General features: G+C 51.8%; 2 protein-coding genes across 3 annotated transcripts; both read right to left on the bottom strand.

Annotated features, from left to right (window-relative positions):
• Positions 1 to 10,270: 10,270 nt before the first annotated feature.
• Nckap5l (NCK associated protein 5 like) lies at positions 10,271 to 47,489 on the bottom strand. 2 transcript variants are annotated; one of them, XM_028874608.2, is made up of 13 exons: positions 47,345 to 47,489; positions 24,052 to 24,133; positions 22,491 to 22,619; positions 22,063 to 22,131; positions 21,931 to 21,969; positions 21,183 to 21,302; positions 17,648 to 17,761; positions 14,087 to 16,710; positions 12,448 to 12,610; positions 12,208 to 12,289; positions 11,636 to 11,944; positions 11,407 to 11,549; positions 10,271 to 11,171 (listed from the first exon to the last, which is right to left on the bottom strand). In XM_028874608.2, the coding sequence occupies exons 2-13, from the start codon at positions 24,055 to 24,057 to the stop codon at positions 10,962 to 10,964; spliced, it is 4,008 nt and encodes a 1,335-aa protein (XP_028730441.1). In that variant the 5' UTR covers positions 24,058 to 24,133; positions 47,345 to 47,489; the 3' UTR covers positions 10,271 to 10,961. The 2 variants fall into 2 exon arrangements, with proteins under 2 accessions (XP_028730441.1, XP_028730442.1); XM_028874609.2 differs by having other exon boundaries at positions 24,073 to 24,133.
• An 11,996-nt stretch (positions 47,490 to 59,485) lies between these two features.
• On the bottom strand, positions 59,486 to 65,379 carry Bcdin3d (BCDIN3 domain containing RNA methyltransferase). Its single transcript, XM_028874610.2, has 2 exons — positions 65,122 to 65,379; positions 59,486 to 60,500 (listed from the first exon to the last, which is right to left on the bottom strand). Exons 1-2 carry the CDS (start codon positions 65,353 to 65,355, stop codon positions 59,877 to 59,879), a joined length of 858 nt encoding a protein of 285 aa, XP_028730443.1. The 5' UTR covers positions 65,356 to 65,379; the 3' UTR covers positions 59,486 to 59,876.
• Between the last annotated feature and the right edge of the window lie 4,695 nt (positions 65,380 to 70,074).

The following is a 70,074-nucleotide window of genomic DNA, read 5'->3' as shown; positions in this document are numbered from 1 at the left end:
TGATGATGGCCTTCACCAGCGTCCTGTTAATAGAGGCAATGTGACGTTATTACTCCAGGCAGAAGTAGACCACACTACCAATAAGGTTTTTTTTTTTTTTTTTTTTTTTTTTTTTTTTTTTTTTTTAAATGACAATTAAATCTGAATCCTAAGAAGTTCTAGATCTAGATACTATTTATGGGAAAGACATTACCTATAAATAGGAACATTAAGTACCACCACCCAGATGTGATGAGTAAAAAACAGTAATGGGAGTGTGTGTGTGTGTGTGTGTGGGTGCTGGAGAGAGGACTCAGCAGGTACTACCGTTTCCTGCAGTTATTCTTCCAGAGTAACTAAGCTCCTAATACCTATATCCAGTGGCTCACAATGTAGCTCCAGCGCCCATAGATCTGATGCCCTCTTCAGGCCTCTGTGAGCACTGCACTCATGAGCACATACCCACACATGGATGTACACAAATACACATAATTAAAAATAAAACCATTAAAATTTCAATTAAAAAAACACTAAGTGAGCCGGGCGGTGGTGGCGCACGCCTTTAATCCCAGCACTCGGGAGGCAGAGCCAGGCGGATCTCTGTGAGTTCGAGGCCAGCCTGGGCTACCAAGTGAGTTCCAGGAAAAGGCGCAAAGCTACACAGAGAAACCCTGTCTCGAAAAACCAAAAAAAAAAAAAAAAAAAAAAAAAAAAACACTAAGTGGTAAACTAAGAGAAATGGGGCCATGGGGCATGTAGTTTGGTGGCAGAGCACTTGTCTAATATGCCTAGGATGAGGCCAGAGGTTTGTGATTTTCTTCTACAATGTATATAGACACCATCATATAACTTGTCAATTAAAATTAATTTTAGGGTTGCCTAGCATGTGTGATGCCCTGAATCCAATCTTGAATTTAAAATAAAATAAAATTTTAGCCAGATGTAGTGACTCATGCCTATAATCAAAGTATTCAAGAGGCTAATTCAGGAGGACTACCAGGGGCTAGGGGCCATCCTGAGCTATACAGTAAGTTCTAGGCTAGCCTGAACTGTAAATCCAGCCCTTGGGAGGTGGAGGGAAGCCAGAGATCAGGAGCAAGGCTAATCCAGATGTCATGGCAAATTAGCTCATCAAACATGAGGAGATATAAATTAAAGCAGGCATGAAATATGGCTAATATGTATGTATATATGTGTGTGAATGTATGTGTACATACATGTAGGTATTGATAACACTGAGTGCTGTTGAAAGTGTGGAGCAGCCGGCCTCCTCTGAATCACTGGTGATGGGAGGCGGGTGCAGCCTCTTATAAAATCTAACATGAATTAGACCTCAAACTCAGACCCTCTGTCCTATGAGGCTGATTGGTGTATTGTCTGATATGCTAAGAGGCCACTTAGAAGGCTCGAGAGAAGTGGTTAGGAGCTTGTATTGCTCTGGCAGAGGACCTGAGTTCTGCTCCCAGCACCGCTCACAACCCAGCCGCTCACAACCCAGCTCCAGGGGGACCTTTTTTTTTTTTAAAGGCGCTTGCTTACATTAACTGTTCAACCCAGCAATTGCAATGCTGGGTATCCTAGAGAAAAAGAAACTATGTTCTCACAAAAGCTGTACCCCATACCTGTGTGTGTGTGTGTGTGTGTGTGTGTGTGTGTGTGTGTATAGGCCACGGTGGAGCTGGTGTTACAGGCAACTGCGAGCTTGGTGATGTGGATGCTGGAAATCAAAATCCTCTTCGAGAACATGGGTTCTTTTAACTGCTGAACCATCTCTCCAGCTACTTATTTTCATTTTTGAGACAAGGTCTCATATGGTCCAGGCTAGCCTCAAACTCACTATGTAGTTAAGGATGACTTTGAACTTCTTTTTTTTTTTTTTTTTTTAAATTTATTCATTTATTATTATGTATACAGTGTTCTGCCTGCACATATCCCTGCAGGCCAGAAGAGGGCACCAGATCTCATTACAGATGGTTGTGAGCCACCATGTGGCTGCTGGGAATTGAACTCAGGACCTCTGGAAGAGCAGTCAGTGCTCTTAACCTCTGAGCCATCTCTCCAGCCCGACTTTGAACTTCTAACCTTCCTGCCTCTGTCCCCCAAGTTCTAGAATTGCAGGTGTTTGCCACCACGTCTCGTTTTATGCAGAGATGGGAAGTGAACCCAGGTCAGGCTTTGTGTACTTTAGACAAGTGTTCTACCAAATGAAAGGTTCTAATAGCCTAAAACTGGCAACGATCCAGTTATTCCCCGGCTCCCCCAACACAGGGTTTCTCTGTGTAGCTTTGCGCCTGTCCTGGAACTCACTCTGTAGACCAGGCTGGCCTCGAACTCACAGAGATCCACCTGCCTCTACCTCCTGAGTGCTGGGATTAAAGGCGTGCGCCACCACCGCCCAGCTACTCTTCCATTTTTGACTAAATAAACAAACCATACAACCTCGGTATGGAAATTAATCATGGCAGATGCAACAACAGACGCATCGGAAGGCCTCTTACGGTGTCCAGAAAGCTGAGGACGTGAGTGGAGGGGAAGGCAGAGGGACAGAGTCTCAGGAATCTCACCACTTCAGGAATGTACTGAGCCTTTGGAGCCTATCTAGAAAGTGCTCTCAGAGCCTCCCCCAGACTAACGTGGCGGCTGGGTTGGTGCCCTCCGCCACACGCTGGTCCACAGTGCCGCTCACATTCAGTGTCCACCCGAGGACCGCCCAGGGCTTCCCACCCGCTGGGTGCCCGGGGAGTGTCTGTTACAGATGCAACGGGACTGGATAAAAAAAAGAAGGGGCGAAAGGACGGGAATGGCGTGGAAGTTCACCTGCAGTGTCCCGACCTCACAAGGGTTTGCCTTGCCAGCCCCATCTACCCTGAGACTGGCTGCAGGAAATGTGTCTCCCGTGACGCAGGGCTGGTGGAGAGAACTGACAGGGACACTTCCAGCCCTGTGAAGATGGACAGGGACGACTTTCTGTGCATGTTCTCCGGGCTTTGTCCCAGAGTCGGAGAGCGCGCTGTAGTTCCGCTTTTCACCACACGGTGGCAGTGCAGCCCCGCAAACCACGAAGCTGCCTCCCTTGCACCATCTACTGGCAACGTTTTCTCAATTGCTAAGAAAGGATTTTATTTATTTATTTTTTTATTGTTGCTTAGAGAATGGCAGCGTGGTATAGTGGCCCTATACTTTTAGGAGGGGCCACAGTACGGGCAAGGAGATTGTTATGAATTCATGGCCAGCCTGGGCTACATAGTGAGACCTTGTCTTCAAAAAAAGAGAAAAGAGCCAGGCGGTGGTGGCGCACGCCTTTAATCCCAGCACTCGGGAGCCAGGCGGATCTCTGTGAGTTCGAGGACAGCCTGGGCTACCAAGTGAGTTCCAGGAAAAGGTGCAAAGCTACACAGAGAAACCCTGCCTCAAAAAACCAAAAAAAGAAAAAAAGAAAAGAAAATTTAGTCAAGGAGCTCTCCTACCTTAGAGAAACACCCATCCCCGACACTTTCAGGCTACCCGCTTGACTTCCACTAGGCAAGGGCCGAAATTTCTTTCTTTCTTTCTTTCTTTATTTATTTAGAGACAGGGTTTCTCTGTGTAGCTTTGCACCTTTCCTGGAACTCACTCTGTAGCCCAGGCTGGCCTCGAACTCACAGAGATCCGCCTGCCTCAGCCTCCCGAGTGCTGGGATTAAAGGCGTGCGCCACCACCGCCAGGCTGGTTTGGAACTCTTCATCCTCCTGCCTGAGCCTCCCGAGTGCTCTGGAGTGAGAGCGTTTGGACTTGGATCCCAGCTCTTCTGCAGACAGGGTTTAACCTTTCAAGGGTTCCAGTCTTCTCCGCTCTATTAAGCCGGGGTAGCAGGATCACCCACTTAAAGAGATGGCGTCTGGCGTTAGCTGAGTATCCACACGCACAGCTGAGGTGCCCAGCTGGTGTAAACGGTGTGTGTGTTTGCTCTTCTGTGAAGGCGGAGACGACCTCCCCTGGCCCCTCCCCTGCCACCTCAGCTCCCTCATCAGCAACACTCCCCCTGGATTAAGCCCGCAGTCTTCTTCCTTTTCCAGCCCTGAGAGGAGGTGTCTGCCCCTGCTGAGAGATGCAGTCCCACTCACACACACCCCATCCCCACACCCCACCCCGTTTTCCGCGGCTGTGTGCCGCGGAGACTCCCGGCCTCCGTCTTTGGAGACTACTCCACGTCTTTACCACTTTCCCAGTCCACCCGGTATGAAATCAAAGGCTCCGCCAGTGCCTGTTGCACAAACCGGAAGCATGGCTGCCGTGTTCTGCATTCTCCCCAGGGCATGTGATGACTCGCGTGGCCCACACGCTAGTCCTCAGATGGCTCTGCACCCTCCTGTACCTGCTGTTTCCTGAGAGCTGCCCCGAGCAGTCTAGGCTCAGGCCCTTTTTCAGCTCTGCTAAGGTCGTGTGTGTGTGTGTGTGTGTATGTGTGTGTGTGTGTGTGTGTGTGTGTGTCCTGTGGCCGCCGGCTCTGCTCCTCCCTCGCACTGGGCCCTGGTGTCAGAGGCCTGCCTCCTCGTCTTCCTGCAGAGACCAGACTCAGTTCCCTAAACTTCCTCAGCTTTGAGTGTCAAGTCTTTGGTCTGCGCCACCCACTGAGCCTCCCTTCCCACTTGTCTACTTTGTTGACTTTCTTTCCTTATTTTTTTTAAATCTCTCTCTGTTTTTTTTTTTTTTTTATGTGCATTGATGTTTTGCCTGCCTGTATGAGGGTGTCGGGTACCCTGGAACTGGAGTTACAGTTACAGACAGTTGTGAGCTGCCGTGTGGGTGCCCTTTGAACCCGGGTCCTCTGATAGAGCAGCCATCTTAACTTCTGAGCCATCTCTACTGCTCCCTCTTTCTTTCTTTGTTTTTCGAGACAGGGTTTCTCTGTGTAGCTTTGGAGCCTGTCCTAGATCTCGCTCTGTAGACCAGGCTGGCCTTGAACTCACACAAATCTGCCTGGCTCCGCCTCCCGAGTGCTGGGATTAAAGGCGTGCACCACCACCGCCCGGCTCCAGTTGTGTTTTTGAACTAGATGACTACTCCCATCGTCCCCTCTTCTCCAATTAGGATCGCCTCTCTCTCTCCATTGTTCCGTTTAGTTGAGGATCTTCCACGATATCTTATTATTGCACTAATAACTTAATTAGCTGACCTAGTTACGTTGTTGTTTAGAGGTCAGAGACAATTTGCAGCCAATAGTCTCCGCCTCCTACCATGTGAGTTCCAGGGATTGAACTCAGGTCCTGAGGCTTGGTGGCAAGTGCCTTTACCCAGTGAGCCACCTTGCAGGCATATTGTTTATTCAGGACATTGGTCTAGTATGTTGATCAGGCTGGCTTCAAACTTCTAGGTTCCAGTGTCTTCCTGCTTTAGCCTCCGAACTAGCTAGTACTATGGTACATGCCCCAAGCCAGGCCTAGGGGTTTGTTCAATAGTAACTCCGGATTTTGATGGTGTCTTGGAATATTTAACAGTGTCCTGGTTCATAGGAAATAAGCACAGTGTATTCAGACAGTGGAGCGACAAGCTGGTGACCCTTTCGTCAGGAGTCTAGGCGAGAAAAGTTCTGTGCACCACATTGAAACATTCGTACATGCCACTGCTTCAGAAACACGACTCAATAACGATACACACTCAACTGTCAGCCTCACACTGGTGAGGCAGAGGCAGGAGGATTTCAAGTTTGAGGCAAGCCTGGGCTATGTAGCAAGACTCTGTTTCAAAAAGCAAACAAACATACAAGCAAAAGTCTTAAAAAATATTAAGACTGCATTTCTTTCTTTTCTCTTTTGAGACAGGGTTTCTCTGTGTAGCAGTCCTGGCTGTCTTGGAACTTGCTTTGTAGACCAGGCTGGCCTCAAATTCAGAGATCCACCTGCCTCTGTCTCCTGAGTGCTGGGATTGAAGATGTGCGCCTCCAGTCCAGCCAAAGCCTCCTCCTGACTTTCTCTTCCCCGGCATCCCGTTTTTCTGTGGCTGTTTCCTCAACCGCACAAATCTCAAAGCCTTCACTGCTCTTTGGAAATTCTATGTACATGGGTGTTTGGTCTGCATGGATGTCTATGCAGTGCATTCGGGGGCAGAAGAAGGTACAGGAACCCCTGAGACTAGAGTTCAACAGGTGTGAGAGGCCATGTCGCTGCTGGGGATCTAACCACTGAGCCATCTCTTCTGTCTCTACAATTTAAAATTTTATGTGTAGGTGTGTTTGCCTGCATGCATGTACATGCACCATGTTCATACCTGGAGCTGATGGTGGTCAGAAGGGGGTGTTGGGTCCCCTGGAACTGTAATTACAGATGGTTGTGAACCACTGTATGGATACTGGGAATTGAACCCAGGTCCTCTGTAAGGGCAGCCAGTGCTCTTACCTGCTGAACCATCTCTCCAGCTGCCTCAGTGAATTTCTGTCATGATGGGGATTGAAATCAGGGCCTCCTGCATGCTAGGAAAGCATTCCACCAACCAAACCACATCCACAGACTGCACCTTTTTTTTTTTTTTTTTCCCCGAGACAGGGTTTCTCTGTGTAGCTTTGCGCCTTTTCTGGAACTCACAGAGATCCGTCTGCCTCTGCCTCCCAAGTGCTGGGATTAAAGGCGTGCATGACCACTGCCCAGCCTTGCTTCCTTATTTATTGAGATGGTCTCTTATTGAAACTACAGCTCACCATCTGAATAGACTGGCTACTTATCAAGCCCTGAGACCTGCCTGGCTTTGCCCCACACCAGCACTGAGTTTACAGGTAGACACTTTCCTGACTGGCTTTTATGTAGGTGCTATAGATCTAAACTAGGTCCTCATGTTCACACAGCAAGACTCTGGAACTGGTGTTAGAGATGGTTATTTTTATTTATTTATTTTTTTCGGTTTTTCGTGACAGGGTTTCTCTGTGTAGTTTTGGTGCCTGTTCTGAATCTCACTCTGTAGACCAGGCTGGCCTCGAACTCACAGAGATCCGCCTGCTTCTGCCTCACGAGTGCTGGGATTAAAGGCGTGCACCACCACCGCCTGGCTAGAGATGGTTATTAACCAGTCGAAATGTGCACGTCTTTAATAATTAGGAAGTCTAAAGAAAGTTTGGCTCCTAAAATCATAGACTTGTCCACAAATACTTACCACAAACTTGTGTCTTTAAGAGATTATACACTTGTAGCCAGGTGGTGGTGGCCAACGCCTTTAATTCCAGCACTTGGGAGGCAGAGGCAGGCAGATCTCTGTGAGTTTGAGGCCAACCTGGTCTACAGAGTGTGTTCCAGGACAGCCAGAGCTACACAGAATAACTCATTCTCAAAAAACTAAAAAAAGAGAGAGACAGAGAGACAGAGAGATTATACACTTGAAGAACCTCAGAGAAGGAGGGTGTCTAGAGGAAGGGGGAGGGGTCTAGAGGAAGGAGGGAGGGGTCTAGAGGGAGGAGGGAGGGGTCTAGAGGGAGGAGGGAGGGGTCTAGAGGAAGGAGGGAGGGGTCTAGAGGGAGGAGGGAGGGGTCTAGAGGGAGGAGGGGGGGGGGGGGGGGAGGGGTCTAGAGGGGAGGGAGGGAGGGGAGGGGTCTAGAGGAGGAGGGAGGGGTCTGGAGGGAGGAGGGAGGGGTCTAGAGGAAGGAGGGAGGGGTCTAGAGGGAGGAGGGAGGGGTCTAGAGGGGGAAGGGAGGGAGGGGTCTAGAGGAAGGAGGGGAGGGGAGGGGTCTAGAGGAAGGAGGGAGAGGAAGGTCTAGAGGAAGAGAGGAGGAGGGGGTCTAGAGGAGGAGGGAGGGGAGGGAGGGGTCTGGAGGAAAGGGAGAGGGGTCTAGAGAAGGAGGAGGGTCTAGAGAAGGGGAAGGAGGAGGGAGGGGTCTAGAGGGAGGAGGGAGGGGTCTAGGAGGAGGAGGGTTGAGGGAGGGGTCTTAGAGGAAGGAGGAAGGGGTCTAAAGGAAGGAGGGAGGGGTCTAGAGGAGGGGGAGGGGGGAGGGTCAGGGAGGGGGGGTCTAGAGAAGGGGAGGTCTAGAGGAGGAGGAGGTCTAGAGGAAGAGGGAGGGTCTAGAGGAAGGAGGGAGGGTCTAGAGGAGGAGGGAGGTCTAGAGGGAGGGGGAGGGGTCTAGAGGAGGAGGGGGTCTAGAGAAGGAGGGAGGGTCAGAGGAGGAGGGGTCTAGGAAGGAGGAGGGTCTAGAGGAGGAGGAGGTCTAGAGAAGGAGGAGGGGTCTAGAGGAGGGAGGGAGGGGTCTAGAGGGAGGAGGGGTCTAGAGAAGGAGCGAGGAGGGTCTAGAGGAAGGGAGGTCAGAGGAGGGTCTAGAGGAGGAGGTCAGAGGAGGAGGGTCTAGAGGAAGAGAGGAGGGGTCAGGAGAGGAGGGCAGAGGAGGGGGGGGGGTCTAGAGGGGAGGGGGTGCTAGAGGGGGGGAGGGGTCTAGAGGAAGGAGGGAGGGGTCTAGAGGGAGGAGGGAGGGGTCTGGAGGAGGGAGGGTGTGTCGTTTGCTCCTGAGCATTTTTTTTTTAATTTTTTTAAACCTTTTTTGTTGTTGTTGTTGTTGAGGAAACAAAGCACACTATTTGTGTGTGTGTGTGTGAAGGGACTAGAAACAGGGAAAGAAAACACACCGCTGGGCTGGCATTCCTGACAAAAAGCTCAGTTAACATTTTGGGTCCCGCAGAAGGAAAAGCAGCAGTGAGTGGAATCCGCTCTCAGTCCTTTGCTGATGCCCTGCCGTCCCGGGAAGGGCTCGTGTCTGGCATCCGGGCTTCCTGTGTTCGGGAATGCCAGGCAAGGTCTTGCACTTTGGGAAGGCGGACCTTCGCCCTGTGTTGAGTTAGGGGTGAGGGCACAGCAGCTTTACAAGCAGCTTTACACTGCGATACCAAGTGTCCTGCCCCAGCCAGGATGGTTTTTAGCCAAGGCCTTCCTCAAAGTCCAAGAAACTGGCTTCCCTGGAGGATCAATAAACATACTCCTCCCCCAAATTGCTTCAGGGGGAACTGGGTTCTGCTGGGGGGTGGGTACAGTATGGCTGTGGGCTGCGGCTGTTACAGCAGCCAACAGAGGGTCACGCAGGAGAACCATGGCGGGCAGGGCTGCCTTCAGGAACTGTCATGGCCCATGCAGCCTATCTTGCCCTGGGACATTTCTCCAGTCAACTCACACTGGCCCAGGGACACAGGTGGCACCTGGTATTTTCAGATAAATTCCCAAGAACAGAGCCTAGGAGCACACCGACCAGGCCCTGGTGAGAATGTGGATGGACCCTTTTGTCTTAGCTTTGAAGGGAAAGAGAGGAGACTCAACCCACCATACTGAACTCCTTTCCAGAAAGGAATGGCCTCTTGAAGGCCAGGGCAGTTCTAACAGGAAATGATGTAATATGTCAGGCTTAAGCCAATAACAGGCCAAGAGGCATGCCTGAAGACTGCAGACTTCCTTGAGCCCACCTAGGAAGAGGCAGGACACGGAGGCTGGCAAACTCACATGACGACTGTTATCAGACCCTGTTCTGGCTCCTGTTCATTTCTTCAATGATGACATCAACTAGGAGAAGGTTGAGGCCAGATGTGGACGGACTGCCAACGTTACAGGGAAAGCAGCCGATGGGACTACCTGGCCTAGCACACTCTTGTACCCAGATGGGAAAGCCGAGGCGTGTAGTGATTCCGTTTTTTTTTTTTGGTTTTTTTTCAAGACAGGGTTTCTCTGTGTAGCTTTGCGCCTTTCCTGGAGCTCACTTGGTAGCCCAGGCTGGCCTTGAACTCACAGAGATCCGCCTGGCTCTGCCTCCCAAGTGCTGGGATTAAAGGCGTGCGCCACCACCGCCCGGCCCGTGATTCCGTTTTTTAAAACAGCAGCTTTAGTGATAAAGACCCTCGGCTTCCGGTCTAGTGCTCCGCAGCCATAGAGGGATGGATGGGAAGACAGTATGGCGTGCTGAGTTTGAGAGAATTCCTACCAGGCTCCTCCCAGCTCTGCTAGGTAGTCAGTGACTGCTCCGTCTGCATGCAAAGCCAGCGAGGCCGCTCTTGACCTGGCCTGTCCCCCACCCGGCACACAGAGGGGCCTGAATGCACGTTCACAGTCCTCTTCCCCACCTCTCTCTCCAAGGCTGCCCAGCCTTGCGCCCTACCTGGCCCTGTCGGGGGCAGCCTCCAAGCTCAGATCTACACAGGGCCTCTTTCACACACCCATAAGTCACCTCCTAGAGGACTAGCCAGATCCTTTAGGGGAAGGGCAGGCACACAGCCTCCTAAGAGCATCTGGGGTGCTCTTCCTACCGCCTGTCCACCGCAGGGGGTTCTTTATATAGACGCGAATACAAATGCAGATGCAGTCACAGCAGCCGCGGTGGGGAGAGGCCTCCACGTTTTATTGGGGAGATCATAGCAGAGGCTGGAAGCAGAGCAGCTGCTTTTTAACAACAGATAAATTAACCGCTGGCTGTGCGGGTCGGGCGTGGGGGCTGGCCAGACGCTTTTATATATATATGTGTATATATATATAAAAACGAAGATGAAGACAGACAAACAGACCCCAAGGACGTGGGGAAGGGAAGCAGCACCATTCAGAGAGCAGGGAGGACCAGGGCAGAAAGAGAAGGCAACTTGTCCCCCTTACCCCCAAACTCCACAGGCCTGGGGCTTCCAAAATTGGCCCCACGGGGGCTCTGGGGCAGGGTTGCAGCCAGGGTGGGCAGAGATGGCGGGCAGGAGAGCCCAGCACCACAGATGGCTCCGCCTGAAGTGGGAGCTGGGACAAAGCAGCCTGGCCCCCAGCCCCTTAGAGAAGAGCCTGACTCTGGACGAGCGAGCGAGGCAAGGGAGCAGGGGTGAGGTCTCTCCCTGAGCTGAGCATGGTTGTCTCATCCACAGCAGCAGTGGGGTATGCCAGGGACCCCGTCACCTTCTTATCCACCTTCTCCTTGGTCCCTTCAGATCGAGCCTCACGGGCTCCGAGGCATGGAGCACGAAAGCAGGCCCAGTCTGGGGTCCCGAGCTCCGGAGGAGCTGTAGATGGTGCGGCCCTCAGCCCTGACTCCCACAGGACGACAGTGAGTCATAGAGCGAGTCACTTAGAGACTCTGAGGTCTCCAGCCCGGGGGCTCCCCCACTGGCCACTCTGCCTTCCTCGCCCATGTCCGACGTGCTAGGGGTACGACTGCCCCCAAATGCTGGGCCCTGAGGCGTAGATGTGCGGCCGGGCTCCAGGCTCTGCTTCCGGTCCACAGGCAGGGCCTAGAGAAGAAGAACTTCTGAGAGACGCCTCCTATGCACCTGGCCCGCAGGAGGGTCCACAGAGGCAGGCTGGTTCCAGGGAGGAACGGAGGCCCTCTCCTAAAATGGGCCGGTGGGCAGGCCTACCCCCGCCTCCTTCTGGCTGGGCAGGCTGTAAGCACACCTTACCAGGGACGTCTGTCTCCACGTCACTCCCTCCCGACCGCCAGACCTTTTCCCCCTTCCGTTAGCTTACCATGGGGGGCCTAGGCAGACCCTCCAGCTGTCGGGGTGGGCACAGGAAGGGGTCACTGGAGCTGCCCGCCGCTCTGGTGTTGGGGAAGGTCCAGTTCTTGGCCAGCTGGACAGGTGGGGGAGGGCCTGGGTCTTCACAGGGATCTGCCCACGAGAAAGGGAAAGTGGCTGCATCTGTCCAGCTCGGAGGATCCTCGTGGGGATGTCCTCCTGCCTGCTGGGACACTCACCATCAGGACAGGGCTGATGGCTTCGGTGGCCGGAAGGAGCAGTGAGCAGTCCAGGAAAGGCTGGCATGCTGGGGTGCCGCCCACTCACCAGCAGCTCTTCAATGCCTGGCACCTCCCGCTCCAGCGTGTGGGCACGTCGAGGGACTTTGGTGAGGGCCGGAGGCCGAGCCGGGGGTGCCCCTGGCGGGGGCTCCAGGCGCAGTGACTTGGTCTTGGGGAGATTCTTGCTGGGGGTTCCACTGCTGCTGTGATCTGGGGGTGGGAAGGTCCCGATGCCACTGTCCAAGGTTCGAGTCAAGGAGCCACAGGCTGTGGAGAGGGCACACAGAAGAATGCGGCTCAGGCTCAGTCCTTTGCTCTCTCTCCCAGCTTCAGGCCACCCCACTTCCTGGCTTAAAAGGCTTGTCTCACAGAACTCACCCCCGCCCCCGAAACTCTCTCTCAGCTTGACAGAGGTGCCCCGAAGGGCAGCCACTGAGATCTTCATGCCCAAGAGTCAGGGCTGGGCACCAAGATGCCCAGGATCTGGCCCTGGCACTGACGGAGTGAAGGGGGAAGGGGACCCTGCTGACCTGTAAAGTGTGCGGTGGAAACCGGCTCGGCCAGGCTGTCCTCTGAGGGCATCTCTTCCCGCCTACCTGGCTCACTGCTGGGCTGTGTGGGTACAGGAGATCTGAGGGTCCAGTCCAGTGACTCCCCCAAGTTCCCCATAATGGCTCTGGGGGTTTGGGGGGGCCAGGTGGAAGGCACTATGCGGGTGCCCGGGAAGGACAGAGCCAGGCCCTCAACACAGCCCCTGCTCAGGAACTCACCTTCCCAGAAGGTTTTCCGCAGCCCTGAAGTGGGCCTACCAGGCCATTCCGGGGCCCACAGGCAGGCCAGGGACTCTTGGGGTCAGTGGACACGGGCTGGAAATCCCCATATTCAGGCTTGGGCTCCCGCCAGCTCTTGGGGGGCAGCTCCTTGCCATCCACCCTAGGGGCAACAGCACAGTGGATGTGAGGGGAATTGGTGCCTAGCATGTGCCAAGGTCCAGTTAGCCAGAGTCTCCCAAGGCTTTAGGTATTAAAATGTACCGTTCCTAATTAAGTATTAAGATGGAAACGTCGGCCAGGTGGCGGCACAAGTGTTTAATAGGCAGGCGGGTCTCTGTGAGTTCGAGGCCAGCCTGGTCTACAGAGCGAGTTTCAGGACAGCCAGGGCTGCACAGAGAAACCCTGTTTCAAATCCCCCGGCCCTCAAAAAAGATGGAAATGCTATTGGGCATGGTGGTGCTTGCCTTTAATTCTAGCACTGGGCAGAGTCGGGTGGAGCTCTGAATTTGAGGCCAGCCTGGTCTACACAGGGAGTTTGAGGCCAGCCTGGTCTACACAGGGAGTTTGAGGACAGCCTATATATTGAGACCTTGTTTCAAACAAAGATGAAAATGCTTCCAGAGGCAGGACCTTTCAGGAAGGGACTAGGATTAGGCATCATCATTAGGGTTCAGCCCCCGTGACTGGTAGCTTTCAGAGGGAGACACCGACAGAGCATACATGCACACTCCCTGTCTCATTCCAGGACCCTTTGGGATACCACAGGACTCTGGAAGCAGAAGGTAATCACCAGACATGATCCATGGATCTCTAGAATCATGGTCCAAAATCAAACTCTTTATAAAGTAGTCTGTCTTGGACACACATCTAATTAGTGATACAAAAGGGACCAACAGGCCAGCCACCGACCCTTCAATGGTGTTGGCCCTAAGGAGGTGCTCCCTGCTGGCCATCCTGGGGACAGGGACCTATGGATGACCCCGCCTCCTGAAGCTCGTGATGGGCAGGGGGGAGCAGAGAAGTAGGAGGGGGCGGGGAAAAGTGGTAGATGGGAGCCCACCTTCAAATGCTCCCCGAGTCATGGTGTTCTAGCTCACTGGCAGACCAGTTCCCACACGGGACTACATACCACAGTTCGGCCTGCTGCCCTGGGATTTCTGAGAACATGGTGGCCCAAAATGAATGCCCTTGGCAGGGCCTGAGTTCTTCAGCCCCTTTACCCAACTGGCCTGGACAGAGTAAACACTGTAAGTGGGTCCCCTTCCCTAAACCACAACTTCCTTAGTGGCAGGAGGCAAAGGGATCTTTCTTACCCGCTCCCTGAGGTAGACTTCCATCAATCTGGTTAGGAAGAACATTTAATTAAATGTTAATTAAACTTAATTAGTGCATGCAGGCACCCGAGGGACTGCAGGGGGGCAGGAATCAGGAGGTAGCGTGTCAAAAGAGAGCTTTCTGTGCCCAACACCAGCCAGCGTGGAGGACAGGGGGGTAAACCGCATTCTCCTCAATCCTAACCCTCCTTGGTCAGGTCACCAGCTCTGTGGCACTGTATGCCCCTTGACCTCTGGGAAGCCCAAACTGCCAGGGTAGCCCCAGCCCACCGAGTATCTACCGACTGGGCCCAGGCCCTCACCTGTTCAGTAGCTGTTGCATGAAGGTGTCTGCACCCTGGTACATGCCGGCTAGCTGGCCTTGCACCTGCCCCAGACCTGAGCTGGGCACTGTGGCTGGCCCCCCCGGCCGGGGGCGGGCCCTGCTGCTCAGGTAGGCCTTCTCCTCCTCCAGTGCCCGGCGCAGGTCTTCGGCCTTCGCCATCAGCTTGGAGATGTTGAGGCTCTCAGCTTCCAGCTTCCGGGCGTCCGTCTTGACTTCTTTCCGGAGCGGGGAGCCTCCGCCAGCCCCTTCCTTGGTCTTGGCAGCCTCTGCGCGGCGGTTCAGAGCCGGCAGCTTGCTCTTTTTAAGGCCAAACCAGCTGGCGATGCTGCTGGTGTTTCGGTGCTTGGCTTCGGAGCCCGGAGTCCGTTCCTGACCTTGGAGTCGCAAGACGTTCTCCTCGATGCCCTTCATCACCTTCTCCTCAATGGCCGAGTGGGGGGCCGGCCCCTCTGAGCCCTGGCTTGGATCGGCGGCGGGGCCGTGTACTGGGGATGTCGGCTGGCCAGCCGGGACGCCACAATCTGCCCAAGGCGGGCCCTTCCCTTTGTCAGGCTTGGAGGGCTCCTTGGTGCCCAAGGGTGCTACAGGCCGGGGCACCACCTTGGTGGGTGACTTGGAAGGCAGCTTTGTGGGGCTGCTGTGAGGGCTCTTGGGCTTGCCCAGGCTAGGGGCTGGGGTTGGCACTTTGACAGGCGTGCGGGGCACCTGGGGACACAGAGCCCCCGCCAGCCGGCTCTTGGCCAGCTCCACTTTGGTGAGGCAGCTCCTTGGTGAGGTGGGCTCCAGGTCCACTCGGGCCCCCATGGAGTGGGACGAGTAGACTCGGGCCCCGGGATCGGTCAGTCCCAGGTCCTGCTGCTTCAGGCTGCTTGTGCCTAAGGCCACCGCTCCTCTCAGGACGTCCTTCGCTTCTGGCTGTTCAAGAGGCCTCGTGGTGGGAGGCCTGTCTCCAGTACTGTCTCCCGACCGCCCTAGTCCCCTGGCCTTCTCAGTGCCAGGCCGGGCTGGCACTCCATTCTTTTCTGGACCTAGAGGCCCCTCGGGGCCTGTCTTCAGTTTTCCAAGGGCTGCCAATCTGTCCCGCAGAGGTGTGTGGCTAGGCTCACCAGGTCGCCGCCCTGATCCCTGGCCAGGCTTCTTGGATGAGCTGCCTGGAGTCCTGCGGCTGGGATGGGGAGACTCAGGGCCTGCCTTGTCTAGACTCTTCTCCTGGGGGCTTCCATAGGGGCAGGATTCTGAGAGGCCAGGGCTAGGGGCCCCAGGGCTCCTGAGGACCTCGGGGGCCTGGGGCACCTCCAGAGTCAGTTGTGAGTAGGGGGGCACCTGCAGCGGGGATGGAGGCGGCTCTGGGGACGACCCTCTGAAGGTGCTCCGGGAAAGGTCCAGGATGCTGTCAAAGCAGGGAGACGCTCCTGGTCCTGGGGACAGTGTAGTGGACACAGCCGACTGGGAGGGTCTGAGCTGCGCAGAGTCTGGGGCTGCAGAGCAGGGTGAAGGGCAGCTGGGCAGGCCCTGTGTCCCATCCGGGGACAGCTCTCCTCCAGCCAGACCCCTGCGGGCCAGCAGCGGGGAGGGGCTGCCGTCCGAACCGCCGCTGCGACAGGGGATGCGAGAATTCCGGGGGAGCTGGGGGCTGAGCTGGGGGCCTCCTGGGCTGGGGACCTTCTCTGAGGCTGGAGGCAGCTTGAGAAACTTGAGACCTCTGGCTGGAGAGGGAAGAAGGGGTCCCTGGGCTTCCCCGGGAGAAGGGGGCCCGGTTTGGAGCTTGCTTTTCACCTGAGATGAAGAGTGGGGGTGGCCAGGCCGGGAGCCCAGGGGGGCGTCCCCTGCACCCATGAACATGCTGAGGAAGGGAAGGGGCCCCTGGCCCTCTGAGGTAGCACCAAATCCCAGCCTGCTGGCCTCTGGGGTACCCCCACCCCAAGCTGACTTTGGGAGGCCTTTGGACTTGGACAGCTGTGGGGGTCCTGGATCTGGCGAGGATGGCTTCCCAGCACCTGGGTGGTCACCATTGAGAGGGCCTGCAGCCCCGGTCAGGAAAGCCTGGAGATAAGTCTCCGTGTCTTCGAGGAGTTGGCCCAGGTTCACCTGCTTGTGGGCCAGGGCACCTAGCAGGCTGTCGGGGCTGGGTGCCTCATTAGGGTCCCCTGCTTCATCGGAAGAGGAGGAGGAGCTACTGCCTGGGGTGCAGCGTGGGCCAGAGCTGGGGCCCTGGGCTGGTGCGGGCGCCCTGCTGGGAGCCCAGGGTTGCCGGGCGCCGCCTCCTTCTTCCCCGGAGCCCCCCAAGAGTCGCTCCCAGTGCAGCAGTGCCCCGAGGCTCCCAGGGCCGAGCAGCAGGTAGGGTGCCCAGGGTGAGGGCTCAGGCTGGGGCGGGCCACAGAGCTCGCCATTGATGGGCTCTGGGGAGCTGGGGCCCTGGCCTGGGGGCCGCCAGGGGGCGGCAGGCGAGCAGAGGAGCAAAGGGTCCGTCTCCTCCAAGGCTCGAAGCACCTCTAAAATCTGAGCTTTCTTCCGCAGAAATGGGGACAGGGCATCCAGCACTGGGGGCGGAGTGGCTGGGGGGCCCGGGCCTCCTGGTCGCAACTGCGGTTCCCAACACACCTGAGGGGAGAGAGGGTGAGGAAGAGACTGCAGCTGGCCTGTAAGGCCCAGACCTCAAGATAGACGTAAGAGAGTATCCTGGGAACAAGCTTGTCTGGCTACATCTGTCCCATGCAGGGACACACAGCTCTTGGGATACAGCGGCCCAGCTTCCTCAAGGATGGCTGAGCCCCGCTTAGCACGGCTGTTGTACCTCACACTCGGAGTAGACTGGTTACCCCACGTCCAGCCTCCGCCCCACTGCTCTTCACGTCACCAGGCCTGACCGGCTACCGCTCTGAGCTCTGTCTGTTCCAGGATGGAGGGAGGCCTGCCTGAGATTCTGGCTCCAGAAAGAAGAGGTGTTCAGGAGGAGGGTGATGTTCAGGAGGAGGGTGTATCATAGCCAGGACCTAAGTCACCCAGAGCAGGCAAGCCTGGGCCCTTCCCAGTCAGCCGACCAGCGGGCCGGAGAGCCCGCAGAAGGGACTTGTGAGGACTCCATGCAAAGCTCCTCCGGGACCCGGTCCTTGCTTGTTCTGGTACAGTGGGTAACCACACGTATTCTGGAGTCAGGGGGGATCAAGGCCAGGTCCACCTCATTTACACGACCTTCAACAAGTCACCTGACCCCTAAGTTCTGGGGTGTCAGTTGTGAAATGAGATGGTAATAACGCTTAGCCCCATAAAGAAAAGAGCCCCAAGGTGTCCTGCATAGTTGGTACCCGGCACAGAACGAGGCTGCAAGTGTGAGCTCTGACTCCCGCCGCATGACTTCATGCATCTGCTTGCAGGCCGTGGCTGGGGGAGGGGCGGGCCTGTTTTTCTTGGGCTGAGGGGACAGCTGAGGGCTCACACTTCCAGCCTGGCCAGGAGCCTGTGCCCAGGAAACAGCCCTTCCCCTCAGGCTTGTTAGGAGCCTCTAGGCACTCGGACACACAGCTCAGCCCGCTCCTACCTCTCTGTGCCCAGCACTGTGTCCTAAGGGCAGCGAGGCGGCTGGATCCTCAGCGGCGTTCAGGGACGGGGAGGCTGGTGGCTCGGATGGTGTCTGGAGCGGGGTGAGCGGGATCTGCAGAGAGTCACAGCTGTCACCGACCCTCACAGAGCCAGGCATTCCGACCCACCCGCCCCTCCAGCCATGTCGCTGACCCACGATACGGCTCTTCTGCCAGCCTAAAGCCGGAGAGCCGAAGACAGGGCGGGTCCAGGTGGCACACGGGATTTGGGTCGGGAGAGATGTCCTGGGCCCAGAGACCGCCGTAAGTCTAACCCAGTGTGCCTATCTCGGCTCCAACACAACTTTGCTTCCACTTATAAACTACCATGAAGGTCCCTTCCTGTTCTGACCACCTAGGATCTGAGAACACGGAGATGGAAGGGCTGAAGACAACCAAGGCAGGACTGGTAGGATGGCTCAGTGGGCGGAGTGCTAGGCAACCACGAGGCGCAGGATTCAGATCCCCAGCATTCATATCAATGCCAGGTGGGCATGGGAGCCTGTAATTCCAGCCCACAGAAGACAAGGGCCGGCTCCCTGAAGCAAGATGGCTCTGTGTTCAAGTGAGATACCCTCCCTCAGTATAAGGTGGGGAAGAGCAACTGAGGAAGACACACCAACCTCTGGACTCTACGTGCAAGTGTACACACATACATGTGTCCATGCACATGCACGCATACCACACATACATAGACACACAAGAAGAAACGAACTGGGGCAGGTGAGCTGAGCTGGGGAGACAGATCAGTAGTTGCTATGTGAGCACGAAGCCTAAATGTTTCCATCCCTGGTACCCACGTGTAAAAAAAGCCAGGCGCAGTGGCATGCCCTTGTCCGTCCCAGCTTGTCATTAGCAAAAGGCCAGTGAGACATCCTCTTCCTTTCCTGCGTCCCTCCAGGACAAGGTGGACAGTGTCTGAAGGAGATGTCACACCCAAGGCGCTCGCTCTCTCTCTCTCTCTCTCTCTCTCTCTCTCTCTCTCTCTCACACACACACACACACACACACACACACACACACACACACACACACGAAAAGGCAGAAACCACCATTCTGTGTCCCCCAGCGGTCTCATGTGAAACGTCTAACAAGGAGGGTGCAGTCCTGGGCTCCCTGCTTTGCTCTCGCGTGGTTGTTGAGAACTGAGTTCTTCTGGCATGCTGACCGGGAACGACTCAGCTCGAACCCTTCACACACCCTCATCCCTCACAGCCTTCACACCCTCGCAGCACCTGGGCCTTGCCTTTGGCCGTGTGCAGCCCAGATCTTCCCACTTCTGGCCTGGACAATGCTTGGCATTCCAATGACCCCGTTCAGCGGCTTTTTAGTCTTGCACACGGGAGCTAACACATCTTTTTCCTAAAGTACTTTCCTGCTACAGGGCCTCCTTCCCGGCCGTTCCTGGCCGTTGCCCACTCTAGATCTCCTCCCCTCCAGCCTGCGGATTCTTCAAGACCGCAGCTCCAGCTTTTGTTACTGGCCATCTTCTCACACGTCCTTCCAGCCACGCTGACACGCACCACCCTCGAGTGTCCTCTCCATGGGGCTTCCTTCTCCACAGCGTCTATAGATGGTCATTCTCCTTCCCACCTACACAGGTCCAATGTCATTTTCTTACAGGAACTGTGTGTGTGTGTGTGTGTGTGTGCGCGCGCGTGCGCGTGCATGTCAGCGCTGTCCCTCAGGAGCCGTCCGCCTTGTCTGGTGAGACAGGGTCCATCAGTGGGGCCTGAGCTCAATGAGTATTCCAGCTGGCTGGCTAGCGAGCTAGAGACCTTCCTGTCGCCAGCTCCCCGGAGCCTGAACTGTAAGTGCACAGCGTCATGTCCAGCTTTTTACACGGGGTGCTGGGATTAAACACTGCCCTGACTAATACGCTAATACCACTGAATAAGTCATCTCCCCAGGCCCCCAGGCCCCCAGTCCTGCTCCGAGGGCCAGCTGTCCCCATCCTGGGATGAGCAGCACGGCCACACTTGACTCTGTAGCACGGCTGTGCACGGACATGCCGCTTAGTGGTCTCGGCCTTCCAGGGCCACACCCACCCTGCACAGGATGTAACACCCACAGGGCCTTGAGAGTCAGTTCAGTTCCCCGGGCACTGGCAACGGCATGGCTCACAAGAGCAGAGCTGAATTAGTGTCTGCTCGACGGAGCTTTCAACCTGGAGAAGCGCACCCCGGGGATCACATTAATAATACTAAACTGCTGCCATATACTAACTTTCTGTGGACTAAGCACTCTATAGTATCTCATTTAATCCCTGCAACAACATGTAATGTAAGCATTTTTTTATGCCCATTTATAAGAGGAAAACCTACAGTTTGCACAGTTTGATACTCTGCCCGAGGTCACACTTAGCTAAGAAACAGTTCAGTTAGAAACCCAACCCCAGTTTCTTTGAGGCCAAGGTCTGTAATTTTCCATTGCACCATGGTAACCCAGGCTAGAGGGATCTACCCGACAAACCCCCAGTGGCCCTAGTCACTGAAATCGGGGGAGCCTGCTGAGGGCTAGGCCTCGGGGGTTCTGGGGATGAGCCCTGCAGCGCCCACCAGCAGGGCGGCAGTGACTGCAGACTCGGCCCTGCTGCCTGGGGACCAGCTCGGGATCGGACGCCAGGCTGCGTTATCCAGAGAGACACAAGTTCAGACAGACCCGGCTCTGCTCCTCCCCGCTAAAGGACTCCTTTTCTTGTCAGGATGGGGGAAGGGGCTGGCTGCTCCCCTCGACTTCTAGACCGTTCTTGACCTTCTCTCTGTGTCGCACCCCATCCTTAGGGTTCCTGACAGAGTGGCACCAGTGGCAGCTGAACCCAGGACCCATCCCCAGAGCCTCCCACTGTTCCCAGGGCAGCAGAAACCAGTGCCAGTGAAGGTGTGAGCCAGAGGCCAGTAGGTACAGCCATGGACATTCAGTTACCATGGCGACGAGCCTTTCGTGTCCTCTCTGTGACACGAAGCTAAGGGTTGCTTATGCTTAGCCCTGCCCTGTCCCTGGCTAGAAGGAGCCACGTCAGTGGCCACAGGGGCCTCCAGGGAGCTGGAAATAACTGCATCTGTAGCCTCCGCCCAACTCCCCACACAGCTGGAGCAAATTCGAATTTTCTCTGTCAATAAGAAGGGTACACTGGGAGGGAGGGAGGGCCATACTTATCATCTCAGTACTTGGGTAGCTGAGGCAGGAGAATTGCCTCAAGTTTAAGGTCAGCCAGGGCTACAGAGTGAGATCCTGTCCAACAACAACAACAAAGGATGCTGTCCAGCTGTGGGGGAGAACCTGGAAATGGGGTGACCGCTAAGTCTGAGGGGGGACTCAGTGAGTTTTCCCTCAGCTGAGGTCCGGGCCTGCCGGTCTGGTAGGTCTTCCCTGCATGGCCGCAGCCCTGCGTTGAGGACACCTCACACCCCTCTCCTCTGAGGGGAACAGCACAGAGTGCCCACAGGGCCGCAGAAGCGGACTCCGGGGAGAAAGGGGAGGCGCTCTGCCCACCTGAGGGAGGGAGCTGGCTGTGAGCTGCAGCTTCTGCTGCAGGAGTGTGCTCAGCATCTGGTTCTGTCGCTCCAGGTCGAACACCCTCTTCTTCAGCTTGATACACTCCTCTCGCAGGTCCTGTCCGCCCAGGAGGTGCAGGAGGCAGAGGTGGGGAGGCAAGAAGGGACAGTGAAACGAGCAGACCATCCCCAGCCAGCCGCATTCACGGCGACAGCCCCGGGGATGCATCCTCTAGGCTGACTACTAATGGGCCAGGAAGGCCAGTGTCTGTCACTGTCACCATTCCGGAGCTGGCTTCCTCCCTCTAGAAATCATGTCAAGGAAAGGCCACCTAAGACACGGAGACCCCAAAGTCAAGTGGCTCATGTCACAGCAATCCTCAGGAGACATGTCAAGGCCACTTAGCCCCGTACGTCAGTACTGCTTTGGAGGCCATCACAACCTAGAGAAATCAGCTGGGCTCCGGGGAAGGGAAGCGCTGAGTCCAGAGTTCCCATAGTTCAGAGACCGGATCTGGCCTTACCTAACCCCTTTGCCAACCGGTAGAGAAAAATGGGCCTCAGAGAGAGTGGGGGCGGGGGCACGAGGAGGGAGGGCCAAAGGCAGCCCCTCCTAGCTCTTTCCTCTGGTCCCTAGTGCAGGTTTGACTGGGCAGGCCTCCGGAGTCCAGGGTGGCCTGACTACACCCTGGTCTATCGGGGCGGCTGGGGGGGGGCAGCACCGGAAGCTTCCTGGACCTGCTCACCTTCTGGTTCAGCAGGGCCTGCACCACGTGGTTGGCCACCTGGGGACAGAAAGCCAGGAGCTGAGCTGGCACCGTGCCCACCCATCCCACCCATCCCATCCCTACACTGTCCTTTGGCAACGCCCCACGGACCTCATCCAGACAGCGCTCGTAAGTCTCCCGCTGGTTCTCATTGGCCTGGGCCAGCGCCGAGTTCTCTGCCTGCAGGGGTGAGGTGGAAAGGGGAAGGTTGGTGGCTCATTCTTACCTCAGGTCAGGGAAAGGGATGGATGAGCTCTGCCTTGTCCGTCAACTCCTGGGCCCTATTGACCACCACTTTCCCTGGAGCAGCCCAGTCGTAAGTGTGGGGAGACACTTGGGGTGCGCCAGCTCACCCCTGTGCATGTGTCTTGTTCCCAGGCCGCCAGCCCAGCTGGCGAGTGAAGGAGGGGCTCTTCAGGGGAACCTCACCAAGCCCCCGGCCTCTCCAGCCTGGCGAGCCTTCTCCACACTGACCTGGGGGGGCAGCCCTGACCAGGGTCCTGCCCACACCGCTGCCCACCCCGTCTGCCACCACACACCTCCAGCTCCCGAAGTCGGTGCAGAAGCTCGTGGCAGGTGCCCAGCTCCACGCTGCTGTCGTCACCAGCCGCTGGCCTCAGGCTTCCAGTGCCCCCGGCGGGCGGCTCCATGGCCTTGGGTGTCAGGCCCTGGGAACAAGAGAGCGAAGCCCTGGCAGGGTACTCACAGGCAAGAGGAGAAATGAGGAGGAGGACGACCAACTCTTCGGTGACCCGTCACACTTGGGATGACGCAACAACTCAGGTCAGGCTGGGTGACCCCTGTTTGCTCTTAGGGCAGGGGCTATAGAAACCCCAGCTCTCCCCCAAACCCTGCTTAGGGGCCTAGACCCCAAATTCTCTGCTAGGATCCACCACACGCTGGCAAATCAGTCAGCTGTCCGGTGAAGCGATGTCCCTGTTTACAAAATAACACCAGCCTCAACTGATCTTACTCGCTGTTGACACGTACAAATCAAGTCTGCCAAGGTGATCTGAAAAGGTAAGGCGGGCTGGAGACATGGCTCAGCTGTGTGGAGGGCTGGCTGCTCTTCCAGAGGACCCAGGTTCAGTTCCCAGCACCCACATTGTAGCTCACTTCCTTGGCACAGCGGGAAGTGTCCTGTGTGCCTCCGACACTCTCCCTTCAAATGACCCAGGGACCCTGAGAGCTTCAAGCCGCCACTGGTCCCGGTGCTCGGGCAGCTTTGCTGACCTCTCCGCAGGCACCCTTGATGCTCCTGTCTTGCAGCTCAGCCAGGTCTCCCCACTGTCGCCTGGGCTCTCAAGCCCGGCCTGTGCTTCTGTTCTGGTCCCCTGACCGCGGCTGCCAGCTTCCGGGCACATGAGTACAACACTCACTTCCCTGCCCAAACTCACACTGTCCTCGAGAAATAGACCCAGGATGCAGTCAGGGGGCCTCTCCTGGGACTCCAGAGCATGCAGGAGACAGACTGGAGACCAGAGACTAGTCTACCCAGGCCACACAGGCCCAGCGGAGCTCTGGTAGGCAGTGTGCTGTTCCTCCAGTCAATGAGGCCCTTGCCGTTGCTGTTAGCTTTAAATGCCAAGGCTCCGTCTCTCATCTGCGTCCCATCATGTCCTGGCTTGACTATGAGATGCCCCCCATGGGCTCGTCCTGAGCACATTCCCTGTCTGGCCTCAGCACTCTGAGAGACTCTGCGGTCTTTAGGACCTTTGGAGGACACAGCCCAGTCCCTACAGTCACCCTCCCAGCTTCCTGGTCAGTAGGTCGTGAACGGTTTTCAGCTCACACTTTTGCCACCCGACAAAGCCACTCCGCAACCTCTTTTTTGCCAAAAGCCCAAACGCCTCTCCCATCAGGTGTTCCTGTCAGGCCCTCTGGGCACCGCGACACAAAAGTCATGAACAATACACTGTAAACGGGGAACCTTGGCGGGAGGGGCTCCGTTGCCTCCTCCTTGCCTGATTAAAGGCCCCATGAAAGGCACTAGACATTTTGGATCCCAGAGGAGGGAGGCTCTCGGCGCCCAAACCTCACTCTCCACCCTGAGGCACAGCGCTGCCTCTCTGGCCCCCAGCCCTCCCCTCGGTCCCTCACCAGCATGCGCAGGCTGCTCACCGGCCTCTGTCCCTCACCCAGGCTGGCACGTTCACTCTGGCAGCCAGATCGGTCACCTCACCTGTAAAGAAACAGGGAGATGATATCAGTGATGCACTCTCTCGGTGCCTGTGGGCTGTGGCTTTATGCCAGGTGCAGGGCCTAAGTGCCAGCCGAGAGCCCTGCCGTTCTGCTCTCAAAGTTTCTTCTCCTTAGCGGACGCCGTGAGGCACGAGACAACACCTGGGTCTGACAACAGGCAGAGGCCTGCACGAGGTCTAGATGAGACCCCAGGAGGGGAAAGGTACTCGGGGCAGAGGAAAGGGCCAGTGCCAAGGTCCCCAGCTTTCAGCCAGAAGTCATTCGCCTCACAGGTCAGACCAACTGTCCAGGTGACCCTCTGAAAGCCACACTGTCTTCTTCAATCTTTGCAGATCAGAGGAGGAGGAGATGAATTCTGTTACCAATGCTTGTATTTGAGAGCAAACAGAGGAACGGCCGCCCTAGCATACACCGCATCTACCCCGTGTGCACACAGTGTTGGAACTCTCTCCTGTATCCTCGCATTCAAGCTCTCTAACAACCTTGGCCGGGGTTATCGGCTTTCTCAGGGTAAAGGCTCTGCCACAATCATGTGACCGGTTCACACTGGACAGGCATGGATACCCTCCTTTGTGGTCTCAGCTGAACACACTCAGGCTTTCCTGTCAGCTACACGGAACAACTTACACGCAGGCTCTGCACAGCCCCGGGGCCACGGTGGCCAGAGCCTGCTGCGTGGACTCCTGGAGCGCCACAGCTGGACGGACTCGAGTCGAGATACTGCTCCAGAGAATTACTCTCCGGGCTTAGGAAATGGGGATAAGGCTACTCAGTACAGAGGGCAGATGCAGGACACAATGAGATAATGGATACGGTGTCCAGCGTGAACTCACTGGACATTCTGATAGCAGCACGTGCTGATCGGGCAGCAAAGCCTGCTGGGACTTGGGCTCATACACAGTAAGCCTGAGTTCCAGGCCCTCCACACTCGGGTCTTAGCTGCAGGGCTAAGGGTCTTAGGTCTTGGGCGCTGCCTAGCCTGGCCTGCTCTGTCCTCTGAGGACCTTCCCTTCGGGTCCCCTGGCCTGTCAGCACAGGGCAGGCGCAGTCTTCACAGGGCGCTCCCTGCCTTCTCACTCGAGTCAGTGAGCAGTTTCGAGGCCAGAGATAACAGGCAGAGAGAAGCCTTTCTGATTGTTTCTGGACCGGGGCAGAGGGCAGGGCCAGAGGCCATGGGGCATGCCGGGCAAGCTTCTGCCTCTGAGCTACAACCCCCGGCCCAAGACGTCTTCCTTCCTTGTGTGCATGTGTTCCGTAGTGGGCAGGAAAGGAAGAACTATGTAATACTTATTTTTAAACACTCCACAAAAAACGTACAGTCCTGGCAGTTGGTGAGATGCCTCGGTGGTTAGGAGCACGGGCTGCTCTTGTAGAAGAACAGGGTTCAGTTCCCAGCACCCACAGGGCAGCTCACAAGCACCTGTAAGTCTAGTTCCGGGGGATTCATCACCTTCTCCTGACCTCCAAGGGTACTGCACACATGTGGCGCACTTACAGAATGCAGGCAAAACACTCACACATATAAACATAATGAGCCTTTAGAGAAATAAAGCCCTTTGTTGTTTTAACGTTGTCAAATGAGCTGAGTATAACTTGATTTGCTGCCGACATTATCTCATTTGATATATTTAGAAATGGGGGCCTGGGAAAAATGAGAACAATCTTAAGAAGTATTTCCCTTCCCACCCACATATAAGGGTTAAGACTCAGAAGGCCCCAGGTTACATTCACCCTTCGACAGTTCTGCCCTCACCCTCCACTCTGGGATCTCCATATCATCCCCAGCTCTAGTCTGTGGCTCCTGATGCCCAGCGGTCACCAGCTCTCCCTCTGGCTTGCACTGTTTTCTCCACAGCACCCCCCGGGAAGGGCAGTGAGCACATGTGCACACATCTGTGCCCTGGGAAGGTGGAGGAGGAGAATGGGATAAACAGGGCAGGGTCCAGAAATGATAAAGCTGAAGCTAGGGGAAGCCCAACACAAAGCAAAACCCAAAAGAGGACAGAGGTAATTTCATAAGCGATAAGAAAGCATCCCAGTCAGGAGCGAGGGCCAGAACTTGAGGTCACTGGAGTTTTAGGTGCTGAAGTAGGTGGAGACCCAACACATCCCAAAGAGAAGCACCACCCTCTCCAAATCTGAACCCTACTGATGCAGAGGCAGGTGTCGAGTTTCACAGGGATGTACTGGATGACCTGACATTTCTTTCTTTTTTCCCCTTTAATTAATTAATTAATTTTATTATTTATTTATTTTATTATTATTTTAAATATATTTTATTTTTATGTGCATTTGTATTTTTGCCATGGGTGTCAGGGTCCCCTGAAACTGGAGTTACAGACTGGTGTGAGCTGCCATGTGGGTACTGGGAATTGAACTCGGGACCTCTGGAAGAGCAGCCAGTGCTCTCAACCCCTGAGCCATCTCTCCAGCCCCGACTTGATGTTTCTAAGCCACCCCGAGTGACAGTCTCTCCTGCAGCTCTCTGCAAGTGTTGCCACAAGGAAGACTGAGTCCTTCTCACTGAGGGAGAAACACCGCTGTTCCTTCACCAGAGGCCTGTGCCAACTCAGGATGGAGTCTGCAGGCTTCCAAAGCAGAGAGCAGGAAGCTGTCAGCCCGTGCTGGGGATGGGTCACAGGACAAGCCCTGTACTTAAACTCGGTGCTGAGGAGAAGCAGATCTGTACCTGCGTCTCTGCCTATATGTGGGGCCAGGGTGCGAGCAGAATACGTTTTTATATTTATTACATTCGTGTGTGTGTGTGTGGGGGGGGGTGGAGGGATGCCTGGGCCTGTGTCACATCTCACACAGGGAGGGCAGTGGGTAACTCGTGGGAGTTGGTTCCCTCCTCCTACCGTGTGGGTCTAGGTTGGTAGGCTTGCTGGGAAATGACTTTACATCCTGAGCCACCTTGAAGGTGCTGGAGCTGAAGATTTATAAAAGAAGCTAGTGTGCCGGCACAAATTTGGAACACTAAGGAGTTTAGGTAGATGTATCATGAGTTCAAAGCCAGCCTGGGCTACATAGTGAGAGCCATTTATTCTTGAAAAAATTTAAAGATTTTTCAAAGAAACTTCCTGTGGCCCTCTAGGGAATACCAGAATGCACCAGTGACAGGATCACCTCCAGCTCCAAGCCAAACTCAACAGGAACCCTCCTGATGACGGGTCGCATTAAAGCCAGCTTCAGTTGTTTCTCCAGAGGCTGTACTTGTGGGATGTCATTGTGCCTCTGAGGCCAAGCACTCTCCTCCTCCCTGGGGGCCCCAAGGTCCTGTGCTTGGTCACACCAGTTGCTGGGGAAAACCCAGGCTTGCATCCTAGGATTTCAGACATCCTCCATATGGCTTCCTAGTACACCAGAAAGGCTGGATCGGAGCACTCCATGCCAACCAGGCTGGGTAGGGACGAAGCAGCTGGGTTTGGAAACTCTAACTTGAACTGGAAGCTTCTGCCAGAATTGCAAACAAGAGGCCCTCCTCTCACAGGGCCTGATTCTCAGGAAAGTGACCTCAGTGTGGAGGGGGGGGGGGCAGAGAGCTCTGAGGTGGCAGCAGACAGGGAGGGAGAACTGTGGATTACAAGTGTCTGGTGGGCCAGGTGTGTGGTTCACACCGGTCATCTTGACACTGAGGCAGGAGGACAGCTGGGAGTTGAGGGAATCTGGGATATGTAGTAAGATATACCACACCAGCCTGGATTAGAGTGAGACCCTGTCTTAAAAAGCAAGATGAATGAAAACCAAAAATAAATAAATGAAGTAAAAACTTTAAGCCCAAAGATACGGTGGCTCATGCCTGTAATCCAGGCCTTAGAAGGGAGAGGTAAAGGAATCCGGCCATCCTGGGCTACAGAAAACCTGGCCACAAACAGATAAAGAAATGCCTGGGTAACCTGGCATCTTTTCTCAATGAATTGAGCCATCGTTACCTCTAATCAGTCATGAAACCACCCTTATCTCCCAATCCCAACACCAGGTCTGGTGCATACAAAGCTCAGGGCCTTCGCGCCCCCCCCCCCAAATCTAGATGGTTAGGAAAGTCAGAAGTTCCTGCACCTCAAGAGATCTTGCCATACTGGCATTTAGTCAGCCAAGGACAGCAGAGGTCTGTGCCCCCATCTTCTTCTTCTCTAGTCAGGGCCTGGGGTTTGCACACACTGTGTGTGTGTGTGTGTGTGTGTGTGTGTGTGTGTGTGTGTGTCTCCTCACCTGAGCCATCAGCCAAGGCCTTCTGGCCCTGAGGAGGCTCTCACTTCCCAGCTGTTCCCCCAACAGTCCTCCTGGGAGAAAAGCCAGGGGCAGGCGGTGGGGTGGGGTGGGGTGGGCAGCTGCAGGGAGGCAGAGACTCGCTTAAATAAAAGAATCCTCTGGGAAACCAACCAGCTCAGCTCCCCTGCCAGCTGCTTTCTGGAATCCCAGTCTGTCACACCCAGGACTCCACTTGCAAACAGTAACCTTCACACCCACAGCAGGCACACGGCACGCTAAGAGCAGCTCTGGGCTGCAGACGGTGTGAGCAGGGACTGGGGAAGACCTGAGAGTCCACTGCATCTCTAGCCCAAAGTGCCTAAGAATTCCGACCAGAATTGGGAAAGGAGGCAGACAAGAGTGGCGTGTGTGTGTGTGTGTGTGTGTGTGTGTGTGTGTGTGTGTGTGTCCTGTCAGACAACTGGTCCAGAGATGCAGTGGCCCTTCTGCAGTAAGGCCTGCCGCATCCTCCCTCCAACTCCTTTCGGGGCACTCTAAGATCCTACCACAGAAGTGCAAGTTCTTCCAAACCCAATTCCTAGCAGGAACAGGCCTCCCCTCCTAGGCAGGGCGGCATGTTATTAGCCCCCTAAGTCTTCTAGATTTCAACATTCCTCACCTCGGCTCTCAGAGCTCTGCTGTTCCCTGTCCAAGGCATAACCCAACAACAAAAATAGCAGCTGCTGGAGGTGGGAGAGGGAAGGGGTTTCGACACAATGGGTTTATTTATAGGACCACACACCAGGGGCTCAGCAGCCAGGCAGCCTAGGCCCCACTCCCAAAAGGCCAGCCAAGAGCCAGCCCGGCCCAGCTAAGGGGATGCGAAAAACCTCAGACCAGAAGGCAGGGCACAGCCCGGCACAGCTCCACAATTTAGCTGCTGTGTGACTTACGGCGATCCAATCTCTCAGGAACAAGCCCTTTCCCACTACGTGGAGACTGTTCTAGAACAGTAACTCTCAAAGAGTGGCCTGGGGACCCTGAAGCCCTGTCAAGCAGTCCACAAGGTAAAAACTATTTTCATAATAAGAAGACACCGTCTACCTTAATTACTCTCCTCTCCTTCTCTCCTAAGTCTCTAGTGGCATTTCCCAAAGACTATGCAGCCCACGACGTCCACGATGATGACACACTGACATGGAAGCAGATGTGATATCTCTCGGCTTTCTACCAAATCAGATGCCAGATTTGCAAAAATTGACAACACTGACATCCCCTCTTTTGTTACAGAATATATAATTATTTTCATAAAATATGTTATCACTTTTATTATTTCTTAAATTTTTATTTTACTTCATTATTTTTGTTTTTGTTGTTTTTTTTTTTGAGACATCTCTCACTATATAGCCCTGGCTGGGTGGTGTTGTGGAATATTAGTTTAACTAGGCAAATATGTGCTACATTTGTTTACTACAGAATATTACTTTAACCGTATAAAGGTGTGTTACTTTTGTTTATGTTGCATTTGTTTAATTATAAGGAAATATGTTGCATCTGTTCCACCTTGCCTGCCTAAGGCACCTGATTGGTCTAATAAAAAGCTCAACAGCCAGTAGCTAGGCAGGAGAGGGATAGGCGGGGCTGCCGGGCAGGGAGAATAAATAGGAGGAGACAGCTAGGCTCTTTGGGCTCCAGAGAAGGAAGAACGAGGAGAGAACAAGGGAGCTGCCAGCCAGCCACAGAGAAGTAGTGAAAGACAGACAGACAGAAGTAAGAAAGGCAATAAGCCCAAGACAACAGGTAGAGAAGCAGGTTCATTTAAGTTAAAAGAGCTAGCCAGAAATGTGCCTAAGCTAGGCCGACCGTTCAAAACTAATAAGTTTCTGTGTCGTGATTTGGAAGCTGGCTGGTGGCCCAAATGAAAAAGCCTGGTACAGGGTGGAACTTGCTATATAAACCAGGCTGGCCTTGAACTCAGAGATCTATCTACTTCTGCTTCTTGATTACCTGGATTAAGGGTCCAGACAGGTTTTATTTACTTATTTATTTTGGTTTCTCGAGACAGAGTTTCTCTTTGTAGCCGTGGCTGTCCTGGAACTCACACTGTAGACCAGATCTGCCTGCCTCTGCCTCACGAGTGCTGGGATTAAAGGTGTGCACCACCACCGCCTAGTGCAGGTGGGTTTTATTATTATTATTATTCTATTATTGTTCTCTCCTCTCTCTCTCTCTCTCTCTCTCTCTCTCTCTCTCTCTCTCTCTCTCTCTCTCTCTCCATGACAGAAGAGGGCATTGGATCACATTGTAGATGGTTGTGAGCCCCATGTAGGTGCTGGGAATTGAACTCAGGCCTCTGGAAGGGCAGCCAGTGCTCTTAACTGCTGAGCCATCTCTCCAGCCCCGACTCACCTTATTTTTAAGTGAATGAAATAGTTAACAGTCTTAGTTCTTGGCTACCACATCTCTATCCTGCCACAAGTCTAAAGCAACGGTTTGAATGAAGCACGTAAACTACAGACTAAACCAGTCTTCCCTTAAAAAAGAGAGCTCACACACCGAACGGCTTGAGAGGCACACCTGGCTGTTCTGTCTCATTCTGCCTTTGCCGTGCTGGAGATCAAACCCAGGGACGAACACTCCGGCAGCCAGGCTACTGCAGTCATCACCTCCAGAACAGAGCCACCCAGGACTGAGAGGAAACGTTCACTCTATCACGTTACCACTCCCCAAAGGTGGGGATGAGGGCTAACCTGAGAAATTAAGTTCTATGTATCTGTTCATCTGTCTGTCTATCCATCTAGCGTATCTATCTCTCTATCATCTATAATTTATCAATTATCTATCTCTAATCTATCTATTCATCATATGGATCATAGCCATCCATCCATCTTATCTATCATCTAACTATAATCTGTATCTAGCTATCTATCCATCATCCATCTATCATCTATCCATCCATCCATCATATCTATCTATCTAATCTATTCATCCACCATAAGGATCATATCCACCCATCATCTATCTGTCTGTCCATCTGTCCGTCCACCCGTCCGCCCACCCACCATTTTACGGTGGCTGAGGCTGGCCTGAACTCCCGCTCTCCCACTTCCCTAGTCATGAGATTCCAGGGATTCACAAGGGCCAGATTGAACCAGCTTTTTTGTTGTTGTTTTGTTTTGTGTTTCGAGACAGGGTTTCTCTTTGTAGTTTTGGTGCCTGTCCTGGGTCAGGCTGGCCTCGAACTCAGAGATCCACCTGCCTCTGCCTCCCAAGTGCTGGGATTAAAGGCCTGTGCCACTGCCGTCCAGGCTTGAACCAGTTTTGAAGAGCCAAGCTCCTGTTGGCTACCATCCCATGTCCCCAGATGGTTAAGAAGCCACCAGCAGGAGTCCCCTCTAATTTCATGCAGGGACATTTTTTCTAGTCCTATAAGAATCTTCTCACCAGGCATGGTGGTGCACATCTTTAATCCCAGAGCTCCAGAGGCAGAGAGGCAGGAGGGTTGGCCTCTATGAGCTCATGGCTAGCCTGGTCTACACACTGAGTTCCAGGCCCTGAACGCTACATGGTAAGACCCTCAAAAGGAATCCTCCCTACCTGCTCATCCTCTAGTAAGCAATAAAAGCTGAGCCCCTCGGATCAAAAGAGCTGAGCTGCAGTGAAGACTCCCGGCGGGAAAAAGCTGCAAAGACGAGTCAGAGACCAGAGCAGCTGCCAGGAGGAAGCAGAGGGCAGCCCAGCTGCCTGGAGAGGGTTCAAACCCCGAGGCACCTGGAAAGGATGCTTGCCGAGCTGCCGCAGGCTGTGCAGTGCGCTCCAGGTCCCCAGCTTTGGGAGCTGTCACTCATGCTAGTCGCTTCCATGACAGAGCTGTCTGTGAGTCACTTCTGCTCCTGTAAGTGACCCCAATAAAACTGAAAGGTTCGCCAAGCTGGGCTCTAGTGGTATCCATACTCTGGTCCATTGTGGGTTCCCTATCTGGGGTGAGTAGATGTGTGTGTTGTGTCTCTCCAGAAAAAGTTTTGTCACACGACACCAAGTTTCTCAAAAACAAAACAAAAACAAGAAAACAAAACCAAACGAAACACCCCAAAGAACAAAACCCAAACTAACTATCAGAAGTGCTTCTCACTTCTGTACTCAGGTCCCGAGTAGCAGCGTCGCGGCAACAGCAAATCCGGCCAGCATTTCCCTCCCCGTCTCTGGGCACTTCCTCCAGCATTTCCCCACCAAGCCCGGCAGCAGAACTCATCCATACCACCCACCACTCACAGTGTACGCGCTGGGCACGGTGGCACACCATCTCGGCATGCGCAGATGAGGGGATCTCACGCTGAAGGCTAGCCTGGGGTACTTGGGCCCTTGCCTCCGAGGACATCCACACAAAAAGGACAGACAACTCAACGGGTTTCCCTTACTCGGGTAAGTGCGCCAAGCACACCCACTTGAGGGCATTCTTGTATTTCTCCTTAGCCGCTCCCACAGTCTAGCCCTAGGGAAGCACTGTCTGTCTCCTGTCTCCACGCTCTCTTTATTCTGGGCGTTGTGCTGGAATGGAGTCACACAGTAAGTGGCCTGCTGTGACTGGCTCCTTTCACCCTGTTCACAGTGTGTTCAGAGTTCACCCATGTTGTAAGCTTTATTGCTGTAAACTCCTCCTTACGGCCGAGTCTGTGTGCACAGCCCACGTTCTGTTTATCTGCTCACCTGAAGGTGAGCACTGGGGCTGTCTCCGCCTCTGACTAGTAGGAATCATATCATCTACGGGCACGCTTGTGTATGGCTGCTGTTTTCAGTTCTCTTAGCGATCTATGGAGATGCTGGGCCACAGGACCCAGGTCTAGCTGTTCCAGGAAACACCAGACTGTCTTCCAAAGCAGACACAGTGTTGACATTGCACCAAAGGATGAGGGTTGCAGTTTCTTCACACCTTCACCGCTTGTTAGCTGGTTTTCTGACCCCAGTCACTTTTGACAGTGTGAACTGGTATTTCACTACGGTTTTGTTTTGTAGCTATATAGCTCTGGGTGGTCTGGAACTATGTAGACCAGGCTGGCTTTGAATTCACAACAGATCCTCCTGCCTCTGCCTTCTGAGTGCTAGGACTAATTATGCATTCCACCATACCAGTTCTTCCTTGTGGTTCTGGATGATGATTCCCAGGTGATCCACAATGTTGGCCATTTTTTAGCCACCATGTGGGTGCTGGTGACTGAATCTGGGTCCTCTGGAAGAGCAGCCAGTGACAGCTGAGCCATCTTTCCGACCCCCCACCCCCCATTTTTAAAGTTTTACTTGGAGAAGTGTTTGATCCTCTGTCCATTTTCAAACTGGGTTTTCTAGACATCAGTGTTTACATGTCCTAGAGACAAACCCCTTTAGGACCTATGGTTTGTAAACATTTCACTCCATTCTGTGGGAGAACAGTTATTTCCTTAAGGGGATCATTTTGATCTTGGACTTTTCCCAGCTTTCCAACTTCTCATATTCTTCTGTGCGTGTATGTGTGTTTGTGTGTATATTTAAAATATATAGTAGCATGTTACCACTTGTATGGTTTTCTTTAGCAGAACAATTTTTAGAATATGAAATCATAGGATTTATTCACATACCAGCTTTCCTACTGCTGTCCCAGAATCCCACATGACAGTCAGTCACCAGGTCACGGCAGCTCTTTAAGTCTTTCTGGACCTGGATACTTTGGAAGGGACCTGGAACATTTTGGAGACTATCTTCCTAACTTGGGTTTGCATGATGCTAACTCTTGCTGATCAAGCTGGCTGTGCCGGGAGGCCAGCAGACAGCGCCTCTCAGCGTGTGCTCATTTCAGGAGGGAGGGTGCTCTAACTCGGTCTCTGGTAAGGTGGGAGTCACCTGCAACGTCTTTACTGCACACGCAGAGGGACTGGTTTCCATCTGTTCTTGGATGTAATCCCTAGTAAGACAACAACAACAACAACAACAACAACAACAATAATAAAGCTTGGCTCAGCCTGGCATTGAACACCTTTGATCCTGAGTCAGAGGCAGGCGATCACTATGAGTTTGCGGCCAGCCTGGTCTACATAGTAAGTACAGGCTAGCCCAGGCTATATAGTGAGACTCTCCAAAAAACCAAATATCCGAACTCAAACAAAACACACTATATTTTCTCTTTGCAATTAATATTCTGGAAGGCAATACGTTAAGATTATACAACCATTCTGCTTCTCATATTTCCACCTACTGATTTTAGGATTCATCAATTGATCTTGCTTATGGGAAATAATATCGCTCAATTTCCCTCAGCCCTCGTACATTATTCATTAACTGGAAGTCCTTCCATAAGGAAGAGTTGACCCCATCTCCACTTATATACTTCTATTATCGGGATTAATTAAGTTTTGTTGTTTGTTTTATAATCCAGTAGAACATCACTATTTTCACTGCTCAAACTCCAGCTTGCTGCTGAGTTTCGGGTTTTCTCTCACGTCCTTTCGAACCCCGCCCCGCCCCGCCCTGCCCCGCCAGCATGTCCGTCCTTTCTGGCCGGGGATACAGCTGAGTGCCTGAGGTGCTCACTTCGTCTGCACCAGGCCCTAGATTCAATTTCTAGCATTGTGAAAGAGAAAATAACAAAACCAAAAAGCTCTCAGCTCCTGCCCAGGCCTGGGCGACTCCCTCCAACCCTGTAACAGGTCACCTGGATGGACACGACGCTGGGCTCTCGGGCAGTTCGTTCAGAGCTAGATGAGCTCTTCCTGGATTTCTTGGACTCTACAGTCCAGTGAGGGATGTAACATACACATGTATGAAAGCCAGCAGCATTCTATAATGTGGCATAGAAAATAAGTTAAGGGCGGTGAGACACTCGCTGAGTACACAGCACTGGCTGAGTAACCCTGACGACCTGAGCTCAGTCCCAGGAAACTACGTAAGAAGGGGTGGATCCCTGTACACTCCAGGCCAGCCAGGGGCACCCATCGAGACTCTGTCTCAAACCCCTCACCCACCAAAGGTTCAAACCTCCTAAACTCATTTTTAAAAAAAAAGTTTAAATCTTAAAAAAAAATAAGTTAAGGGTGCTGGAAAGATGGCTCTTCCAGAGGACCTGGGTTCAATTCCCAGAACCCACATGTATCTCACAACTGTCTGTAACTCCAGTTCCAGGGGACCTGACACCCTCTTCTACCCTCTGAGGGCACCAGGCCGGCAGGTAGTACACAGACATACAGGCAGGCAAACGCCATACAATTAAAATAAAATGGTAACCACGAAACAGTAAAATACTTCAGAATAAACCAAAGAAGAGACAAGACCTCTCCACAGAAACCTGCAAACAGATGACGGGAACCGAAGAAAACACAACTAAACCAAAGACAGTGTATGTCCATGGACTGCACTGCTGGAATCTCCAGTCAGCTGGTCAGCGATCTACAAATTCAATGCAACCCCTATCAAAACCCCAATGGCAGTTTTCACAGAAACAGAAAAAAAAAAAAAAAAAAAGTCAATAAAAAACTGAGTAGACAAGGCAATCTTGAGCAAAAAGAACAAAACCGGAGGTCTAACTGAAAATTCTCCTCCAAAGCTACAGCAGTCAAAGCAGGATGGCGTGAAAGCCCCACAGAACTGTATAGGCAAGAAGTCTGGGGATTACAGTGCCTCAAACCAAAGTAAAACCAGCTAAATGGGATCCTATTAAACCAAAAAGCTGCACGCCAACCGACTGATGAGCCGATCAGCAACATGAGGAGATAACTTACAGCAGGGAAAATGTTTGTGAACCACACACCCGACAGGGTTAATACCAGAAGTGTCCGTGCTGGAGAGGCGGCTCAGTGCCTAGGATGGCGGCCTGCTCCTCCAGAGGACCTGGATTCGATTCCCAGCACCGACATGGATGCTCACAGCTGTCTGTAACTTCAATTCCAGGGGATGTGACAGCTGGCCTCTTTGGTCACCAGATACACGGTGGCACATAGACAAGATATGCAGGCAAAACACCCATAAATATATATAAAAAAACTAAAAACATTAAAGATATATGAAGAACTCAACTCAAAGTAAACAAATATGCCCTAATTTAAAAGTGGGTAAAGGCGCTTGCCACAAAGCCTGATGACCAGAGTTTAATCCTGAGAACACAAATGAATAAATGTTAGGAAAAAAAAAATTAAACGGACAAATGACCTGAAATGGCATTTCTCAAAAGATGTTCAAATGGCCAATAAATGTATAAATAATGCTCGCCATCACCAACCATCAGGGAAATAGAAATCAAACACAATGAGACATCACCTCCTACTTATTACAATAGCTTTGTCAAAAAGGTGAAAGAGAACGCGTGTTGGTCAAGACCCAGAGAAGAGGGAGTGTGGCTGGCATGAGTGTGAACTGGTACAGTGCTTACTGGAAGCCGTACAGAGGCCCTTCGAAATACCCACATAGAAACGCCCCATCCCCAGCAACCCCTACTGAGGATGCAGCCGAAGGACATGGAACCGGCGGTCAAAGCTATCTGCACCCGTGCTGACTGCACATTATGACAAGAGCCTGACACGGAATCAGTGTCCTAAGATGAACAACAAACCAATCAAGACCCCAAACACGCCGGCATACTATTCAATCTTAAAAATGAAGGAAATCTTGTCATTTGCCACAACATGAAGAATCTGGAGGACGTTGTGCTAAAATAAACAAGTCAGGTGCACAAACGTACCTACAGCACGCACGCGCTTTCTCCTTTATACGTGAGATCGGAAAAAGTGGACTGTGTAGTTTCAGAGTAAAATGGCAGTTACCAGGGGCTGAGGCTTGAGAATGGGACAGCACTGGTCAAGCTTTCAGCTACATAAGAGGCCATGCATATGCTAATTAGCTTGATTTAGTGACTCTGAAAACATGCCAAGCTACCATGTTGAGCTGGGCCTGGTGGCACAGACCTGTAATCTCAGCTATTCAGGAGGTTGAGGCAGGAGGATTTGAAGTCCAAAGCCATTCTGAGCTGTAGACAGAGGCTATGGCTAGCCTGGGTACCTTGGTAAAGCCCTAGGTTCAATCCCCAGTACTACTACAACAAACAACAACAAAACCAAACAACAAAAAATACACTGTAAGCCAGGCGTGGTGGCGCACGTCTTTAATCCCAGCACTCGAGAACCAGAGGCAGGCAGATCTCTGTGAGTTCGAAGCCAGCCAGGGCTACACACAGAAACCCTGTCTACAAAAATGTGCGCACTTTTCATTGGTTGATCTGCTCCCTCTGCAGAGGCAGTGTGCACATGAAGAAAGGACGCAGCGAACTTGGGCTGCGGGCGTGAACTGAACAACTCAGCGCGGTGGATCTGAGGGCGCCCAGAGCCGAGTGCTCCTCAGTCCTGATCTAGCGTGGACACCGACTCTTCTCTCATCCCTGGGTAAGAAGGAGTCCTATACTGGACACAGGATGGGAGACCGCGGGAGTGTTTGCTGCAGTTCACTCAAGAGGACCTGTTTGTACCCCCAATACACGAATACAAGCCCGGCATGGCCACCTCTGCTTCTAACCCCAGCACGGGGAGAGTAGAGACGGCTGGATCCCAGAGCCCGCTGGCTTCAGGTTCATGAGAGAACATGTCTCAAGGGGAGGAGGCAGAAAGTGACAGAACACAACACCAGTGCCACCTTCTGCCCTAGGAACACACCTGCACACACACACACACACACACACACACACACACACACCTGCACACACAAGCATGCGCCAAACACACATTAAAAAGGGGGTGAGAGGGACCCTGGGTGTAATCAGAGACCCATGCTGGGGCTTTCGGGAAGGCCAGAGCCAGAGGCCTGGGGAGGGGACAGCGGAGGCGACTGCTGGGCTGGTCCAGGCTCACCTACAGTCCCAGAAAGCTGGTCCGGGAGCCTTCCAGCTCCGCAGGCTTAACCCCAGTACCCGCTCCTCCAAGCTCTGTCCCAGGATTTCTTTGAAACAGAAACAGGCTCTGGCCGGCCTTCTGCACCCAGGTAACTCCAGTGGGTCAAGCCCAGATGCCCCCTCCTAAGCTGGCAGTTTGGACCTGGAGGGGACTGTAGGTCCACTTCACTGACAGACTCCCACTCTCTGCTCTTTCTCATCTGCCTGCACATGGAAGTGCAATTTCTGGATTCTGGTTCTGGCTAGAGCCTGACCCCAGGAGAGACTGAGAAAGGCCATGAACACCTCTGGGCTTCAATTTTATTCTCTGTAAAATGGGAGCGAGTCCTCTTTGACATCTCTGCCAGCTGGGTACAGAAGGATGGTATCATGGAAGGGGCTGTGGTTGGGCAGAACCAGCGGGCCACAAAGGGTGGTGGTGTGGTTGGTGTGTCACTCATGGGGCCTTTGGGAACTAGCAGCCTGCTTTGATGTTGCCGTTCTCAAGGCCTGAAGGCTTCCCAGGGAAGCAGGGCGGGGAGGAGAGGAAAGGGAGGGCAGAGGGCAGAGGCAAGAGTGTTGGCCGCCTTCTGGGGAGGGGGCACAGGAAGTGAGGTGCTGTCTACAGAGGAAATGAGAAACGAACACCCCCAAACTTCCCATCGGCAGCAGGGAGGGAAAGCAGGTTTTAGCTTTGGCAGGGCTGTGGGCTCAGGGTGGGGGAGAAAAGACGGAGCACCATCAGCACCATCTGGCAGAGAAGGGGGAGTCTCCGTCTTGGACAGAGGAAGTCAAGGGCCTAGGACGTCCCCACACTCGGGAAGTGGAGGGAACAGAACCACTGAGCCGGGCTGTGAAGGCAGCACTCGGCTCACGTGGTGCGGATCTGCAGCCTTGGCCGGCCGCCTGCTTCCAGCAGTGCCCAGCCACACAGCTCGGCACGCGCCTCCGCTCACACAAATACGCACCAGGCTGGGGCAGGTCCTGCGAGTACTCACTCTTACAGTACATGCCTTTTCTCTCAAGTCGACGTAGATTTGTAGTGATTTATGGGGCACGGTACCCTAATTACACGTATACAGTATGTGACAACCACATGGGGCTGCCTGCACCCGGCCTTCCTTTTCAGCCCTTATCACAGCTGCATTTTACAACTGTTTAGTCGCTTGATAAATGTGGGCTGTCTTGATAGGAAGTTCTAAAATATCTGCTGGCTTCATGAGTGGCCTCGCACAGCTTAAAAATTCCTCCGCAGCTGGTTTGGACATGAATCCCGGCATCTGAGTGAAGATCAGCGTTTGGCCGATGAATTCTGACAGTGATTTGTAATCCAGTGCGGGAACCTGAGGTGGGTGCTCTGGCTGTAACACCTGTAAACCACTCCCCACGACATCCTCAGTTTCAGGGTGAGAGTATAAGGAGTGGGGGTCGCTGAGAGGTGACGAGGTTGGGGTGGTGTCCTTGAGGATGAAATCAGTGCCCTTACAAGAGAGGCTACGAACTGGTAGTGGTAGCTCATGCCTGTAACCTCAATACTCAAGGGGCTGAGAGAGAAAGATTACCAAAGTTCAGGTTCAAGGTCAGCCTGGAATACAGTGAGATCTGTTTTGAACAAGAACAAAAACAAAACACAGAGGCCTTAATTACAGCCTGGCTCCTCAGGCCTCTTTCATCTGTCTAACTCCTGGAGGAACCTCTAGACGCTTTCTAGCACACGGGAATACAATGAGAAGGCTTTATCTCTGAACCGGAAATCCGTCCTTTGCAAGACACTGAGTGTTTGTCACATGCTTGGTACTGTACCCCTCGGCCTCTATAGCTGTCAGAAAGAACATCTGAAGTTCATGTGACTTTGCCACAGCAGCCTGCAGCCAGAGGCGTGGGGAACCCCTTTAATGCTCAGGGTTGCCAACCAGTCAGGGAACAGACGGACAGTGTAGGTGAGGGGAAAGAGAATCCACGCGTGTGTGTGTTTGTCTGCTCTAGTATAAAGAAACTCTGCAGGCAAGCACAGTGACGCACACCTGTAACCCTAGCACTGGGAAAGCTGAGGCAGGAGGCTTCTATTTGCAGATCAGGCTGGCGGGCTACGCAGTGAGAGCCGTAGCTCAGTGGTCGGGGGTTTGCCGAGCACACACCAGGTACTGGATTGGATCCTCAGCAAAGACAGAACAGCTGGACGCTTGAGTGAGAAACCAGTAAGATGCTATCCAGGAGAGGGGGTGAAGATGGGGGATGAGTTCTCACTGCACGCCTTTCTAAAAACTAGTTTGATTTTTCAACTTTGTGAAAAAAAAAAAAAATCGAGTGAAGAATTAAACTCTAGGCTGCACATGTGGTGGTGGTGCACACCTTTAATCCCAGCACTCGGGAGGCAGAGGCGGGCGGATCTCTGTGAGTTCAAGGCCAGCCTGGTCTACAGACTGAATTTCAGAACAGCCAGGGCTACAAAGAGAAACCCTGTCTCAAAAAAACAAAAACCAAACCAAACAATGCCTTCTCCCAACCTGCCCCCCCCCCAAACAACCAAACAAAAAAAAACAAAACAAAATAAAATTCTAAACTTCAAGCATAACATACACCTCTCATGCTGTGACCCCAGTACAGGGCTACAGAACACCTTACTCTAAAATACATTTTTTTTTTTTTTTGAGACAGAGTTTCACTATGTAGGCCCATTATGTAGGCCAAGCTGGCCTCAAACTCACAGGGTGCTGGGATTAAAGGCATGTGCCACCATGCCTGGCTAAAATAACTTTTGAAATATATAAGGAGTCTGGGGTTGGGTGCATGCCTTTAATCTCAGCATCTGGGAAGCAGAGGCAGACAGATCTCTTAAATTCAAGGCCAGCATCGCCTACAGAGAGTTACAGGACAGTCGAGGCTACATAGAGGGACCCTGTCTCGAGGAGTCAGTGGATGTACAAGGGTAGTACAACCCTCGCCTGGGATATGTCCTTAAGGCCTGGGTCCCGTCACCAACACTCCAAAAATACAATTCGTATAAGCGGAGTGGCTCACACTTGTAATCCACTGTTTGGGAGGCAGAAGAACGACTACAAATTTGAAGCCATTCAAATTTGTAACCTAGTGAGTTCTAGGAGGCCAGTCTGAGCTAGAGTAAGCACTTGTTTCCAAAAACCAAAAACAATTAAAAAAAAACAAAAAAAAAAAACAAAAAAAAAAAAACGACTTGCCCAAGTGCCATTTGAGACAGAGTCTTGCTGGCATCACAGGCCTGCACCACCACCATGGGCCAAGTTCGTTCTAAAGCTTCTCCCGGCTGCGTCCATCTACAGCCCTGCAGGAATAAGCAGAGGAAACATCCCAGGAGCAGGTGAGGCAGCCTGGCCAGATGTGCGTGTGGACTCTGACCATGCGTGCCGACGTCTTGGCTCCCTTTCTCCTCCGGGGTAAGAGAGGCTGCTGTGTCCCCAGTCTGTGGTGAGGGCACAGAGGCACTACTCAGAAAGTGGCGAGAGCTATGTGCCATCTAGACCAGCAGTGCTCACCCGGGGGTCGCGACCCCTTTGGGGGTGGGGTCAAACGGCCCTTTTACAGGGGTTGCATATCAGATGTTTACATTAAGGTTCGTAACAGTAGCAAAAACCTTACAGTTGTGAGGTAGAAATAAGAATAACTTATGATCGGGCGTCACCACAACATGAGGAACTGTTTTAAAGGGTCATAGAATTAGGAAGGTTGGGAACCACTAATCTAGACCCTTGGGAAGGAGCAAAGTCTCGCCAGACAGCAGGATAAGCAGACCACCCTCCAATCCACGCACAACTTGGGTACTAAGAGGTATGAGGTTGATCCAGGGGAGACTTTTAAGTCAGGTGGGAATGAGATAGGCGAATGACGGCTAGAAATGCCCAGGGCTGCTGTGAGCAATTTCTACGGGGGTGTCTCAACACATCCCTGCACAAAAAGGACCAATCACAGCCCCTGCCCCAATCCAGCTGGTGTCAAGTGAATCAGCCTTTGGAAATTTAGCCCCTGAGAACCAGGACCACACCCCCAGGGGTGCCAGGGTCCTCCATAGCCTCCCCCTGGGGTCAGAAGCAAATCTAGGCTGAAATGGAAGAGAAATGCAGATCTACTGCTCAGGCCCTGTGGGCAACAATATGACAATACAAACAGCACCATGGATCGACCCTCCTCTTAAAAGAGCTGTTTAAACAAACAAACAAAACCAGTGTTCCAGACGGAACCCAGGGCTTTTCAAGTTCTTTACTACTGGGTTACATCCCTGGCCCTGTAATTTTTCTTTTTCTTTTTCTTTAAATAAAAAGCTTAGTTGAGTACTACTAAGCACCCAGAGCTCAAGGACCTGCACAAGGTTCAGGATACTGTGCCTAACTGGGTTCTTCTAAGCACCTACTGGGTTTTTAGAAATCAGTAATAACAACGATAATTCACCTTAATAACAGCCTGCCCCCCTCAGACCTCTTTCATCTGCGTAACTCCCAGAGCTGAGAAAAACGGTAATTATGGAGCAGGTGCCACACCCCAATGATGATGTGTTATTAATTCATGAGCCCTGGCTGGGAAACTGAGGCCCAGGGAGAAGGACCTTGCTCCAGAGGAGCTAAGACCCCCGGTGCTGAAAGTTGCGGGGCAGCTGGGAACTGGAGATGTCGGCTCCGCGCCAGCAGTTTTTAGGAACATGTTCACGAGAAGTGCGTTTACTCCAGATGCGGGTGGGGAGGAAGGTATACACAGACCCCAGATGTGTGTCCCTGGCTTTCTCACAAGGCTGCAGCAGGACCGAGTGCACAGCCCTGGCAGGGAGTGATGGCCTTTGTCTTTGAGTCCCTGCTCTACTCTCCTGGAGTGCAGAGAAGCAGGCCAGCGGCTGCCTGAACCATTGTCCCTAAACGAGGGGACCACAGGGTAAGAGAGGGCTCCGGACAGCTGCACAGCACAGCACAAGAGGCAATGGAGTGTCAGGGAGTGGAGCAACTAGTGGATGGGTGTGGGGACCTAAGCAGAGCAAGTCAAGAAGTGAGGACAGGGCCTGGCATCTGTAAGGCCCTGGGTTCAATCCTCGGCACAGGAAAAAAAAAAATGTCACCGTAAAACTGTTTCTTGGGAACAGGCTTCTCAGTGCCGCACCTATCCACCTTTGGCAATGGTCTTCAAATGATGCGATCCTTCCCACAGCAAGTGGGACTCAGCAGGGGATGCCCTGCTGGCCTGATATCCAAGAGGGCCGGTGGAAACCTGCAGGCGGCCTTTCCCGTTTGTATCCAAGAAGGGAAGCGGCGGAAACTCAAACCAGGATCGCGGATAACAAGATTCTGCGGCTATGCTTATAGCCTACTGTGTGCCTAGCACAGCCCTGCTGTGTGCCTAGCACAGCCCTACTGTGTGCCCAGCACAGCCTGCTGTGTGCCCAGCACAGCCCTGCTGTGTGCCTAGCACAGCCCTACTGTGTGCCCAGCACAGCCTGCTGTGTGCCCAGCACAGCCCTACTGTGTGCCCAGCACAGCCCTACTGTGTGCCCAGCACAGACTGCTGTGTGCCCAGCACAGCCCTGCTGTGTGCCCAGCACAGCCCTACTGTGTGCCCAGCACAGCCTACTGTGTGCCTAGCACTGTGCCGATGCTGGAAACAAAAACCTCAGCTCCCAGGGAACCAGAAGAGCCAAGGCAGGAAGCCATCAATGATCTCATCTTCTGTTGCTCCAGCTTTTCTTCAGCCAGTTAGAAGCTGACCAAAGCACCCAGGGAACCCTAGGCTAACGCTCTAAATAGTTACCTCGGTTCAAGAACCAGCATTCTTTGATTTAAACACAACCAGTTCTCTCATGAATGAGAGACTAAGGCAGAAAACCACGTAAACCAGGGGCGTGAGGCTTGAACCCCATCTTGGGGCACTCACCACCACGTGAATCACTTCCTTTCTGTCAGCTTCCCTGTTTGGGGTGGGGGGTGTCGAGACAGGGTTTCTCTGTGCAGCCCTGGCTGTCCTGGAACTCACTCTGTAGCCCAGGCTGGCCTCAAACTTACAGAGATCCACCTGGCTCTGCCTCCTGAGTGCTGGGATTAAAGGTCATGGGCCACCATACCCGGCTCAGTTTCCCCATTTCTAACTTGAAGGGGGGCCTTGGACTAGATTCTTCTCTCAGATTCCTTCCAGCCTGTGGAGGCTCTACATTGTTTTGATGTGGTGGCAGATCTCAGGTTGATTTACATAAATTTGCATGTTCAATCAAAAACTCCAAACTCCAAGTATAGAAAATCCAATCACTCCATTAGTGCAGCCAGACAGGCTGGAGGCGCTGCCAGGTTCAGGCGAGGGTTGTCAAGGCGGACGGCAGTAGCAATGGGATTTGGGGGAGGGGCTGAGGGAGGCAGGAGTGAAGAGGGGTACCTGTTCTAAGAGACAGCGGCGGTCTGGTGACCCGGGTCTGCCCACCGGGGCCCCTCACCCCTCACTCGGGCTGGCCGGCCTCAGAGCCATTCCACAAGATGGGACTGCCGCGTCTGCCTAGCAACAGCTGCATCCTTCACTCTGATAGGAACTCCACCAGTAACTGCTTTCTGGGAAACTGACCTCCCTGGGAGTTTCCATTATCCATTTCAAGGGCTTCGCAAGCGTGAGGGAGGTTTCTTGGGGTTTAACCTGCAAGCCTCCTGCAGAAGCTTCCTAACATAGGGTGGCAGGGCTGAGGCCAGCGGGCTGCCCAGGCCCAGGGCAGCTGGCGGGGTGAATGACATTGCAGGACAATGTGCCTCACTCACATCCCAGGGCCTCCTTAACCACCTCCTCCTCCGACAACACTCCCCTTCACCTGGGAGACCAAGGATGAAAATAAACAAGAACATGAAGCCTTCTGGCTCTTGGGCTGGAAAGCAAGTCCTAACCTGGAACACCAGAGTCCTGAGAGAGCCCTACCTCAAAGAGGTAAGGGGGCTGGGAAAACCAGGGCTGTGGCAGCGGCGGCTCCTCCCCGCTGCTTGGGAGCTGGGGCGAGGACAGAGGTGCAGTGTGTGGAGGCAGCAGGTAGGATGGGCAACAGCAGTGGGGCCCTCCTTGCCCTCTTCCCACAAGAGGGTGGATGAATGTGCTGGGCTTCCCTGGCTCAGATCCTAAAACAAGTCCCAACAGCTGAGATGCAAACTGTCTCCTGGGAATTGCCTACCCCGCTGGCCCTTGGCTGCCTCCTCCTCTCTCAACCCCTCCCCCAAAGATCCAACTCAAAGACTGGCCCAGTCATGATGTCTCACCTTGATGGGTGGGCCGAGCCTGAGCCAGCAGGAGTTCATATCCCAAGGCACCAGGGTGAGCAGAAAAGGACTATTCACAGGCAGAACAGAGTTCTGTTCTCTCAATCCCAAAGTCTAATCCTCACGAACTGTGGCCCGGCATTTTAGCTCTGAATGGAGACACCCTGCTGGAGGATCTTCCTCCCTCTCCAGTCGCCCACCAGTGGGAGGGATTTTTAGATCTTCTGCTCCCTCCTGCTGAGTGTTGAAGATGAAGGAAATTGAACCCCGTGGAAGCAAACTATCCTGCTCAAGGTCAGAGGAGGCTGGAAGCGCAGGGCCCAAAGCTCCTCACTCTGGCCATCTCGACAGCAACTCGGTGCCCACACACAGACCTTCCCTGCCTTCTGATGAAGTGCCGCCTTCTCTGCAGCCCGAGACAGCGGTCTCCCTGTCGGGGGTTCTCCTCCAAAGGCTGGAGCTGGAGGAGGATACTATAGAGCCAAAGACACCTTAGGCACGGACCACAGGGGCTGGAAGCGGAACCAAATGATGACTGTGGGAATACCTCTCTAGACAAAAATACTCGCGGTCTCTCTGGAGCAAGAAACTCCATTCATCTCACCCTGGGGTTGGGGCTCAAAATCCGTGAGCCAGGCTTGCAGGCCAGATTGGGGGTGTGTGTGTAAGATAAAGGAGGGTCTACAACAAAGCAATTGCTCACTTCCCCTCAAAGGACTGGGCACACAATAGTGAGACAGACTCTTTCTCCACGGTTCCTCCAACCAGTTCTGGTCCAGGCCTCTGTCTCCTACCACTTCCTCTGGTTGACAATTGTGTTTAAGCAGGAGGACCCACTGGAGAACGCAAAAGAGAGTTCCTGGAGAGGAAAATGACAGATTGCCTTTAAAGCTAAGGAAGCCCTCAAGCCTAATTAAGACCCCTAGCTCCTGAGGAAGTGGGTCTTTAAAAGGCAGCTGCTAGGCAGGCTGGGTGGGTTTGGCTGAACCCTCTGGAAAGCCAGACCTATGGGGAGGTGAAGGCCTTCTGTGCCCTTGGGACAGCGCCAAGGCTAGAGAGACAAGAGGAGCCTTCTGCCCAGGATGTAAAGAGAGAGTTGGGGTCCCAACAGCCGCTTTCCCGGGCCTGCTAAACCCAGGGACTGTCAGGCACTGATAAATCCTCTGCATTTTTTTTTTTTTTAGCACCCCAGCCCAAACCCAGAAAGCCTTTTCTGTCGGGGCTGCCCTGTCCACGCTCCAGCCCAGCCCTTGTCCCCCCTCAGCCTCTATTCAGCATGCAGCCTGTCGGTCTCCCTCCTTCCCCTAGCCCCTCAGAGCCTCAGTAGGGTTGTTCCCAAGACCCGGTCACTCCGCCTTTCCCCGCCTCCCCCACGCCCTACAGCCCCGGGCCACAGGGACTGGAAGGAGGACGCAGGGGTGCCCCGGGCTCCGGTTTGCGCCTGCGCTTTGGGGGAGAGCCCCCTCCCTCCCTCGGCAACCCAGCACCGCTGAGCCGTACCGGGACCGTGGGATACGGGTAGGGCGGGCGGCGCCGTGGGGGCAAGGTCAGTGCTTTCAAAGAGGGAGGGAGACCCGCCACCGGAACATCCCCCACTCCCGAAAGTTTCCCTTCCGGGGCCACCGAGTGTGCGCGAGGATGGCGCTCAGGGGCGGGAGGGGTTGGGGTGGGGGGGTGGACAAAGTCACAGCAGGACCCTCCTGAGAGAGTGCGGCGGGAGGGGCGGGCGGGCGGGCGGGCGGCGAGGTGCGGGCCGGAAGCCTCGCGGCCCCTTCGAGCCTGAGCTGCCACGAGAGCCTTTCACGCCACAGTCCCCGGCCCCCGCCCAGGGCGTACGGCCCCCCGCCTCACGGCCCGCTAAAGGCTGAACGGGGCCTGAACTCACCGAGATCAGGTGCTGAGCCCGGCAGGCCTGGTCCGCCGGATCCATGGCCGCATCTCGGGGGGAGGGGGGACGACACAGAAAAAGGGGGGTACCGGAGCCGCCTCTTGATGTCAAGGCTTTAAAGGGGCCAGCGAGCCCCGCCCCTCGCCTCGGCCCCGCCTCCCGCCTCCCGCGCAGCCAATCCGGGCTCACCCTGGGCGCGCGCCCCTCCCAGCTCTGTCCAGATGTTCCCAGGACGAGAGCGAAGTCTGCCCGGCCGGCGCGCGCCGCTTCCGCCCGGGTGGGGAGGGCCTCCCCTCCCCCTCCACGGAGCCACACTCCGCGCCAGGCCGGGGCTGACCGGCAAAGCCTCCCTCCCCAGTGCCGGGGTTGGGGGATGCCAGGCCGCGCCGAGCGGGGCGGGAGTGGGGGCATTTAGAACAGAGAAAACTAAGTAGGTTCCCGCGGGCCCACGGGCATGCGCGTCTGCTTCCGTGGGGCTGGGCGTGCACGTGTATGCGGTTGAGAGCGTGTTTGTAATTTGCCATTCCTGCTTACGTGTTGGGAGTAAATCTCCGGGAAGAGGCCCGAGTGTCTCCTTGGCCTTAAATGCTCTCTCTCTTTTCCTTCTCTAGGTCGGGGTCTTCCCAGATAGCTGGAAACTGGGCGAGGAACAGGCAGCATTTGTAGAAAGCAGGGCGGGTTTAAGAGGCAAGGCAGACCCAGGCGTGACTGCTCTCGCTTTTAATCCGCACACTAGCGCTCGGGACGCAGAGGCAGGCAGATCTCTAGTGCAGAAAAAGGATACTGCCTTGGTTTTTAACCACTTCCTATCCGGGAAGAGGAAGTGCAGTTCAGACCGCTGGCTAGAGGAAACAAGCTAATTAACTCACTCAGGCCCTAGCAACCTAGGAGCTCAGGACCATTCTCGTTGGTCTATTTGCTGTTAGGCGTTTGTTGAGACGGGGTCTCTATGTAACCCTGGCTAACCAAGAACTCACGAAATCGGCCAGGCTGACCTCGAACTTGCTGTGATCCTATAGCTTCTGCCACCGTTTTGGTCCTTGAACACTTACTTGCCCTTCTGAGGATAATTTTAACCTTCACAACCTGCATTGTACTAACTGGCCTGGATGTCCAATGGATATACATTGGACACAATGTATATTTTATTAAAATGGCTTCTGTCGTATGTGTACGGGATAAGCCTTAAAGTGAAATTAGTCCACTAAAGGAACATAAACCATTAGAGAACATAGGGTGGTCAGGTTGGCTGGGATTAATTAAAGAGTTCCTCTCTGAAGAAGGCATCTTATTTAAAGCGGGATTCTGAAGACAGAAAACTTAGTAGGGATCTAGGCAGGACAAGAGAGCGGTAAAAAGCTAATTACCAGCATGGGATAGCAAGCTCGGGAGAGTTGGTGAAGGAAGTTTTGTATGGAAAATAGAATGAGCATATGGATAAAGGAGTCGTTTTGGGTTTAAAAACAAAACAAACAAGGTTCTCACCGGGTAATTCCTCCTGTCTCAGTCTCCTAGGTGTTAGGATCTGCAGGTGTGCCACCATGCCAGGTCAAGCAAGCACTCGATATGGGACCAAATCCATGGCCTTCCGTTCCCTTTTCACCGGATTTCTTGATGCTCGGTTATGGCATCTTTGGAACACTACAGGACTGATTAAGCCTTGCCCAATCATCCGGTATTTATTGAATGGGGATTAATGGGCCAATCCTAGGAGCATAACAACAATTAGACACAGTTCTTTCCTCAAAGGGCTTTAAAGTCCAATATGAATGATGTATCTGTTGTATCCTGTGCTTGGGATGGAAATCTTGAGTCTGCCAGGCATTTCTGACTACTTTGGAATATTTGCAAGTAACTGAACTTTTGGAAGCAAACCGTGTCTAGATTTTTTTTCTCCATTCACATCCACCCTTATTTAATAAACACAGACAGAACATCTGCATGTCCTTGCCCTCCGTACAGGCTCTCACACACTGGATATTTTGGCTGTCAGATTTTGGCAGACTTTATGCTTCACAGACCTTCATCCAGAGACAAGATGTGAAACTGTAGCAATGCTTCATGGTTATTTTCTTTGAAGAGGCTTACTACATTTTGATTCAGTTTTTAATCAGTTTATTAAAACTTCGAAGTCCCAAAGTTGATTCTCCATTCTTACTCTCCATCACTAATCATGTCCGTTCCTTGTCTGGAGCTGCAGGCTGCTGTTTACAAACCTGTGTGATGGTATGGAGACCACGCCCTCGCCACTCACACCAGCATTTGAACAGCGTACTCTTACTGTTTTAAAAGACTGATTTATTTTTGCACATGGGTGGTGTTTTGCCTGCATAGATATCTGTGCACCACTTGAGTGCTTAGTGCTCACAGAAGTCAGGTGAAGACATCAGATCCCCCGGAACTGAATTATGGATGATTGTGAGCCACCTTGTGAGTGCTGAGACTTAACTCTGGTCCGCTGCAAGAACAAGTACTCATAAGCACTAAGCCATCTTCCCGGATTCTCTGCTTTGATACTGTGTGACGGTCAGCCATTCAGTGTTGGGCATCTTCAGAGGCTGACACCACAGTCACTTCACTGTTGATAAAATGACCCAGATTTAGCCGGGCGGTGGTGGCGCACGCCTTTAATCCCAGCACTCGGGAGGCAGAGCCAGGAGGATCTCTGTGAGTTCGAGGCCAGCCTGGACTACCAAGTGAGTCCCAGGAAAAGGCGCAAAACTACACAGAGAAACCCTGTCTCAAAAAAACCAAAAAAAAAAAAAAAAAAAAAAAAAAGATGACCCAGATTCAGAACTCCTGAATTGCTAAAGTTGCTAACTGGCCTCTCAGAACACCCTTACCTGCCTAATATTCAAGTTGGATCAACTCCAGGACACAATCTAGACGTTACTACTACCTAGTAAGAGGAAGAAAGGAGCTGGCTAGTGTTTCATTCATTTTCTCAGTAGGAGTAAGTCATTGCCAATATACTTTGAAATCTCTCACCTGCAAGATAGTGATGTGTCTGCTCACATCCTTGAACTTCTTTTTTGAGTTGGACCCAATGGTTCAGGCCTATAGTCCTCGATACTTGGGAAGATCACAAGTTCAAGGCTTGTCTGGGCTACAGAGTGATTTCAAAGACCAGTTTAGGCAACTAAACGAGACTCCATCTCAAAACAAAAAGTAGATAAAGGGCTGGGGATACAGCTCCGTGGTAGAGTACTTGCCTAGTATGTGTGAGGTCCTGGGTTCAGTGCCCCAAATTTTTGCTGAGCCTTTACTCTGTTAGGCCCTATGCATACAGTATTAGGCTGAGTAGCAAGGATGACTTTGGAAAAGTAAGCAATGTGAAAGCTGTACTTTATCCTAGGAGCAAAGCAGAGCCTTGGCATGGTTTTAGGAGAGGGTCGGGGATAGAGCTGGAGGGATGAATAATCAGATTTGTATTTTGTGGTTTTTTTGTTTTTTTTTTGTTTTTTTTGTTTTGTTTTGTTTTGTTTTGTTTTGTTTTGTTTTGTTTTGAGAAAGGGTCTCACTGTGTAGCCCGAGGTGGCCTGGAACTCCCTATGTTGACCTGGCCAGCCTCGAACTCAGAGAGCTGCCTATTTCTGCCTCCTGAGTGCTGGGATCAAAAGTACATCACCAAACCTGGCTTCAGATTTATATTCTGGAAAGATCACTATAGTCACAATGTGGACAGAGGTAAGACTGAAGTCAGGGACACCAGACAGAAAATATTTATATCAACTGGGGAGAAAAAGGAGAAGGGACGTGATCAGGGGTAGGAAATAATATAGTGATGGGTAGAAGAAGACTTCAAGAAGACAAAGCAGGCGAGGCCTGGTGCTGCACGCCTCTATCCCAGCTCTCAGGAAGCAGAGGTACATGGATCTCTGGGAGTTCAAGGCCAGCTTGGTCTACATATGGAGTTTCAGGACAGCCAGGGCTGTCAAAAAAACCAAAACTGCTGGGTGGTGGTGGCGTACACCTTTAATCCCAGCACTCGGGATGCAGAGCCAGGCAGATCTCTGTGAGTTCGAGGCCAGCCTGGTCTACAGAGATCCAGGACAGGCACCAAAACTACACAGAGAAACCCTGTTTCGAAAACAAACAAACAAACAGAAAACAAAGAAAATGAAATACATAGCAATAGAGGCAATGGACCTTGGGATTATAAGTGGAAGGAAGTGGAGAGGAACCAGACCTTTCAACTGTATACTTTGCAGATAGTAGGACCACACACTGAAATAAAAGATGCTGGAGAAAGAAGCTTTAGGAGATGGTGTGCTTACTTCCAAACAGGTTGATACTGAAATGCCCAGAAGACATCCAGCTTGAGATGCCTCTCCAGGGACGAATACTTCCTTCCCAACTGCTGCTGTTCCTCAGGGGAGGCTACAGAAATGCTGCACACTGACCCCAATGCTGTTCCCGGGTTTGGGGGTGGGGGAGTGGGGGTGGGGGGTCGTGTGTATAGACATGCTGCACATCAATCCTTAGGACAAGCTTGTCGTGCTGTATTGCATCATCCAAGATAGAAAATCCCATCATTTCCTATGTGTGCCATGATATGAAAAGATTAGGATGCTAAAACTCACGTCCATATATGGCATGAACGCAGAAGAGAGACTGGGGGAAAGGAGACGAGCAGAAATGGGGGGAAGGAAGGTGTGGGAGGATGAGTACAGTCAAATACATGTTTTTATGATATATTATGTACAATGAATATATACCAGTGGGCGGGGGGAGTTGGGGGCTGGGCTGGAGAGATGGTTCAGAGGTTAAGAGCACTGGGTGCTCTTCTAGAGGACTTGGGTTTGATTCCCAGCAGCACCCACATGGAGGCTCACAACTGTCTGTAACTCTAGTTCCAGGGAATCTGTCACCCTCTTCTGGCCCAGCAGGCACCAGGCAGACATGTAGTGCACAGATACACATGAAGACAAAACACCTTCACACACATAAAAGATAAAACAATAAAAAATATAGGATGAGAAGCAGTAACGTTGGCTTTTGGTAAATAATTTTGAAGCTCAAGAGAGGATCTGAACTAAAGAAATCTACGAGTTATTAAAACTAGGGGCACCACAGGGTGGAGGAACTCATATAGGAGAGGGGTGCTGTAACAGAACCCCAAGGAATGCCAACATTAGACAGGGGTCTCCAGAGGAGAAAGGAAACCAGAGGGATGTCATCACCAGAGTCCAAGCCAGATGTCCAAGGACCAACTAGTTTCCAGTGCTTCCAAGGTGGGGTCAGCACAGACATTCTTGTGACTTTAGCCACACATCACTGGAGACCGGCAAAACCAGATATGGAATGGTTGAGAAAGACATACATAGTCAGTAATGGAGACAGGAAGTGTATAAACCTTCCAAACATCTTAGCTGTGCTGTTAGAGAAAAAAACTAGGCAGATATAGGTGAACAGGAATGAGGCAATAGGATATCCATAAGGGCTGTTTTACTCAGCTTTAGGAAAGCATTGCTTAATTTAGAAAATAATTAAAATTAATCCTTTAAAAGAATGTGCATGCAGGGCCAGGGAGATGGTACAGTGGGCGAGGTGCCTGCCAGGCACATGTGAGGACCTCCGTTAAGACCATTAGCACCCACATAAAAAGGCATGGTGTGGTGGTGCACATCTGTAACAGCAGCAGCAGCAGCGTGGGGTGATGGATCCCTGGAGTTCGCTGACCAGCCTAGTCGACCAATGTTCCAGATTCAAGGACAGACTTTGTTTCCAAAAATAAGATGGAGTGATCAAGGAAGACACTTGATATCAATCTCTGGCCACCTTAAGCCTGCATACACACCCACACCCACACTGTATGTGTGTGTGTACACCCCGCATGACTCACACTTACACCACACATACACACAGTGCACACAGGGGCTGGGGAAGAGCAAGCATGAGGACCTGAGTTTGGATCTCCAGCACCCACAGAAAACCTTGGCTGTGAGGCAGCTTGTGCCTGTAACCCTGGTTCCGGGGAAGCAGAGGCAGGGACAGGAGGATCCCTGGGTCTTACTGGTCAGCTAGTCTAGCTAATCAGTGGGATCCAGGCTCAGTGAGAAACCCTATCTAAAAAACTAAAGGCCAGCAAGATGGCTTAGCAGGTAAATGCCACTGCCATGCAGGCCTGATGACCTGAGTTTGATCCCAGGAGCCACAGTGGAAGGAGAGATCAACTCCTGAGTTGGCCTTTGACATCTACATGGCACACATGCATCTGCATTCACACACACACACACACTGCATTCACATATACACTGCATTCACACACACTGCATTCACACACACACTGCATTCACACACACTTCATTCATACACACTGCATTCACACACACTTCATTCATACACACTGCATTCACACACACACTGCATTCACACACACTTCATTCATACACACTGCATTCACACACACTTCATTCATACACACTGCATTCACACACACACTGCATTCACACACACATACTATATGCAATAATAATAATAAATAAAATAAGGGGAAGCGGTTGAAGAGGACATCCAACACCAACCTCTGGCCTTGTTGCATGCACATTCCCCCCCCCCCCCCCCCCCCCCCCCCCCCCCCCCCCCCCCCCCCCGCCCCACATACGCAATAAAAATGAGTGCGCATACTTAAGACAAAAACACTTGCGATTTTTTGGTCATGTATATCTCCAGCAATGAACCATTTTATCCTGTCCTTGATTCTTTGATCTGACTAAACCTGTCTATATGGGTGCTTTGATTTTTTTACTACTTGAATGTATATATTCTTTTCCATTTTTCCTTACGTTTGTTTATTGTCATGGAGGACACACGCCACTGTGTACGTGTGGCTATTGGGACAGCTTCCAGGAGTTCGTTCTCTTGTGTGGATTCCCGTGTGGCCAGCCTTGGTGGCGAGCACCGTTACCTGCTGAGCCATCTTGGCTGCCCTAGTGTGTTTTTTTGACAAGCTCAGCGGGCTAGCCTTGGACTCACCACCCTGCCTCTTGAGTGCACCAGCAATCCTGTGTTGTCTACTCTTAAAAAGAAACAAAGGCAGGATCTTCTCTCTTTCGTTCCTCTTTTGCCATAGGCGTGGCTATGTAGCCCAGGCTGTCCCATAGACCTCAAACTTGAAAGCCTCTTTAGTCTTTTGAGTGCTGAGATTACATTCGTGCATCACATCCAGCCAAAAGCAGAACCTCACCTTTTACACCATCCTCATATTGGAGACCCTTCCTGCTCAACGTGTGTGTGTGCGCGCGCACACGCATGCACGTGTGAATATGTGTGAATGTGGAGGCTAGAGGAAAACTTGAGTGTCGTTCCTAAGTAGCCGCTCACCTTGGTGTTTTTGAACAAGATCTTACAATGTCGCCTTGGCTGGCCTGAAACTCTGTAGACCAGGCTAGAGCCAAACTCACTGAAACCTACCAGCCTTTGCCTCCCAAGTACACAGGCCGCTAGTTGTTGCAACCTGTTTTTTTTTTTTTATTTTTTTTTTATTTTTAATATTTATGTATTTTGTGTATATGGGTGTTTTGTCTGCAGGTAAATCACAAGCTGTATATGAGATTAGTCCTTTGTCAGATATATTAAAAATAATTTTCTGCCAGGTGGTCGTGGCTCACACCTTTAATCCCAACACTCAGGAGACAGAGGCAGGTAGATCTCTGAGTCTGAGGCCAGCCTGGTCTACAGAGCAAGTTCCAGGGCAGCCAGGGCTACACAGGGAAACCTTGTTTCAAAAAGATCAAAAACAAAGTAATAATATTTTTCTTAGTTGGTTCTCATGAAACATTATTTTGTCCCTCTTTTAGTCAAATGCCTGTGGATTCTGAGTATTTTGTTATATGTGGAAAGTACTACAAAATTTACACTTGCTCTGTTCTATCACCTGCCTGTCACCAGCCCATCCAGTGTGTTCTTGCTCTGGCCAAAGGTCCCTTTCTTCAGGCTCACAGGGACTGCTCCCTGCCAATCATTCCACATCCTGTTGGTGACAGCATGTCTCTCCTGCCGAATCTCCTGTGCCCACTGTAGTTGACGGACTTCGTTTCCTGAAGCTCATGATCACATTAGCTGCTATCAGCTTCTTCTTCTTCTTGTTTACTTTAGTTTGTAAAACAGGCTGAATTAAATTAAACAGCTGTTTAATCTGCTCCCGGGCGCTATCCCACAGCAGCTAAGAGCATGACAGGCATATGGAAGGACCTACCATGAAGCCTCCTAATTTGCCATAAAAGTACATGAACTAGCCACACGCTAATGAATATCTGAAATACGACTGATCCAAATGGAGATGAACTTCACCTGTATTTAAATGCCAGACCTGGAATCTTCAGTGTAAGGGGCGGTTGGTGGGTCTCACTCTACTGCTAACTGAATGAAAACATTTTGGAGATATTCGATTACATACCTAAAAAATTTTTTTTTGAATACAGGATCTTGTTGTATAGTAGGTTGGCCTGGAGCTCCGCTGTATGCTCCTCACTGTCCTCAAACTCAGCCTCCGAAGTGCAGAGATTATGTATGGGTGGAGTGTCCCCACACCCAGCTCATGTCTTTTTACAAATGTTAAAGTATATCCAGCCTCATTCTCTATTTACGTCTGTCCTGAGGCCTAAAGGCTCAACCTACTGATGCCAGCGCCTTAGTCACACTGGTTTGATATAGATGATCTCTTCTCAGAGAAAAGGTATTTTCATGGTCTTCACGGCTCTCATAAGCAATTAAGCAGTCATTATTTGCTTGGATCCAGGGCCTCATCTTTATGAGCACTAATTACACATTTTCTTCTAGCTGCCATGCAGCTCGTAATGAAGTACAGCGGTTCCTCCTAACTGATCAAGCAACTGCTCGTTCCATAGCCTGTCACTAGTGAATAGGTCGGCCTCAGTCCTAAAGGCTTTCATGGTTTGAAGCACTCTCCTCTAACTGTGGAGATGAAGCTCCTGCATATCCTTTGGTCACTGAGAGCATTTTTTACATCAAGTGGTTTGGGACAGCTGGGCATGGTGGTGCACACCTTTAATCCCAGCACTCGGGAGGCAGATATAGGCAGATCTCTGTGGGTTGGAGGCCAGCCTGGGCTACAAAGACAAGAACGAGCAGAAGTTATTTGGGCCGGGTTCCATTTGAGGCTTTCAAAGTCAGTCCCACAAAAAGAAGCTCCTGTTAGTGCTGTTCTGTTTCTGTGACAAATCACGAGCTTCGTGGCTTGAAACATACTTATTCTTATAATCCCGGAAGTCAGAAATCTAAGGTGAAGGGATCAGCAGGCTGCATGCCTTCTAGAGAATGGAGGGAAGGATGCATGCCCTTCCTGCTCTAACTTCTGGAAGCTGCCCGTACCCCCAGCTTTGTAGTCCTTCCTCATTATCTCCCAACCTGTGGCCTCTGTCATTCTGCTGTGGGTGAATCTCTGCCCCTCTTTTTAGGGGATCCCAGTTAACCACCCAAGCTTACGATCCTAATCACACCAGTAAAGTCCCTTCTGTCTGACACTCACAGGCTCCCGGGGTGGCATGTGGACACGCTGCGAGTCTTGTGCAGCCCGACACAGTGACGGATACAATTCTTTGCACCCTTCTGGTGAGGGTGACAGACAGCACCCAGCAGAGCCGCATGGTAGACTTAAGATATACAGAGAAGCCGGGCTGTGGTGTCGCACGTCTTTAATCCTAGCACTCTGGAGGCAGAGGCAGGCGGATCTCTTGAGTTCAGGGCCAGCCTGGTCTACAGAGTGAGTTCCAGGACAGCCAGGGCCACACAAAGAGAAACTTTGTCTTGAAAAAGAAAAAAGCCGGGCGGTGGTGGCGCATGCCTTTAATCCCAACACTCGGGAGGCAGAGCCAGGCGGATCTCTGTGAGTTCGAGGTCAGCCTGGGCTACCAAGTGAGCTCCAGGAAAGGCGCAAAGCTACACAGAGAAACCCTGTCTCGAAAAACCAAAAAATAAATAAATAAATAAATAAATAAAAAGAAAAAAAAAAGATATACAAGATATACAGAGGAGGACACTTAGCTCTGCCTCCAACTGTGACCATTCTGAGACCACCCCAAGCTAGCGCTGTTTCTGTTCTTCCATCCCCACGGTCTCCAACATTTAAAATGTTCTGTGGCCCTCAATCAGAGCTCCTCATTGTAACACTTCCTTCTCCTGAAAAGCAAGTAAGACTCCTGTTTTCTGCCATTCCCCTAAGCCTTTGCTCTAACAAGCATAACTGTAGCCTGCGGCATGTTGACAGAGTGTCATCACAAAGCGACGGCACATTACTTTACTTTATTCTGAAAAATTCCTTCTGATCCTTTAGCTCGTCTGGGCTCAGGAAAAGGAGGGCGCTATTTCAGTTGTGTGGGCAAACTATGGCAGAAGACAGGACACAGATTGGAAGGCAGGAGCTGCCACATGGATGCAGTGAATGGGATGCACACGCTGTTGCCGAATCGGAGGGACTGTGCACCGATTTCACTGTGGCGCAGACAGGAGGAGCCCACTGGAGTCTCGAGCGTGTGTGCGATGAATGAACGCCACAACGGGATTAGGTTGGAATAGGATTAGTTTGCTTTTGGGATCTTTTGAATTTGAGATGCCTAATAACTACTTCAGGGGATTATGATTACAAAACAGGAAAGTATTAGTCTGTAGCCCTGGGGGCGGAGCTCCCAGGATATTTAAGAGCCATTAGGGGTGTGGGTAAGCTAAAGTAACAGGAAAATGTGCAGAAGGCTAGATGGATCCTAAATCATCTTTCACTTGTGTCAGAATCAAGGTGCCTGCTAAAAACAGAACCTTCACTGTGAACGTACTTACGGCCACACACTGTACACTTAAAAATGCCAGCCCGGGGGCTGGAGAGATGGCTCAGTGGCTGACAGAACCGTCTGCTCCCACAGAGGACCCATGGCCCACACCATTTGTTAATTCCAGTTCCAGGGGATCTGACGCCCTCTTCTGGTGTCTTTGGGCACTGCATGCACATGGTGCACCCATACACATGGAGAACAAAATACACATAAAATAATAACAATGGCTAGCATGACAAATTTTGTCACATACATTTTGCTACAATAAAATACAAGGCCGGGCATGACAGTGGAAACCTTTAATCCCAGCTCTTGGAAAGCAGAGGCTGGAGGATCTCAGAGAGTTCAAGGCCAGCCTGGTCAATATAACAAGCTCCAAGACAGCCAAGACTACATAGAGATGTCTGTGTCAAAACAAAACAAAACAAAAATTAAAAAAAGCAAAACCAAACCAAACCAGGCCGGGATGGAGTCAGTGGCAGACTCGCCAGTGTGTGCAAGGTCCTGTGTTTGAGCCCTAGTCTTAAAAACTAAAGAGAGATGGGAGGGAGAGGGAGGAAAAGCAAGATTGCTGAGCTGTATTGCAGAACCAAATCACAAATCTCCACCTACCTCAGGGGTCACAACTAAATTTTTCTGGGGGGTGATGGGGGGTGAGGCGAAGGCTAGGGATCAAACCTTACAGGTATCTGGTAAACATTCTGCAATTTAGCTTTACTGTGAGCCCTAAATATCTGCTGCCATTAGTTTGATTTTGTTTGTTTGTTTTTTTTAAACACAGGGTGTTAATTTATAGCCCAGGCTGGCCTCAAACTATGTAGCTAAAGCTGGCCTTGAACTCCCGATCTTCCTGTCTGTCTGTCAAGTGCTGGCATACGCCATTACACCCAGTGTCTAAGTACTTCCAAGTATTTTTTTAAATGCTGGCTGGCGAATCTTTCGAGTGTCTCTAACTACTGTGCGAGGCTTGGCCTGCTCTAGAAAGAGAAGCTACCTTCCCTAGCGGCCACGTCCGGTAGCCAGTCTGGGACCTCTCACTGCAGAGTTCACTGTGAGGCTTTGCTTCAGGGCAGGCCTAGCAGGTTCAGAAAATGCCTGAAGACACCAGATTGGATTAAGGAGTTCAAAGAAATGACAGTTTGGAGCTTGAGAAATGGCTCAGGGGTTGACAGCACTGACTGCTCTTCCAGAAGATCTGGGTTCAATTCCCAGCACCCACATAGCAGCTCACAACTGTCTGTAACTCCAAGATCTGACACCCTCACACAGACATGCATGCAGGCAAAACACCAATGCACATAAAATAAATAAATAAATAAATAAAAACAAAGAGAAAGATGACACAGTCTAAGATTAATCCGGTCTTATTTTTTATAAATAACCCCTTACAGCTGGAGATGTAGCTTGGTGGTAGACCGTTTGACTAGCACATTAAAGACCCTGAGTTTGATCCCCAGCAAACAAAAACAACTTCCAAAAGCAGTTTCATTTCCCAGGACCACGATCTCTATCCAGACTGCCTAGCTCACTGCTCTATGAATTCATTCCCCTCGGGGCCTATCCAAACAATAGGGAACACAGACACCAATTCTTTCAGCTGCTTGCTTCGACACTTTGCCAAAAGCCCCTGCCAGGTCTGGAGGCTGCCGGATCGCTCCAGGATGCGAACACAGTTGTCAGTATGAAAGCTTCAGTGTCTTCCTGTCTTCCTGCTGTGTCCTTCTACTGTCCTCAGGACCCTAGTCTGTTCCTTTCTGTCTCTCTGTCGGTGACTCAGGGGTGGGATGAGTCTCCATGGTGTGCTTTGCTCTGAACAGCAGAAGGCTTCGGTCCCAACTGGTATTGCCGAAGCAGCGCACGAGTTCCATGGCATGGTCCTGCGTCAGGATCCGCACGATCTGGCTGGCCATATCGCCTCGGATGGTGAGGGAGCGGAAATGATCAAAATGATGGAGTCCCAGCTTTCGGAGGCGCCTTGCAGCTGCCCGGTAACATTTCCAGGGTTGTGGCTCCACCAGGAGGTATTGGCAGAGTGAGGAGAGATGGGCCAGGAACTCCCACAGACCATGGTCCCCATGGTTCAGATGAATCCACATGGTTACCGACATGCAGAAGACAATGTCAAAAACCGAACGCCCAAACTGGCTTAAGAAAGAACTCAGGGGAACCTTTCTGTTCCTTTGATCCATGATGTCCAGGGTGATAAAGGTCAAAGCATCAGGAAAAGGACATTCTTTTTCAGCTCGCTCCACAAGGACTGGGTCTATATCACAGCAGAGGAGGCGGAGTTCTCTGGAGGCACCTAAGCAGGTCTCCCCATCGCGCAGGGGAAGGAAATGTTTGTACAGAGCCACACTCAGGTCCTAGAGGAATCCAAAAGAGCCTAGTCACCACAGCCGCCAAACAGCCAGTGGAAAAGAAATCTCTCATCCTTTGAGACGGCCCTCATCTCTGACTGTACCGGATGTGAGGCTCGTAACCTAATAATCTACAGAGGCCACAGTTTTTCGTGAGCAGATTCTCAGCGCCCTCCAGGGGCTGCAGGCTGTAATGCACCTGCTCTAAACCCTACACTCTGTAGAATATTATTTTACAGTGTTACTTCTGCTTACGCTGCGTTTGTCTAACTGTGTGGAGTTGTGTTACTGTGCCTGTCTAAAACACCTGATCGTCTGAAAAAAGAAATGAATGGCCAATAGCAAGGAGGGAGAAAGGATAGGCATGGCTGGCAGGCAGAGAGGATATATAGGAGGAGAAATCTGGGAGGAAGAACAAAAGAGATGGAGGAGAGAAGAAAAAGAGGAAGTAGCCAGAGAAGGAGGAGGACTCCAGTGGTCAGCCACCCAGCAAGCCACGGAGTAAGAGTAAGATTTACAGAAGTAAGAGAATGGGGAAATCCCAGAGGCAAAAGGTAAGAGGAACAATTCAAAGAAACAAGCCAAGGTAAGGCCAGGCAGTTATAATTAAGAATAAACCTCCAAGAGTGATTTATTTGGGACCTGGTTTGCAGGGGAGTCCCCCACAAAAAAAGAGAAAAACAAATTGGCACCCAGTGTGGGGCACCAATTGTCTTTTTTTTTTCAGAGCTGAGGATCAAACCCAGGGTCTTCCACTTGCTAGGCAAGGGCTCTACCACTGAGCTAAATCCCCAAACCCAATTGTTGTCTCTTTATTTAATTGTTGCTGCCTTTTAAGCCATGGCTGTCCGAATCAGCAACAGCAACGGTGCCACTACTAGCAGTGGTCAGGCCGCAAGCTCAGACTCCTGCAAAGGGAACCTAACTAAACCTCTGTCCCTCTAAAGAACTCAAGATTCAAAGGCTATGGTGGAATTCTGCTTCTCAGAGGCTGAATAGCAAGTCGCTCACCTCCTCTCCCTGCTCACGTCCTTCACAAGCCCTCGTATTTCTCCTCACCCTCATAATACTGTTTTTATTTTTTTGAGTCACTCTTAAGTGGCTCATGCTGGCCTCAAACTCACTATATAGCCGAGGATGGCCTTGAACTCCTGATCCCCCTGCCTCTGCCTTCTGAGTGCTGGATTACATGCACACACGATGCCTGGCCACCTATATCCTGACACTGACACAGATCGAGTTATGCACTTGGAAGTTACAGCCCAAATGATGTGGCGAAGGTAGCAAAGAGCCCAGAGCAGTGTCTTCCAGCTTAAACAATACACTGGCAAACTCATTCTCTTTTTCTGGGTGTCTGATCGCCAAACGAAAGGAATTCAGAAGCGTGAGGGATGTCATGGAAGCTGGTGAATACAGCAAACAGCAAGTTGTAAAAATCTGTTTCTCGGAAGTAGTTGGTAAAGTCTGGATTCTAGAAGTCCTAATCCAGCCTTCAGCTCCACAGCCTTCATTTCTCCTGCCTGCTCAAGCCGCTGTGAGTCTTTCTAGCCGTGTGTAATGACGCGATTCTTACCATCTTAGCATGCCCCTCAACAAGGCACTGTCTCATCCCTCCGTAACCAACCAACGTTATGCAACCACAGCGAATTCAAACACGTTGTTTTATATAGTTTCTTCCAAGGCGTTTCCTATTCTTACCTCTGCAACTTTTCGTGCACGGGAAGACCATGCACAGTGGGAACCACTCACATGTTCACTAACAGCAGCATGGACAAGTAAGAAATAACAGTCACTGAGATGGAATATTAGCCGGTGGCGGCACATGCTTTAATCCTAGCACCTGGGAGGCAGAGGCTGGTGATCTCTGAGTTAGTTCCAGGCCAGCCTGGTCTATGGAGTGAGTTCTAGGCTACACAGAGAAACCCTATCTCAAAAATCCAAAGAGGGAAAAAAAAAGGATGGAAGATTACTGACAGTATAAAGTTGAGAAACTTGACTTACTGCATCAAAATAGAGTATTTTCAATTCTACCACTGACTAAATTTTCAACTCCATACCACTGACTAGAAAATCAAGTCACAATGAAAACATATGGCAAGTTTCCTTTTTTGTTTTGTTTTTGTTTGTTTGTTTTTTAAACAAGTCTCACTACGTAGACCAAGCTGGTCTCTGTGATTCTCCTGCTTCAGCCTCTCAAATGCTGGTATTACAGACATATACTAACATAATGGGCATGTAAGTTTTCCTTTATAAAGAAAAATCCCCAGGTGGGAAAGCTAAACTAGATTGTTCAGGGACAGAGAAAGAGTAAGCCATAAACAAAAGCAAGGTGATAACAGGCTAGTTGTTACCTGTGGGTGAAGAAGGCTTCTATAAATAGGAAATGGTACACATAGAGATCCTCTGGGGTACAGACAATGCTTTATTTATTTATTTATTTTACTGACAGTGGTTATAAAGGTGTTGCCTTATAATCATAAAGTACAGACTTATGTTTTATGTACTTTAATGAGGGTAGAGAATAATTAACAAAAAACTCTGCATTTTAAAAATTATGGATAGAGCTGGGCGGTGGTGGCACACGCCTTTAATCCCAGCACTCGGGAGGCAGAGGCAGGCGGATCTCTAAGTTTGAGGTCAGCCTGGGCTACAGAGTGAGTTTCAGGAAAGATGCCAAAGCTACACAGAGAAACCCTGTCTTGAAAAACCAAAAAAAAAATTATGGATAGAGGTTATTTACTTATCTAGAGTCACATGGCCAATGACATAGTAAGACTTAGACTTAGGCTACATTAAGTTCCTTTTTCCACACCAGGCTTTCCTATCTTTTAAATAAATTACTTTTATTTATGTGTGTGCACATGTCTTGATGCTTACATATGCCATATGTGTGCAGGTGCTCAGAGAGGCCAGAAGAGAACATCTGACCCCCTGGAACTGGAGTTACAGGAGGTTGTGAGCTGTCTGATGAGGGTGCTGGAAACTGAACTTGGCTCCTCTGGAAGCCCAGCGAGCACTCTGAAGACTTGAGCTGTATCTCTAGCACCCCTTCCAACTTCAACAGTATACAGGTCATCCAGGGAGTCATCTTAAAATATAAACGCTGGCTGGGTGGTGGTGGTGCATGCCTTTAATCCCAGCACTAGGGAGGCAGAGCCAGGCAGATCTCTGAGTTCGAGGCCAGCCTGGACTACCAAGTGAGTTCCAGGAAAGGCACAAAGCTACACAGAGAAACCCTGTCTCGAAAAACCAAAAAAAAAAAAAAAAAAAAAAACAAACAAACAAAAAATACAGACGCTGACTTAGTGGATACGGGGTAAAGGCTGAGAGTCTGATTTCTAATAAACTGTGAAGTCATGCTAACGATGTAGTTCAAAGTCACACTGGAAGGCACAAGAACCCACACCACACGCTAAATTTGCCTCCCTCCTCCTGTCTGAGACTGTGTTTGAGGCCAGCATTGTCTACACATATGGAGGGCAGTGTGGCTACCCAGTGAGACCCTATGTAAAATAAAAAAAAAAAAAAAACAACGCATATTTAGGAACATCTGCCTCGGTCAATTGCAACTGTGTCTTCTATAAAAACTGTGTGTTTTTATAGATGCTGCTTTCAACTTTAAAATCTGTGGTGGTTTCTGGGTTCCTTTCGGGAAATCTTTTTATCTGTTTTCCCACAGTATAGGGACACAGGGACACAAAGTCTACCTGCTTATCTCCAAAGCTCCACTCAACGGGAGCTTTGGTCTTCAGCCATCTACCAACGTCTCTGTCTCTGTCTCTCTCTCTCTTTTTTTTTTTTTTGTAGTTTTTGGAAACAGGGTCTCATATAGCCCAGGCTAGCCTCGAACTTGTGGGGATGCCCACCCTTGTCTTCTGAGTGCTAGCATTACACATCGGCAAACCCCATGCTCTTCCTCCATTTCCCTCTAGCTCCCACTCTGGACTGATGGGGACTGGTCCTAACTTTGGAAGCATTTGCAATCATGGTAGGTAAAACTGCCTGCTCCATTAAGATATCCCAGTGGCTACGAAGGGGTGAGATTGGCATTTCCTTATTTTGCATGTGGTTTGACTTATAATCATTACATGCCTAAAAACACTTTGCGGTGGGCAGGGTGGTTACGGCCTCCCTCCGAGAGCAGAATGATCTATTTTCTTTCCTGATCCTTTAAACTGTTCACTGCTGTACTGTTAGCACAAGGTTTAAGTAAATACGCGCCTGGCTCCAGGTCTGGCCTGCACTGTCTATTTGCAGCCTTAAGTCTCAGATTCTGCAGCCCTGGCTCTTCTCTTCTAGGAACCAATGTTCCCAGATGTGGGTCCCCAGTTCCCCAGCCAAGAGGCCAGCAAAGCAGTAGAGGAGGCAGGTGCCGGAAGTCAGATTAGACGGTCCTCCTCCTCCCCCGCGGTCCGGCGGGAATTCAGAATGAATTTGTGGATTACTCAAAATTCCTAACTCGGTGGGGGGCCCAGAGGGGGGCTGGGACGTGCACGTGTCTGCCAAGGCTACACTTCAAAAGCCCACTTTGGGCAAGTTTTGATGCTGCGCCCTGGGCAGGCCCCCAGGGGACGTGGAGGCGACCACTGCGGGCTCCCGGCGCTGCGGTCCCTCCCGCGTCACTCACCCCGGAGTTACACCCCACGTCGAGCCCTAGGATCGGCCTCCTCTCGGCACCCTCGGGAGGGAAGAGCTGTCGGAGAAGCTCCGGGGGCAGGAGGCAGAGCCTTTGCTCGGGAGGGTGGAAGCGAGAGTAATGAGGGAAATTGCCGAACGGGGCGGCTCCGGGCTGCAGAGCTCCCGGATCCTCCGTCTCCACGGCCTCTTCTGGGGCCAACTCCGCCGCCGCCGCCGCCGCCATTAGCCTGGGTCCCCGGGCCCGGGCGGAACCGGAAGCCCGGGACCTGCGGCGGGGTGAGCGCAGCGCCAGCGCGCGTGCGCCGAGGGGAGAGGTCCGAAGGATGGGGTGAGATGGGGAGTGGTGGAACGGAGAAAGTTAAATTGAAAGAGAGATGCTGAGATGAAGTCAGCCAAAAAGCGGGCTGAGGGCTGTAGATTCAGTCAGTAAATGCCTGCTGTGTGAGCATGTGGACCTGAGTTCGGATCCCTAACGCCCACGGAATAAACTGGGTGTGGCGGTGCATGCCTGTAATCCCAGAGCTGGGGAAGCAGAAATTAGCGGGTCCCTGGGGTTTTCTGGCTAGCTAGCCTGGCTGAGCTGGTAAACTCCAGGTTCACTGAGAGGTTCTGTCTCAGGAGATAGAAGACCCGTGACACCAACCTTTGGCCTCCGCACACATGTACAGGCACGTAAGAAATAGTAATGCTTACAAAGTTTAAATGTGATCTAAACCAGAGATTAGGGATGGGGAAGCTGGTGAGGAGAGAGACTTAAGAGTCAAGTCTGCCCGTCTTAGTCACTGTTCTGTTGCTTTGAAGAGACACGTGACCATGGCAACTCTTACATTTAAAAAAAAAAAAAAAAGCATTTAACTGGAGGCTTGCTACAGTTTCTGAGGTTTAGTCCATTATCATGGTGCGGAGCGTGGAGGTATGCAAGCAGGCGGCACTGGAACAGTAGCTGAGCGCTACATCCTGATCCATAGGCAATGAGAGAGACTCTGAGCTGGGCATGGGCTTTTGAAACCTCTAAGCCCACCCCCAGTGACACATCTCCTCCCACAAGGCCACACCTAATCCTTCTAATCCTTTCAAAGAGTTCCACTTCCTGGTATATATGGCAAATATATGAGCCTATGGGGGGCCATTCTTATTCAAACCACCCCAAGTTCAGATTAGAAGTGAGGATGGCCCAGCATGTCAGTCAGAATCAACCAGTGGAGTTGTGTTCTGACCAGCCCGTGTTATGGATAGCTTCCACTCGATTAGGCCAATGATGTGCTAAACCTATGAGATCGCAACATGGCCTCTATAGTAGTCCCAACAGGGTTCAAGTAGGTCTCTAGGGATACCCCCACCTACCCTCACCCCATGCATAAGTGAGTTTTTTTTTTCTTTTCTTTTTTCTTTTTTTTTTTTTTTTTTGAGACAGGTTTTCTCTGTGTAACAGCTCTGGTTGTCCTGGATCTTTCTCTGTAGACCAGGCTGGCCTTGAACTCACAGAGATCCACTTGCCTCTGCCTCCCAAGTGCTGGGATCTAAGGCGTGCGCCACCACTGCCTGACTGGGTGTGTTTTGTTTTAAAAATTTTTTTTGACAGACTCTCATGCTGGAGTCTAGGTTGGCCTTGAACTTGCTGTGTAGCAGAGGCTGACCTTGAACTCCTGATCCTCCTGCTTCCACCTCCCACATGCTAGGACTATAATAGGCCCACCATGTGAAGGGTTCACAACGCGGTTCCATTTACGGGGTGGACGCTTCCGTCCACCCACTTCCGCATCAAGAGCGTCCCGTAGCTAGGATACCGGTGGGCCCGGATGTCCCGGGCCAAGGGGTCTCGCGTGATCAGAGTCCCGTGACGTTGCATGGTGATGCAAGCGCGCGGCACCACCATGTGCCCTACGTACACACGTAGAGTAGTGACGTGACCTGGCCACGCCCCCAGCCGGTTTTAAAAGTACAGCGCTATATTCCCTTCCCCCCTTCTCCACGCACGTGTCTCTCCCACAGGCCTGCACTTTCTATCCTCTGTTTCTAATAAACTCTATAAGCGGATTCTGTCGTGTTTCGTGACGTTCCTTGCAGGGTAAGAACACAACGCAGCCAGAAAACTAACATTTTTTCTAATAAACTCTATAAGCGGATTCTGTCGTGTTTCGTGACGTTCCTTGCAGGGTAAGAACACAACGCAGCCAGAAAACTAACATTTTTGGTGCTGTGAACCGAGCGGGCGCTGCCGGCGCTTCCGCCGCCGGCAGCCCGCGGACCGGGGAATCTGCTCCGTACGCGATAGACCGCTCTCCATTAGCCTGAATCGCATCCATACTCCATCCAACACCGGACCGGATTGGTGAGTGCACCCCACTTTCGGCCGGCGTAAACGGTTTCCTGAACCGGTAAGAACGACCGTGGATTATCCGGCGCCTTACACGTGTTCTTGAGACCGGGGGAACCCCCGACCACGGTCTTCATTGGCTACGGTCGGCCCCTATCGCTGGCCAACTAGCCTAATTTTTCTGGCCTCTCCCACGTCTGCAGCCTGAGGTGTTTTTTTTTTTTTTTCAATTAGGACCACCGCCGTTGGTGCGTCCTGGAGAGCCACGTGAGGCCGACACGTTTTTTCCCCTTGACGGAGGGGCAAACGCTGTCTGGATTCCCGGGGGATCCTTTCCTCACCGTGGAGGGGGCCCCTGCTTCTTTGGCTGACGAGCCCAGAAGCAGCCTGTGCCTGAAATCCGTCCGGGACCCTGGGGACGCCTGAGGTCTTGGCTCCGGATTACGTTTCTTTTTATTTTTCCTTTATTTTTTGCCTCTGCTGCAGACATGGGAAACAAGGCTTCCAACTCTGTTACTCCTTCCTCTTCGTTGGGCTGTCTTGTTGAAGCTTTAAAACCTCTCAGTTTAATGCCTCACATAAAGATTTCTAAGCTAACTCGTTTATGTTAAAAAAAAAAAAAAAAAAAAAAGAGATGGCCAAAGTATGCTTTAAAAAAATAACAAAGGGCCACTAAGCGGCTCCTTGGATCCCGATATTTCACGGGAACTATCCAATCACTGTCGGCGTTCAGGCAAATGGAAAGAGTTGCTTTCTTCTCTCTCTCAACGCTAAACTGTCTCTTCTCATTTCCTTCTCTCCTGCTCATATGCTCCTAGCTATACGTAAACCAGAGGATTCTCTGACTCCGGAATTTCTGACTCTAGATCTTGCTAAGGAACCAATAATTAAAATTCATGTTCCATCCACTCTCTCAGATAAAAAGTAAGCTGGGTTCTTATATGTCTAATTCTGCTTCCTTCATTAAACAGTTTCAATATATAACTCAATCTTATAGTCTCACCTTTCATGACCTTCTGAGGAGCTCAGGCGGGTATGGGAAGCAGGCTAGGATTCACGCAGACGAAATTCATCAAACTAACCTTTCACACCCCCCAGGAGCCGAAGCGGTTCCTGACCGGGAGCCACACTGGGGCTACAACACCCAGAGTGGCTGTCTAGCCAGAGATAGGTTTATTACCTGTCTCCTGACAGGCCTCCGTAAGGCTGCCCTAAAACCAGTAAATAATTCAGGATAAGGACGAATCTGTCTCTTGTTCCCCAGACCTACCTGACTAAAACTTAAGCATCTGGAGAGCGAGGCTCCTGACCCCACAGGCAAAAGAGTCACTTGTGGCATTTAAGGTGTGCCAGGGAAGAGATAAAAGCCCGAAAACAAAATTGCCAAGTGCTGGCACTCGCTGACTTCCAAAAGCTGTTGGGTCCCTGTTTTAAATGAGGAAAAGGCCACGGGCTACCGAATGCTCTGCTAGGCCATCAACAGCCTTGTTAAAAGTGCCGCCTAGAAAGACAGAGTCAGCTGACTGCCCCCAGGCACCAAGATGCATGGGTACATCAAGCTAAGACCTCCAACAGACCTAGGCTTGGCTATAGACATGACAGGGAACCCAGAACGCAGCAGGGAAGCGATCCGTTTCTTTCCTTCTGGACACCAGAGCCATTGACTCAGTCCTGGGAGTCTTGGGATGCCACCTCTCCTTTATTGTCGGGTACAGGGGACAGCCTTATCTACCTCAGCAGACACCGCCATTTAATTGTATTTTCAGAGGCATCCCTCTCACACATACATTCTTAATGGTGCTAAGTTGCCCTGTACCTTTAATGGGGAGGGATCTCCTAGCTAAGGTAGGAGCGTCCATTTCTTTTCACTCCACACATTTGCCTCCTCCCAGACACGCCAGCAGCTCTCTTACTTCTTCTCCTAGCCACTAACTCTACAGACTCCAAATATGCTTTTCATATCCTCCTGTCCCACGCTGCTATTTGGAGGGAGCGTGGACTTCTCACAGCAAAAGGAGGATCAGTGTCTCAGGCCATATAATGGCCATGCATCAGGAAAAGTTAAATATCTCCTCAGACCAGTTCTAACACCAGGTCTTTTTTCCAAGTCTCCAGCTGTTCCAGACAGTCTGTTAACCCCTCTCTTATGTCATCTAAGGTCTATTCTATGGAGCTATGCGGACTGTTCACTGCCTCAGCCATGTGACAATCCTTGCCCAGCTCCAATACACATTGGGGATCAGGTTCTTCTTTCCCCTTCGGGTCAGCGCCTTTCTCCCCTTTCCCCTAAGTGGCAGGGACCCTTCAAAGTAATTCTTGTAACCCCTACAGCTGCTAAACTCGAGGGCTTTCCTCACTGGGTCCACCTGTCTCACCTAAAACCTTTTATCTCACCTCCATCCCAGAAGAATCTCTCTTCATATACAGTGAAACAGACAGGGCCTCTCACTCTCAAGCTCCAGAGGACATCAGGACCCCCTGCTTTGCCGCCAATTCCAGAGGAATAAGGTACCACCCCTTCCTTTTCCAACCAGGGCCACACAGAGCCGGAGGCAAAAAGGACCATCAAAAATATCCAGGCGGTAAGGAATAATGTAATACAGTAATTTATCATTGTTCAATACT

The sequence above is a fragment of the Peromyscus leucopus genome, chromosome 20 (assembly GCF_004664715.2).
Source record: "Peromyscus leucopus breed LL Stock chromosome 20, UCI_PerLeu_2.1, whole genome shotgun sequence".
NCBI classification, from domain to species: Eukaryota; Metazoa; Chordata; class Mammalia; order Rodentia; family Cricetidae; genus Peromyscus; species Peromyscus leucopus.
Note: the sequence above shows the minus strand (reverse complement) of the source record. Positions and strands in the feature narration are given on the sequence as shown.

Bases quoted from the DNA above. Each gene is read 5' to 3' on its own strand.
- Nckap5l (XM_028874608.2), bottom strand. The intron at 21,970-22,062 runs GTCCGTGGGGCG...TTCTGTCCCCAG, and splicing joins ACGAGCGCTGTCTGGATGAG to GTGGCCAACCACGTGGTGCA. The intron at 12,290-12,447 runs GTGAGTTCCTGA...GTACCCACACAG, and splicing joins GCGGAAAACCTTCTGGGAAG to CCCAGCAGTGAGCCAGGTAG.
- Bcdin3d (XM_028874610.2), bottom strand. From the start codon at position 65,355: ATGGCGGCGGCGGCGGCGGCGGAGTTGGCCCCAGAAGAGGCCGTGGAG. The intron at 60,501-65,121 runs GTGAGTGACGCG...GGATTCCTCTAG, and splicing joins ACGTGGGGTGTAACTCCGGG to GACCTGAGTGTGGCTCTGTA.